The 72089-nt window shown below is 42.1% G+C and overlaps 2 protein-coding genes and 2 long non-coding RNA genes across 7 annotated transcripts in view; 3 read left to right on the top strand and 1 right to left on the bottom strand.

Moving 5' to 3' along the window:
• Positions 1-5867, top strand: part of cbll1 (Cbl proto-oncogene-like 1, E3 ubiquitin protein ligase) — a 12330-nt gene extending 6463 nt beyond the window's left edge. For all 3 annotated transcript variants that reach the window (XM_080291760.1, XM_026146206.2, XM_080291759.1), the window contains exons 3-7: positions 774-806; positions 1000-1106; positions 1278-1361; positions 1442-1515; positions 4416-5867. In XM_080291760.1, coding sequence (XP_080147886.1) covers positions 779-806; positions 1000-1106; positions 1278-1361; positions 1442-1515; positions 4416-5424 — 1302 coding nt within the window. In that variant the 5' untranslated portion in view covers positions 774-778 and the 3' untranslated portion in view covers positions 5425-5867. The remainder of the gene's footprint in view (positions 1-773; positions 807-999; positions 1107-1277; positions 1362-1441; positions 1516-4415) is intronic.
• Positions 5868-20246: 14379 nt separating this feature from the next.
• Positions 20247-38003, bottom strand: LOC113009709 (chloride anion exchanger). Of its 2 annotated transcripts, none has more exons than XM_026148180.2 (22): positions 37880-38003; positions 35506-35563; positions 35061-35223; positions 33134-33273; positions 32534-32644; positions 32290-32450; positions 30694-30858; positions 30469-30621; positions 30095-30177; positions 29090-29237; positions 28894-29007; positions 28226-28303; positions 28055-28150; positions 27841-27947; positions 27526-27595; positions 25953-26045; positions 25674-25769; positions 22157-22384; positions 22032-22086; positions 21765-21910; positions 21511-21570; positions 20247-20564 (listed from the first exon to the last, which is right to left on the bottom strand). In XM_026148180.2, the coding sequence occupies exons 3-22, from the start codon at positions 35192-35194 to the stop codon at positions 20538-20540; spliced, it is 2265 nt and encodes a 754-aa protein (XP_026003965.1). In that variant the 5' UTR covers positions 35195-35223; positions 35506-35563; positions 37880-38003; the 3' UTR covers positions 20247-20537. The 2 variants fall into 2 exon arrangements, with proteins under 2 accessions (XP_026003965.1, XP_026003963.1); XM_026148178.2 differs by having other exon boundaries at positions 35506-35630; positions 37880-37990.
• Positions 27604-29706, top strand: LOC145421426 (uncharacterized). Its single transcript, XR_013902791.1, has 2 exons — positions 27604-27956; positions 28082-29706. It is a non-coding gene; the product is annotated as an uncharacterized LOC145421426 (long non-coding RNA).
• Positions 38004-38860: 857 nt separating the features above from the next.
• On the top strand, positions 38861-40258 carry LOC145421425 (uncharacterized). Its single transcript, XR_013902790.1, has 2 exons — positions 38861-39115; positions 39739-40258. It is a non-coding gene; the product is annotated as an uncharacterized LOC145421425 (long non-coding RNA).
• The last annotated feature ends 31831 nt before the right edge of the window (positions 40259-72089 follow it).

Raw genomic sequence — 72089 nt, forward strand, 5'->3', positions numbered from 1 at the left:
ACCACGAATGTTTCACAAGTTAGGCAAATGTAAAAAACATTACACAACGGAGCCACCATGCAGTATATTAAGTATCTCTGTGGAGGGAGAAAAAACGTTCATTTTTTCTTCTGGTGGTAGGAGTCATTGTAGACTCGATGACGTGTTACACAGGTATCAGCGACGTACTCGTGGGCTGAACAGAGATGATGTGCCAGTGGTAGCAACAGACTTACAGGTTGACATGTGGGCATCTTTCTTTACCAGTTGTTGTGCAGTGACACTTGCAGTGGTAGTTTGAACGTTTCTTTGGGCAGATAGAGCTCACAGTTCATCCATATTTGCTGGCTCATCTTTGTTATTTGGACTTGATACAAAATACTCAAAAAAAGGATCCCAAGCATTTTTGTATGTTGTTGTACTTTTGTACAGCTGTCTCTGTCGCTCACAGCCGTCATTTATTCTTGGCCTGACCTGTCGTGGCGTATCAATTACAATACATCATAACAGTATCAGTTTAACAGAAAGTGTAACACTTGTATTATTGATGCTTTTACAGTCATCCAGTCTGGAATCATAATACGTTGGCACACAGTAGCACTGTGACAGCCTACTGCCATATGTCATCATGCTGTTTAAGGATTAACTGCGGCACTTGCACACAGTACAGAAGATGGATGTCCTTTTTATTATTTTCCTCATAAATTCAGTTTAGATGTTATTAAATGTTATTTATGTGAAGTTTCTGTTGTTGCCATACCGATGCTGATTCTTTTTTTCTTTTTTTAACAAAGTAATCATGAAGTCGATGATGAGGACAGCATCAAGTAAGCGTTTTAGATTTTATTTGTACCTTTCATTTTAGTTTCCATGTACATGTAATTGTCTTATACACACAGAATATTTTAAGCTCCTTTGGATAGTGACACTGTGCTATGTTCTTGCCCTCCTCTTTGGGAAAAGTGTCAGGTTTTTTTAAATACTGTTTTATTAATGCTACTTTTTTTCTTTCTACTACAGATAACTTTGGCTTTAAGCAAGAGGACAGGTTTGACTGTGGAACTAAAGCTGGTGATGTGTTTGCAAGTCAGAGGAGATTTCCACAACCGTTGTTCTGGGACTATAAGGTACGTCTGCTGTGTGAGGGGAAACAATATTAATGATTAAGTAGCATCATTACCAGCATCTGGCACGCCAGTAAGACGTGTAGTATTGGAATTAAAGAAAAAGTATACAATGATCTGGTTTTAGTGGTCATTACATGCGTGTCATATTTTTGTGTCCTCTTATTTCAACAGTTAAACTTGATTGGAGAAAAGGATGACGTTCCGATTCACTTCTGTGACAAATGCGGTCTCCCTATTCAGCTGTATGGACGGATGGTACATGTTTTATTGCTGTGTCTCTGCACAACATCTCAGAGTCATGTTACTGTCTAACTCTTGCCAATTTGACTCCTCAGATTCCCTGCAAACATGTTTTCTGTTATGACTGTGCTCTACTTCATGAGAAGAAAGGAGAGAAGATGTGCCCAGGGTGAGACTATTTAACTTTGGTACATGGCAATGAGGGTAAAATAAGGATGGCTGGATGCCAGAAAAGTCGACTCCTGCAAGTACTTTGAGCAGCAGGGGCATAAAATCACTACAGTATAAAGCCACTAAGATGTCCCTGATTTAGGCTCCGGCCACACTAATGTGTTTTTGTTTGAAAACGCATCGTTTTCTTTCCGTTTTGGCCTCCCGTCAACACTGAAACGGCGGTTTTGCTCAAGGAAAACGCAGCGTATTCAAAACGCTTTCGAAAACGCACACATTTGAAAACGGTGCTTTTGCGTCGCAGTGTGGACAGCGAAAACAGACTTTCAAAAACGATGATGCGTGTTAGAGCTGGGCGATATGAGATTTTTTCATATCACGATATGTTTTTTTCATTTCAGGCAATAACGATATCTATCACGATATCAGCCAAATAACTATATTTGTAAGATTTAAATGTGCCGTTGCTCACAAGTAAAATGTGAAATAATCAGCAGCTTGTTTTTATTTAAATATTTATTTCCCATAATAAGTTCAACAGGGTAGATGTACTTAAGGAACATGAGACTTTTTCAGATAAATAAAGGCAAATATTGCAAACTACACAAAAGGCAGCCGCTAAAGCGTTTAAGTTTCAAAATAGAACAAACGAAACAGACTAAACTGTCAATTCCACTTAGAAACAAAATATTAATTCTAAAAATAAATCTTAGTTTGTTTTACAGAAGAACAGACAAAACTGACTAACTTTTGTCAACATCAAATAAACTGAGAACTAAAAGGAAATTCTCAATCTCTCCTTGTTGTATAGCTGAGCTTTTCAAACAGTTGTAACAGTTACTTCAGTCTGACAAAAGCCGAATGACGAATCAGTGCTTCCAGTCAGAGACTGAGCTGCACCGCTTTATTGTATTTCCAGACTTGCTTTCGGCACATTTACAGTGCAGCTACTCTGTTTTTGTCAGACTTGAAATAGCAGAAATACCTTCACACTACGGAACTTCTTTGGCTCTTCCGTTCGACAATCTCTCCGGCGTTGGAACCATCATCTGTTTTCTCTTCGGTAACCTTCGGTCACGCTCGGTTGATGTTTCTAGTCGGCGCACTCATTTCCTCCGTTACCCGGGCGGCACGGTGGCTGGCTGCTTCCCAAACAAATACACATGTGCGGCTTGGCACTTGTGCTGTACGTAACAAGTCACGTGACGTGATGCTGCGGCTGTGATTGGTTCGGCTCTGCGCTACGTAATTTGGATTGGCTGTTTTTTTTTGTTTTTTTTTTTTAAGAGGACAAGAGCGGCGAGGCCTATCGCGATAGTTTAATTTTTCTATCGAGAAAAAGTTATTTCGCAACACATATCGTTATCGTTATATTTCCCAGCTGTAGTGTTAGTCATGTGATGCAGTCATGTGACCAATTAAACACAGATAGCGGAGGGTATTATACAGCAGCTGTTCTGTTTGACAGCCCTGTTAAAGATGAATATCAGTCTGTAGATGCTTCAGAGAGCTTTTCTTCAAATTCTTTAACTCTCACTCGCTTTTGCAACTTTGTACTTTTGTGTTACTCACAGCAACGACTCCACGTCATCGTTAGTCTATTTAAAGAACTCGCTGCTTTTCATCGACATTCTGCCGCCACGTTTCAAAGAGCCGGAGAGTAAATAAGCGGCAGACGGAAATGAGGCAGGTCGAATCTTCACGCATGCGCAGGACTGGAACGTAAGCGTTTTCAGACGTTTCAATGTGGACGCACAACTCTGTGAGAACGACTGAAAACACTAGTGTGGACGCGGAGCGTTTTCAAATCTATCCAGGCTAGTGTGGACGTAGCCTTAGTGACGTGAGGAATGGGACCTCAAGAAAATCTGAAGCCAACATCTGAAGTCTTTTGTCCTGTAAAAGTGAAACGGGAACCTGAATAATCTGTTAAAACCTGCAGTCGTGTAGATTGACACCCACGCTGCCAGGTGCACGAAGCACTCTGAATCATTCTCTCTGACAGTTAAAGTCTTTCCACCTACCTCCTCAACCAGATTGAAGACAGTTCTTTGTGTTAGGCCAATATTTTACTTGCTGAGCTCGTAGAAATACTGCCTACTGAGCATTCTGATAGCAAGGAAAACTAAAGGCAGCACTTACAGCATCCACTTCAGGATTGTAGGGAGGCTGGAGCCCATGCAGGCTGTGATAGGCTGAACAGAGTACACCCTGGACAGGGCTAATAGAGATGGTATCTACTCAGCTCCACTCAACTCGACTGTGTTTTGGTCTTTTTCTATTACAACCGAGTCGCACCTCAGTGTACATAGGGTTGTTGTAGCAATGTGTCCGAAACTCTGACTTTGTTTGTTTGAGACACAAATACAGCTCAGTAATTGCAATGGTATACCTCAGCCTGTGGCTTCTTGTCAGGCTTAAGGGCCATGAAGTCGGTTTTCACGAGCCTTCATAATGTTGGCAGGTTTCAAAAATGGCAGCTTTGATTTTTCTGATGGAGTTGCTCCTCTAACTCAGCGAGTGACGCCGTAGACTGGACAGTCAGTGGCATGCAATCTGCTGAGGTCACAGAGGTTTTTGCATTGACCCCGCTCACTGCAACCCCGGCTGAGCAGGGACTAAAAAAGCACCTGGTACAACCACCTAATGGAAAACCGAGTCGAGGTGAGTAGGTACCAGTGGAAAGGGCCACATTGACCAGTTGGGGCGGTATGGTGTTGGAGCTGTGGTCTCATGAAAAAAGGTCCTGCGGTTTAAGCCACGAACAGGCTGTGTGGAGTTTGCATATTGTCTGTGAGTACTGTGAAGTCCCCCAGTCCAAAAATAGGTTGATTAGATCAACAGCGAACTTGTCCAACTAAATAACTGAGCTGTTTGACTTTGTCTGTGTTTCTTCAGCCTGACCCTCTATAACTGCACAGACCCGGTTCAGCGCATTGAACAGTGCCAACGTGGTTCCCTCTACATGTGCAGCATTGTAGCAGGATGCAAGCGCACCTACCTGTCTCAGCGTGACCTCCAGGCCCACGTCAACCACCGCCACATGAGGGCTGCCAAGTCTTCTGCAGGCCGCCAGGAGCCCGTGCACCTGCCCCCTGCTTCTGATGTATCTGAGCGTTTCCGCCTGCCTCCACCTCACTTACCCAAGAACCATGTCCATCTCACCAACCCGCTCCAGCACGGGAGCCACGATCCTTACAGTCAGCCGCCACCTCCCTCCGCTCACGAAGGCCCGCCCCCGACTCCTTCTCTGGGTCCTGAGACATTCCGCATTGCCACGGTAACAACTCGTAAGCACAGTAATCTCATCACTGTGCCCATTCAAGACGACTCCTCTTCCTCTCGCGAGCCCCTCTCTGCTGGGCCAGGCCCTGGCCAGCCACCCCACCACCACCCCGGGGACTATCCTGGCCAGCCTCCCGTAGTGTCGCACTCTCACCATATGATGGCACCACCTCAACAGCATTTTGGTCCCCCACCTCCCCCGCCGCCTCCCATTACCCACCCAATGCAGCATCCTCCCCAGGCCTCTGGGACACCACACATGGTGTACAACCAGGCCCCTCCTCCCCCAATGTCCACAGCGCCCCCACCTATTACTCCTCCACCAACGCACATGATACCCCCTTACATGAATCACCCACCCCCAGGACCTCCACCACAGCATAGCGGCCCTCCTGTTAATGCCCCACCACCTCATCATTATAACCCGAACTCCATGCAGCAGTTCCCTGAAGACCAGGGTACCCTCAGTCCCCCCTTCACCCAGCCAGGAGGGCTCAGTCCTGGGATGTGGCCCGCCCCAAGAGGACCCCCACCTCCACGAATGCAGGGACCCCCTCCCCAGGGCCAAATGCCTGGTCCGCACCATCCGGATCAGGGCCGGTATCGGCCCTATTATCAGTAAACTACCACCGAAATGGGTCTGTCATTCTGTTCCATACTGCTTGTCTGAGTAATGTGATAGTAAACCTCAGGGTTCCAGGTTGTAGACATTGATTTCCATAAAACTGCCCAAAGCAAATGTGTATGTGGTGCACACTCAAGTTAACTGTGCTAAACCTTCCACTGAACATACTTTTGACTTGGAAGAGAGCAGGAGTGCCCTGTTTTTGAAACAACATATGGTAAACATGTCTGTATATATGTTAGCTGATGCCACACATGTACATTTAAAGATGTTGAGTCAATAAATTTTTAACAGCACATTTCTATCCTTTGACATGATGTGATGTAGTACAATGTCAGCTGGTTTCTTTAACAGAAGTTACTGAAAACTACATTTATCACTTGGTCTGACTGACGAGGTCTTCAGTATTTCTCATTAAAAATATATTGTGGAAAAATGAAGCTATGCTTTGTCTGGTGATCTGTTTGGGTTTGGCCCCTTTTAGGAAGAACGATGTACCTGCAGTGTCACGTCATGAAAAGACCATACAGCAAGCTACTTTAAGCAAAGCGCTGTCATTTCCCCTGAAGGCTGTGATTAAGAGCAGGAGTTGCACTTTTAGTTGGAGGTTCTATAAATCTATTTCCATGCATGCTGGTGAAGGTGAAGAATTGGCTGTTGTCTCTTTGATGTCAGTGTGATTTATTGCAGTTTTTCAGATTCAAGAACTTTATTGTCAATACAACAATATACACAGTATACAGCGTATCGAGATGCTGTTTCTCCCCGAGTCCCCCTGGTGCATTTATAAGAGTATAAATGATATATCTCCAAGAGATAAAAACTAGGAATTACAAATGATTGATAAAAAGGTACTATTACTAACTTTATCCATGTAGAATAAACAGACAGGACAGAGACAATATGAAGTGGATTGTGCAGCAGGTACTAAATACCAGGTTCAAGTTATGAGTCAGGATATTTTAGACGAGAACGGACGAAGACGTGCAAGAGACAAAATGTGCAAATATATTTGAGATGTGTTCAGTAACTATGTGACTGAGTGTGCAAATAAGCAGATTGTTCCCAGGTCCGGTTTGTAGTGCATTTGTGGAAGTTTGTGTTGTGTTTGAGTCTTTTGGTGAGTACTGTAAGGTGTTTGTGTTTATCAGTCTGGTGGTAGTGAGTTGAGGGCTCTGACTGCTTGGGGGGAAAAGCTCTTGCAGTGTCTGGTCGTTACAGTTTTGAAGGCGTCCTTCACTATGCTGCATTTGCAAGGGGATACCGCAGCAGCGCAACAAGGCCTGTAACAACAAACGTGATAAACGGGGTTTCATGTAATTTGATTGGATGATCCAGGAGACGGTCTTCTAGAGCCAAGTTTCCTGTATTTGCTAAACAAATAACCGAAGCATTAAAGCATCATCACCAAGCTTATTGTCACAGACCCTCTCTGGGGCTATACTGGTGGTCAAATTAGAGTGGCTAGTTGAGTTATAGTCATCTTTTGACACCTACTGATTGTACAGGATGTACATTTTTTATGACTATTTTCCAACCTCTGCTTGTATTGTCTGTGCTTTTCAAGTACGTGTAGCGTGGCATCATGGAGGGTTGGGCCTGTGCACCTGCCCCCTGCGAACATACAGCTGTGCAGCTTTTCCAACATGTAAGCTGTAAACAGCATGATGTATATATATTTGTATTTGTGCTTCTCAATAACCTGTGTACAATTACTGGCCTTTAGTTTCTAGCTCAAATTTACAGTTTACTTGAAGATGCGGACACCGTTGTCCACCTCCATGACGTGCTTTTTAAAAGGATGCTGTATATGCTATTTGTCAATATGAATAAACTCTTTGAGTGCTTGTGGACACAAGCAGCAGTAAACAATAGGTTAATGAGTGCATGGATATATATTCTCAGCCATAAGCTTTTGGTTATTTAGTGACTCCTCCCACTGATGGACATGATCAATATCACAGTGTAGAAAGAAGTAAAAGTTCTTCATGTAAAAGGTTAGCTGACTAGTGGGGCTGGATAATTGGAAACACTAACTTGCCCATAGTTGTGAATGGTTGTCTGTGTCTGTGTGTTGGCCCTGTGACAGACGGGCGACCTGTCCAGGGTGGACCCCGCCTCTCGCCCTAAGACAGCTGGGATAGGCTCCACGCCCCCTGCGACCCTGAAAAGGAGAAGCAGAAGCGAATGGATAGATGGATAAAGCAAGAAATGCTGAAATGATCAAAAGGACTAGTTAGAAGAATTTCCTATTTAAGAACTGTGAAAATTACATTATTAATTTCATATTTTGGATGCATGACTTTGAAAGGTCATTGGCTTGTCTGTGGACAGCATATTTTCTCTCAAAGATACTTTTATTAAATTAAAACAAAGAAAAACAGATACACACAGAATTGTTCAACAACATCAGTTTATCAGTTTACCCCCTACCCATACCACATAGTAGCCCTTTCCCTCAGGCCAGGTAGAGAAAGAAACAAACAAAAAACAGAAAAAACCCAACAAAAAAATCCCATTGCAAATACAACAGGACAAAGCAGAACAAAATAAAACAAACACAAAGAACTAAAGAAAGAAGAAAAAAAGAAGGGGGAGGATTTACTGAGTAATGCTGGAAGTTAGGCTTGCAACCTGAAGGCTGGAAAAGTATTTCAGGAATTGCCCCCTACAAGGGAGGCGAAAGAGAGCGTGCAACGGTCAGGCGTGCATCAGCCTCCCCAGTGGTGCCAAAAAGCACAAATAATGGATTAGGATCCATATAATATCCAAGAATTAGGGACAAGGTTTGAAATATATCTCTCCAGAATCCTTCAAGGCTAGGGCGCGTCCAGAACATATGGATAGGGAAGCCTCCGCACTCCCACACTTATCACAAGTGGGGTCCACATTCAGATACATACGAGATAGTTTGACTTTGGAGAGATGGACCCGGTGCACAACCTTAAATTGTAAAAGACAGTGGCAGGAACATAGGGATGTGCAGTTAACTGTACCATGTGGGCGATCGTGGCTCAAGAGTTGGGAGTTCGCCTTGTAATCGGAAGGTTGCCGGTTCGAGCCCCGGCTTGGACAGTCTCGGTCGTTGTGTCCTTGGGCAAGACACTTCACCCGTTGCCTACTGGTGGTGGTCAGAGGGCCCGGTGGCACCAGTGTCCGGCAGCCTCGCCTCTGTCAGTGCGCCCCAGGGTGGCTGTGGCTACAATGTAGCTGCCATCACCTGTGTGTGAATGGGTGGATGACTGGATATGTAAAGTGCTTTGGAGTCCTTAGGGACTAGTAAAGCGCTATTTACCATGTATCCATGACTGATTTAAATCTTGTTCCCAGCCTGTTTTAATCAAATCTATTGAAGATCGTACGGTTACGGTGAAACCTTGGTTCTCTTCGTGAGAGACTATCTCTCCACACCGTTACATATTCCATATGTACGCGGTACGACCCCCTTTGGTCATGGCGTGTGGAGATTTCTTTAAGACACTCCGGCACGCCCGGCTACGCCCCACAGCTCACGTATAAAACAGCTGTGCAGACGGGACACCGGTGATCGTTTGATCGGAACGCGTCGCTGAGCGGCCTGATGGTGGAGAGATAGTCTCTCACTAAGAGAATCAGAGGTGGGTCGAGTATCCAAAAATTGTACTCAAGTAAGAGTAGCATTACTTTAAAACATTATTACTCAAGTAAAAGTGAAAAGTAGTCGTCAAAAAAGTTACTCAAGTAAGAGTAAAAAAGTACTACTACTCAAGTAGCGAGTAACTGTTTGAAATGTCCGATTTATTTTTTAAATAAATGCTATCAGACAAACAAAAATAAATAAATACACAAATTTTAGTATTTTCAACAGGAATATATGTAAAAACAACAAAATAAGGCACAACAATTCTAATTTCCAGGTTTCAGTTTTTCACAACATAAAGCTTTTTTCACCAATACCTGCAGTAAATAATATAAATATATAAACAGTGCAAACAATTTCCAGTGACAAGATATGCTGTAAACTTTATATTCATCTTTGCTCCAAATGGCACAGCAGCCTCAGAGAAAACAGAACGAGGCAGCTTCAACGTATGTTCATACAAGGCAGCTCAGTTTACCATAAGTTGTATGGGTGTGCATCTATTTCTGCATATTCAGCAAAAATGTGCCATTTCTTCACTCAGTGAGGTGATGGTTAAGCTTCAGCAGCAGTTTGCTCTCAAGGTTCTTTCTGTGAAGCTGTGACTGTTCAGCAGTGAACAGGAGTCCTGCATGACTGAGAAGTCCTTCACAAGCTCCAGATGCAGGAAGAGCTGTACTGACTTTGATCGACAGCTTCTTGATGTGAGGAACGCCATGCAATAGAGCCACACCTCCAGTGAATGGACATGAAAGGTACCTCTCCAGCCCTGCTTCTGGCTTTCCTGACCCCATGGATCCATCATCTTCGTTGGTTAGGCCGCTGTTTGTGCTGGTCTCATCCAGCTCTGTGTCTATGTGATGTCTGATGAAGTGGAGACCTGTGGAAAGATGTAAGGTTTTCAAAAGAATCAGGTCTGATCATTATAGTGCTGTAAACACTGCCAAGCTGTGGATGTTTGCTTGGAGCTAGCCTCCAAAAGCTGCCCATACACTGTGTGATTTTTGGCCCATTTTGAGCCGATTTTTCAGTCGCGCAACAGTTTTGGGGATCGGCCGTGTTTTGCCTTAATCGTGTGTGCATCGTGTCGTATACATGGGGTAACGAAAAGCAGTTAACGACCAGCTCCCAATCATCAATCGTTTGGTCGCATGATAATCAAACCTGTTTGAAATCCTGTCGCCCCTCAACGCAGCCTCTCACACTGCGCACGCACAAACACAGAAATGAAAGAAAAGGAGGAGCAGCACAGCAGTGCAGCGTGTGATCTGGACACAAGAGATGGAGGCACAACTTGTAGGATGAAGCAAGCTCATCTGAGTACGTAAGTGTAGAGCTGCCACCCAGGCAAAAGAAAAATAGAGCTATGTCACGTTATAACGTGAAACGTTTATTGTTCTAACAATATACCTTTCATGTTTGAACAATATAATATCACGTTCGTACAATATAATATTTATATTGTACGAACGTGATATTATATTGTTCAAACGTGAAAGGTATATTGTACCAACATGAAAGGTATATTGTTAGAACAATAAACTTTTCAGCTCTATTTTTCTTTTGCCTGGGTGGCAGCTCTACACTTCCGTATCCGAGGCTTTTCAATGTGGCCTCACAAAATTATCATGACTACAGCAACCATGAAAAGAGTTGGATGGACATTCCTGCTCAATCACAGCTGCCTGGTCAATGTTTGTCATTAGCAATTTAGAAAAGTTGATGGTGGTGTGTGTGTGTGTCTGTAAGACAGAGAGAGGGAGAGCGAGGGACAGATTTTGTATGATAAGATTCATGTTATAAACGCACAGTTTGAGCATCAGGTCGCATCAGAGCATCAGGCCGTATAGTGTGAGACCCTGTACAGTTTGAGCAGGAGCTGAATAACGTGACTGAAAAAAATCGCACAGTGTTTGCCCAGCTTAATGCAGACTGTTTAAACTGAACAAGCTTCACATAATAAACCCTGCCAGCCGCAGTATTGCCTCTGTTTTAACAGTTAAAGCAGTAGAGACGAGCTGTTTGCATGTGCGTGGAACTCTAGCGTCATTAACCAGGCTAGCTGTTAGCTTATAGGCTAACCAGAGAGCAGTTAACAGGACAGCCGAAGCTGCACAAAACACCCACAAACTTATCTCACTACAACGTAGTGCCGAAAATATGACTTGCAGCTCGACCTCGACACAGCGTCTGTAACATAAGACTGACATCCAGCTAACCACAGCTAAAAGATATTTAGAGACCGTTTCCTCAGGTTACACGAGCTGAGTTTTTTCACACTGAAAAGTTGTTGTTTTGGCTCTCACTGAAGACACCGACACTGCAGACATAGCTGTTCTTTTGTACTGCTTTTAAGCGAGCAGCCTAGCCTGCGTAAGTGGAGGGCAAAGCAAGGCGATGACCCAAAGGTCCACCCCCAGCACCGTCATCACGTGCCTGTCCATAGACAGAGGAGCCTCAAGAGTGAACTCGCAACAAGACACTCGAGGTGAGACACAAAGTCCCGGCTACTGGGCGTCCCCATGCTGGCCGTGTAAGTCTGTGACACACAGGCAAAGCACCAACAGGGAGCCAGCATCGCAGGCTGGGGACCTCTCACTCATTGGCCGAATTGTCAGACACAGCAAGGTCTGATAAGCTCATGCGGTTGGAGCAACGGAATGCCAGAAGCACGGGCGGTCGGCTAGGACGAGCCCGTGCGTACGCTCCCCAAGGATCTCCAGCTGGAGCCTCCGGTTTCAGGACCCGAACCTGAAATCCCAGGAACAGAGAGAGGAGAGGAAGCGTAGCTCACTGAGCCGCTGAGAGGAGACCCTACTCGTTATCTGCAAGAAGCGGGCAACGCCAGACAGGGACCCATCGCTGCAGGCTGGGGAAAACTCACTCGCTGGTTGAGGCATCAGACACAGCGAGGACCAACTGGCGTAAGCCGGCGAATGCGGGCAACACGCCAGGGGAACACAGCAAGCAGCTGTAGTGAAGCCGCTGGAGAGGAGCTCCAAGCCAGGGATGCGACCCACAGGTCGTCCCAGGGCCAAGCGGCACAACACACTCGCTGGCTGGCTTATCAGACACAGCGAGGCCCGGCTAATGTGTAATGGGTGAACCACCTGCAGGGAGCCTGGCGCTGCAGGCTGGAGAACATCACTCGCTGGCTGAGCATCAGACACAGCGAGGTCCAGCTGGTGCGTAAACCGGCGAAACGCGGGCAATACGCCAGGGGAACACAGTCTGCAGCTGCAGCAGCAGCAGCGGCGGGGGCTTAAGCCGCAGTCAGAGCCGAGAAGCCGCCCTACTCGAGCAATGACAGGAGCCCTGCTGGCCGTGTGAACCACGCACTGCGGGCAACACGCCAGACAAAACAGGCTACACTAGACTGGAGAACACTCACTCGCTGGCTGAGCATCAGACACAGCAAGGTCCAGCTGGCGCGTAAACCGGCAAAGCGCGGGCAATACGCCAGGGAAACAGCCTGCAGCTGCAGCAGTAGCAGCAGCAGCAGCAGCAGCAGCAGCCGGCCACCCGCAACATTTGGGCAATGTGCCAGACAGAGAGCCAGCGCCGCAGACCGGAGAACTGTCAACTGCTGACCGAGCGGTCAGATGCAGCGAGGTCCGACTGGCGTATGAAACCGGCGAAGCGCGGGCAACAGGCCAGGGGAACACAGCCTGCAGCAGAGCTGGCCACCAGGCCCAACTCAAGAGTGTCAGGAGGGAGGAGGGCGGCTGGAGGACAGCTGAGCCTAGGCTCCGAGTCCTCCCAACCTCAACTGAACACGGCCGTCTCCGCACGCCGGCATAGATCCCTCAGTTCTTCTCAGGGTAGACAGGCAGTTCCATCAGGCAACCCTGGTCGTCTGTCTGGAGCCAAGCATCATAAACATCAACCTCCTGACAATCAAACCTCCACCAGCCCAGGCCTCAAGGAGGCGGGGCCATGGGAGGGAATGCTGTGGGAGGGGCCCGGAATCAGGTGAACCAGACATGGGTTCACCCGTCCGGGCCCCACTCCAGTGGTAGCCAGAGGGGATGGAAGTTCTTCAACATCCACCTCACGATAATCAACCTCCACCGGCCCAGGCCTTGCAGAGGCGGGGCCCTGGGAGGGAACGCTGCAGCCATCATCCTCATTTAGCCTGAGAGGCACAGGATTGGGTAGGCTCTCCATGCCCAGCCCGCCTGCAGCTGTCGTGTCAAGCTCCATCCATAGAGGGAGTGACAAAATGGCCACCAGCAGGGCATAAGTAACCCTCACGCCCCTGTCAGGGCATGCCGCCCTGCAAAGGGAAGGCCTGAAGAGGCAACTAGGGACCGGGGGGCTAACGGGGGAGGGGCCAAAGGCAACTACTCCCGCCATGCACGGCAGCAACCAACTGCGGGCAGGGGACCATAAATGCTGGGAGGCAGGGCACTCACTGCCTGCAACCAGTCCAACCAGGCAGCAACGGCACCTTAGGCAGTAGGTGCTGAGGCTGCGTGATAGCAACAACCTTGAGGTCCACTCTGCTAGATGGGACCTCAGGAAGGGCTAATTCCCACACCCGGAATGCTCCAATCAAGAGCTGAAGGGACCCATCTCGCCCGACACTGTGCCCGGGGACCAGCAGGGGGCAGTCCAGGGACAGGTGGGCAACACTGGAGGAGAGGATGGAAGCTTCTTCAACATCTGCCACCTGACAGTCAACCTCCACAAGCCCAGGCCTCACAGAGGTGGAGCCATGGGAGGGATACTGTGGGAGGGGCCAGCAGTAAATCAGCAACAGGTGTGGGAGGGGACCCAGCCCATGGCCTGCCCAACTGGAGTCACAGCAGTGGCAGCCATGTACCTCATAGTAGCCTGCTCTCCTATTTTTGGAGGCAGGAGAAGGTGGAGGGGCGGGCCATTTAATGCTTTCAGAAACCAAGCACGGTCTGCCTAGTCCACGCTGGCAACAAAGCAGTGGATGCAAGCATCAGCTACTTTAGCCAGCACAGCATGCTCTAGGCTGCTTTTATGTAGTCATATATCTTTCCTTTTTCACCCAGGCACAGCCACACTGCTCGTGCCTATCATAAAAAGGCAAAAATGCCATACACACAGATGTTTGGGACATGTGGGCTGCCATACTTCTGCTACCAAGCAAGGGGGCGGGGGCACACGCTAACCAGGAAGTGCTAACAGGTAGCCGGCGCTAGCCGCAACTTGAATTCCCCTTCACATTTTATTCTGACAGGTAAAAGTATATGCTTGGAACACATTTCCCCAATGTAGCCGAGCTACGAGCGGCGCCCTGCTGGTCGCGTTAACCCGCAAGCTGCGGGCGACACGCCAGACAGGCCAACCAGCTGGAATGCTACTCGCAGGCCGGCTAACGATTAGCTGGCACGAACCGTAGCATAATTCCCCGCTGTTTATTCCCCACAGTGTTAAGCAGGCCAACAGCGAACGCCTGGGACGCTGAAGCCGTATCCCCTCTGTGTTAACACACATAGCAGCCGAGCTGCACAGCTATATACACGTATATAATAACCTTATCCATGAAATAAATTTCGATCCAAAATTGAATGTATCTAGAATTGTGAATAAGTATTTCCACTCGACCCGATCGAACGCCCTCTCCGCGTCTAAGGAGAGAATGCACTCAGGACTCTGGCCGGAAGGGGTGTATAATGTATCCAATAGTCGGCGGATATTGGAATAAGAGTAACGTTTCTTAATGAAGCCTGTTTGATCTTCGGATATAATTGAGGGCAAAATATTTTCCAGTCTGCATTGCCAAAACTTCGAGCCAAAATTTGAGCATTGACATTTACCCTCCTTAGACCCGAACTCTTTCATGGCACGCATTTTGAAATTTTCTTTGCTATTTGGGCTGATTGGGACCTGATGAATTTGTTTTGTTTTTACCTAATTTTTGTTTCTGAGAAAAATGAGATCCACATATGAGGACATTCGTTTTAAATTTTGATAGAACAGTGGCAGCATAATGTCCTTGTAAGTGGATATCAGGCACTTGTAGAGAAAAATTTACTATTTTGGTCTAGACATCCCAAAATGTGATGTCCACATATGTGGATGCCAGGTCCTAGGAGGTTAATAGAGAGATTGGCCTGTAGGATGAGCATTCCACTGGATCCTTACCTTTCTTTCGGACAAGAGCGATACTTGCCCCGTAAAAGGATGGCGGAAGTTTACCACGCTTCCATGAGTAGGAGAGGGTTAAATGTAATTGAGATAAAAGCAAGGGGGAAAATGCTTTGAAAAATTCTACAGGAAAGCCGTCAGGACCAGGGGATTTTCCAGGCTGCAGTGAAGAAATGGCTGCACCCAGCTCCTCTGGCGTGATGGGTTTGTCTAATCTGTTTTTACTATCAGAGGAAAGCATAGGTACATTCAAAGGCTTTAAAAAGTTATCCATTAAGGTGCTTTCCTGCGGTGATTCAGAGGTGTAAAGTTGAGAGTAAAAAAGTCCTAAACGTATCATTAATTTTGGAAGGATCCGAAGTGATATTACCATTAGCCATTCTAACCTTTGTGATGTGTTGTTTTGCCTGGAAGCCCCTTAACTGGCTGGCAAGCATCCTACCCGCTTTGTCACTATGAATATAAAACAAACTCTTACTCTTCAGGAGCTGACGTTCAGTTGAGTGCGTTGAGAGGAGATCGAATTTAGTCTGAAGCTCCACGCGCTTATTGTATAAATCTGGGCTTTTTACCTTAGCATAGAGCAGGTCTACTTCTTTGATTCGGTTGACTAAATCGAGTCGTTCTATACGGGCCTTTTTCTTCATATTAGCAGTGTAGGAAATAACTTGCCCCCTGAGAAAGGCTTTCAAGATTCAAGAAGTGTTTATTGTCATGTGTCACAAGGGAAAAGGCATTTCTCTGTGCAATGAAATCTTTCTTTGCTGTCCACCCACAGATGCCGATTAATATATACAATAGAAATAGAACATATAAATACAGTGTATAGAATTTCAGTATAAACCCAAATTATTAAGCTAGAAGTTTCTCCTGTGGTATTTGTTTTAACAAACAAGGTTATTTGTTCTTTCATGAATTCCAGGAAGTTTACATCTGCCAGGAGAGTCGAATTAAAACACCCGTGTCGTCTGGATTGAGGGACGTCTGGGAAACTCATTGATAGCACAACAGGGCTTTGGTCTGATATTACTATGGTCTGATATTCACAGGATTGGACCCATGGAGTCAGCTGATTATCAACGAGAAAATAATCAATCCTAGAATAAGTGTGGTGTACCTGTGGAAAAAAAGAGTGCTCTCTTCTGTGGGGGCGTAAACAGCGCCAAACATCAGAGACACCACAGTTAGATAAAAAGGATCGAGTGAAACGAGCAGATTTACTGACAGTGCAGGGATTCAGGGAGGATCGGTCGAACACAGGGTCCAGCCAGCAGTTGAGGTCACCACCAAGTATGAGAGAGTATGAGCTCAGATCAGGCAGCAATGAGAAAGCATGCTGAAAGAAATCTACATTATCAATATTGGGGCATATATGTTGGCCAACACTACTTTTAAATGATAAAGTTTACCCGAAACAAAAACATACCGGCCACTCGTATCAGAAATTACATTATGTTTCTCAAAGGGAACATTTTGGTCAATTAGAATAGAAACACCTCTGGCCTTAGCCTGAAAAGTGGAATGAAAATGCTGCCCTGCCCATCAGGATATAAGATGAGAGTTTTCCGAATCACGGAGATGTGTAGATGGAGACGTGTAGAAAGACAACAGCTGCTTTATACTGCTTTATGTGTGAGAGCCAGGGCTGCACATAAGTGGTCCGCAGGTGCGCATTCGCTGTCAAAATAAAAGACGCACCAGATAAGAAGTTGCAACGCGTGTTTGCGTACATAAGATTTTCTGGAGGAGGACAGACGTTTGTTCAGAACTCTTAAAGATGTCGAAGAAGCTCCTTTACTTTGGTGTTCCTCCACCTCCAAAGAAATGTCAGGAGGAGTCCGAACCACAAAAGAAGCGCGTATTCTCAGAAACGTGGTTGCAGGAGGTGAGCTGGCTTCAAACAAATGGCAAACGGCACATTCTGCACCACATCTCTGTGCGTTCGTCATTTGTTTGAAGCCAGCTCACCTCCTGCAACCACTTTTCCAAGAATACTGAACTTTACTGAACTATGTTCTATGTGCTGTTGGGTAACTTTTGAATGTTATTTAATAAATTACAGTTTGCATTATTAATCCGACTCTTAACTAAATCTTTAAAATAAACTGTAGAAAAGTGTGATGACGAGATGAAGTTAGTTAAATGAGGGCTGGGCCACAATGTTGTACCACAAGATGGGGTAGCAAGTCAGCGTAGCCACCACCAGTCTGTCCAACACTAGAGGAGCAGAAGTAAAGACACTGCATTAGGTGGTACTCTAATAAACTTGTTAAGCACTGTTTCCTCCTTCCTGGCAGCTCCACGTTCAACACTCTTTCCCCAGTACATCCCCTTTCCCCCTCTGAACCTGTCCAGACCATCTCAGCTGACACAGTATGACCCTCATTTTATTGTTTTAATGCCATGTGCTGATTTTATTGTTTTAAATGTAATTCTAATTATCATTTTATACGATTTTATTTTTTGCTATTTGTGCTAATTTATTATTTTAAATGTCATTTTAATTAGCATCTTATTTATTTTTATCTTTATCTTTATTTTATTTATTTATTTATTTTAACTTATTTAATGTATCATTTCTGGCGTGTCCAGTGTCCAGCACTTTGTGTTCAGCTGAGAGTTGTTCTGAAAGTGCTATATAAATAAATTGCCTGCTTGCTTGCAAATCACAATTGCCGTACAATAATACAAAGGAAACAGAGAAAGCCCAATAATCTTATGACCCCCACCCCATGAACAAGTGCCTTGGCGACAGCGGGAAGGAAAAACTCCCTTTAAACAGGAAGAAACCTCCAGCAGAACCAGGCTCAATGAGGGGCGGGCAGACCTCTATGCAAACCGATAGACCTAAAGTTAAATAACTTGCTATGAAGACACCTCCATAAACCTGCAACATTACTTACATAGCTCATAATCTATTAAAAAAGTCCCCATGAGGAATGTCACAGAGGAGGCCACTGGGACTCTTTTGTGGTCATCACTAAGACCCTCAGGATCTGTGACCAGGCCCATCGCCACAGCCATCAGGCTCAAGACAGGAAGAAACCTGCAGAGAGTGGGTGGAAAGAAACTGTTAAGCTATATAACATTCAATCTTATCTCTGCTTGTGAAAATGATAAGATCCACATACCTACACTGATATGTCTTCATGCACCCAGAAAGCGGTACGTTAGCATAGGGGGAAAAGCTGTGTAGAGGTCATTCAATTCAATTCAATTCAATTTTATTTATATAGCGCCAAATCACAACAAAAATCGCCTCAAGGCGCTTCATAGGTTGGAGGAAGCTCTGCCAGCTGAGCGAAGGCACGTCCTAAATAAGGACGCAGGTTTCAGAATGAGATTATGAAAAACACACTGCACTAGTGAAGTGCTAAGTTTAATTTAGATATGAATGCTGTGTGTAAGTTAGCCAGAACTTGCTAATGTGAGCCAAACTTTAAGACTGCCATGTTAGCCTATTAGCATGCTAGCATCTGCTCAGAGGTTAGACTATAGCTGAGAGGCATGTGTAGGTTTCTCCTACATCTGTCTCATTGTCCATACATTGTTTAGTAGATGCTTATGTCATCCTTTATCAAAGTAAGTTCTATTATGCTGACGCACATTTTCTTGTTGCTTGTTGTTATGACTCTTATGTATGATCAATAATTTTAAAAAGTCTTATCTAGTGCCAGATTACAACAGGACAATTAGAGATTTTATTTGATGTGGCAAGAAGCCATTCCAGGATTTTCTGGTTAAACTGTGAAAAGACCGGCGAGGTGAAGGTCAGCGAGTCGGTCTGTATTATCTTTTATGAGTCATCATTATTATCATTATCATTTTTTATGATTGACAACACTTTCCATTATGTTGAGTAAAAACAAGATTCATACCTTTTTACAATACCTCAGTGCGTCTGTGTCACAGAGACTCCCAGGTGCTCCCCTGTCAACTCAGCTTAACACTCTGTTATACTACACGACTTTAATGTCATCTGATATTAGCTGTGCTGATTTGTCTCAATGTGGGAAGGTATTTTAATTGTTTTTTGTTTGATTTGTTGAACATTTTTCTCATGGGTTATTCCATCTCAAATCAGCCAGTTCGTACAACAATTACTGCTTGACTGTCAATAGTTTGCATAAAAGTTTTATGGTGCAAAATTTCAACATTTATAACTGCCATGAAATTTTAGTTTTATATATCAAATACTTAAAACTGATATTTTTATTGGTCTTTTTTGCCATCAGAATCTTTAATTTGGGACAAATGCATTCGAAATGTCAAACAACGGAATAATTAAAATATTTTGAGCATACATAAATTATAATCAGATTGAAAACGGCGGCTATGATTTCATTACATAATACTGTAAAATAAATAATGTAAAAGAACCTTTGATGTGAGACTCAAAGTCACAAAATGAAAAACAAAACAGATTCTTCAAACAACCTTTGTCTGCTGTATCTAATCTGAGATCAGTCTCATCACTCTGTTGGTTTTATCTTTGTTCAAATCAATCATTAACACAAACAGATTTTTATTCACCTGCAGTTATTGCAGGATGACAGGCACGAGGATTTCTCACGTTTGCTCATCCAGCGACACACCCATACAAACCTTTGCTGCATGTGCTGAAATTCACTTTTCACAGTTATTCTAGAAACGATGAATGAGAGAAATATTTCTTACATTTCCTATTTTAGAACTCAATTTAACATCAACAACGTGAAACAGCTAAAAGGACCAACGTGAACCTTTGATAGTCCTTAGAGGATAAAGTATAGAAATAATTGGAGACAATATATATAAATAATTGAATTTTCTGTGATGTGTTTTGTTACAATATGAAGAATTTACAGCTAAATTATAGAGTTTGTTTATTGAGGCAAAGTATGCAGTAGTCATGGTAACAAAAGTAGCATGTTGTCCAGAGCAATACTGTGGCTTTAATCATTTCTGGATAACAGTAAAGCTAACAGTAACAGTTAAGATACTTATAACCATGCCCACTGCACTTTTAATGCATGTTATCTTTTGATGTTAACATGTAACAAAGTTAATGGATTAAAAAAGGCAACAAACAGCATTATTTAGAGAGTAAAAAATTTATTCCAGCATTTCAGTCAGTTTTAACTCTTGAAAGTAATGTTACCATTGCAAAGACATTCATCCTCACCATCATGAAAATGAAAATAAACATGTCAAATAAATTATACAGTAATTGTCTACAAATCTATATGATGTATACGATAAAAAAGCAATACAATCAATGCAGTTTCATGCATTGCATTAAAAGCCACACACACACACACACACACACACACGGTTGATAGGTTCATCTTCCTCGTCTTTGGTCGTCCTCATCATCGTCACTCTGAAGTTATAACTTTGTTTGTGTGGGTGAAGCCTGTGGGAGAAGAAGGAGCTGACGTTCAGTCACGTTCAGTCAATCTCATCTGTCATCAAAGCGACTTCCTGTCACAGTCCTGGGCCATTGTGACCCAGTGTTTTGAGTTTATTTTTATGTTTAAGTCCTTTAATTTTTCGAAGTTTATTTCTATCATTAGGTTGTCATTCTAGTTCTTTGTTATTAGATTCCCTTTGTGTCTTCACCCCTCTGTTACGTCTCCCTTGCCCGTCATGTGTTTCGTGTCTGCATGTCTTGTGTTGTCAAGTTCATGTTGTCATCTCTGTGTCTCATTATGTTTCCTGTTTTATTTTGGAGAGGTCTTGTGTTCCTGTGTTCATTGTGTTTAGTTTTTCTCTTCCACTGTGACGTCATTATGTTCATTGGTGTCAGCTGTTTCCCCATGTGTTTCCACTGACAGATCACATGACCGTTGTCCTCCATGATTTTTCTTCTTTATCTTGCAGCATCAAATTGAGGACCCCTATTATTTCGGGCTGTGTATTAGTTTTGGGGCGTACTTAGTTTTTCACAGTAGTTGTATAGTCCTGTGGAAACTTTCTTTTTCATGGGACTGCATGTGTTAGAAAGCTTATCAGTTATTAAATCAAAGACTTGTCTTGGTCATCAGGCTGCTGAAATGAGTTTTTATATATATATTTTTTAAATGACCAAGTTTAACTCATTCACTGCCATTGACGTCTATAGCCGTCAATGGCAGTGAATGAGTCAATGGGTTTAACTCATTCACTGCCAATGGCTGGCAGTGAATGAGTTAAAGAAATAATAAAATTCTGTGGGGGTTTTTTCGTTTCAGAAGTTGGAAATAAATCATCGGATTTTATTTTTCTGCTTTTGGCTTCTGTATTGTAACCAGTAAAATAGATGAAAGTTATTTCTCAAAAACCACAAACACTGAAAAGCACAGTTTGAGACTGATACCTACATTTCTGTCTCTGCTCCTCAAATTGCCGGGCAGATGATGAATAGTGACTCCTGTCATTATCTGTAAAACAACATAAAGAACGTCAGATTCAATTTAGTTTCTTTTTTAAAATGTATTTATGGTCACAGCACAGTCGCCTCAAGGTGCTTTATGCTGTAAAAACCCTACATGTGTGTAATAGTATTGTGTACATATATTTCCAACAGTAAGATGTCAAATACTCCCTGAATATTGTGTTTGTTGCTCTTCTTTACCTTCTCATAATCAGACTTTTTTGGAATAGGCTCCGGATGTTTCTCCAGGATGTGCAGCATGGCGTCATGCAGTGTCAGGTAGAACATTGAAGACTGAACTTCATCATCAAAGAAGCTACAATCATGGAGTTTCTCCAGGATGTAAGCTGCAGCAGAAGGTCCAAATATGGTAGACAAACATACAGCTGAGTATGTGGCAGGTGTTTAGGTTAGCATGGTAGGCTAACATGATTACTAAACTAATACAGACAATACGCTAGTACTTACGGTCACAGGCCACAATGTAGACCTCAACCTCAACTCGGATCAGCTCTTTCAGCAGCTGCAAAGAGAAATGAATTAAACAGAGCCAGAGCGAAACATCTGCTGCTGCTGCATGAATACAAACGCACTGCTCTGAGTCCCTTCAGTCCAGAGATGTCTAAGAAGGAGACGGCGGCAAAGTCCAGGACCAGGCTGTGAATCTCAACTCTGGGAACCGCAATGTTGGCCGGAAGCTCGGCGTTCCAGTCGATCCGGGCAGGAAAGTCTTTGAAGTCAGTCGGTTGGTCCAGCTCTTCCATGTTGCTCTCGTCCTCTGATTCATTTATGGGTCCACACGAGGTATTCAGGAGGCCGATCTGTAACAGCGAAATATGTTTTCTATGTCAGACTTCACCACACGGGAACACATTCCAGATGATGAATCCATAATGAGCCTTTCTGCTCTCGCACAAGACTCTCATGTTGTGACTGATCGAGCGAAGTTGTAGACGCGCTTTAAACCAGAGACAAACTCACACATTACAAAGCCGTATAAATATCAAACACGCTGTGTCCACTGGGCTGTTTCGTTTGTTAATGCTGTTTGTCGGGTTTTCGTTAACAATTTTTGTCGTCGTTTTATCTTTCGTTCGCACTCCTACGTATAGTGTGTAGCAAGAGCATGTGCTGCTGTCAGCTCCTCCTCCTATGCTCCTTCCAACCACACGATTGGTTCAGTATAATTGTTGTTGCCTTTCATGTTGTCCGTCGAAACATGGATGCAATGAGCTTACTGACTTTATATTGAACATATTTTATATCACAGTCGAGGAACGTTTTTGCACAATATTCATTTTTATTGTTTTATCACCAGGCTCTACCTCGTATCATATTCATGCAATCGCTCATGTCTCAGATAAGTGATGCTGGACCTTGTACTGTTTGTTGTACAAATGACACTGTCATTTTTCTCCACCAATTTTATATCATACCACTGCCAATACAACAGTCCTTTAATACCTCAGTGTGTGAAGAGGACTCTCCATTTACATGCACAAACTGGAGTCTATTAGATAGATATGATACAAACCACTGCAGCACAGTACCTGTAATACCTACAGCATGTTCTAATCGCTCTAATAGGATATTATGATCAACAGTATCGAACGCTGCACTGAGGTCTAGCAGGACAAGCACAGAGATGAGTCCACTGTCAGAGGCCATAAGAAGATCATTTGTAACCTTCACTAAAGCTGTTTCTGTGCTGTGATGAGCTCTGAAACCTGACTGAAACTCTTCAAATAAACCATTCCTCTGCAGATGATCTGTTAGCTGTTTGACAACTACTCTTTCAAGGATGTTTGATATGAAAGGAAGGTTGGAGATTGGCCTATAATTAGCTAAGACTGCTGGGTCTAGAGATGCTTTTTGAGTAAAGGTTTAACTACAGCCAGCTTGAAGGCCTGTGGTACATAGCTGATTATTAGAGATAGGTTGATCATATTTAAGATCGAAGAATTAATTAATGGCAGGACTTCTTTGAGCAGTTTTGTAGGAATGGGGTCTAAAAGACACGTTGATGGTTTGGAGGAAGTAATTATTGAAGTTAACTCAGAAAGATCAACTGGAGAAAAAGAGTCTAACTTAACATCAATGGTACTAAGAGTAGCTGTAGATAATATTACATCTGTGGGATGATTACTGGTAATTTTTTCTCTAATGATAAAAATTTTATTTGTGAAGAAGTTCATGAAGTCATTACTAGTTAACATTAAAGGGATTGTTGGCTCAAAAGAGCTCTGACTGTTTCTCAGCCTGGCTACAGTGCTGAAGAGAAACCTGGGGTTGTTCTTATTTTCTTCAATCAGTGATGAATAGTAAGATGTTCTGGCTTTGCGGAGGGCTTTCTTATAAAGCAGCAAACTATTTCTCCAGGCTAAATGATGATCCTCTAGATTTGTGACACGCCATTTCCTCTCCAGATTACGAGTCATCTGCTTTAGCTACGTGTTTGAGAATTATACCACGGAGTCAGGTAGATGATAACAAGTAAGACTGGTTTCTGAGTTTTACAGCTGGGTGGACAATGTTAAGCATCAGGCTTTCAAATGAATTAAAAGTCTGTCTGGGTCTTTGGTTGATTAATAGGCTGGTGTGAAAAATTGCTGCCACACCGCCCCCTCGGCCTGTGCTTCGAGGTTTCTGGTAGTTAGAATGACTCGGGGGTGTTGATTCATTTAAACTAACATAATCATCCTGCTGCAACCAGGTTTCTGTAAGGCAGAGTAAATCAATTTGTTGATCAATTATTAAGTCATGTACTAACAGAGACTTGGAGGAGAGAGACCTAATATTTAATAATCCACATTTCACTGTTTTACTCTGTGGTTCAGATGTGGATGCTGTATTGTAGGGCTGGGTATCGTCACTGATTTCTAGAATCGATTTGATTACGATTAGATTTGAATCGGGGAAATTTTTGCCTCAGACAGTCAGAAATATTATAATTCTGATCACTTATCAGTACATATATCTATATTTTTATATCTATTAAAGAAACCTGACACTTGTGAGACTTTATCAAAGGTGTGAGCATCACAGCAGGTGCCTTTGTGTCAAAGTAGCTGAAGATAAAACACAGAAAAATGTGACGGTGATTTTCCTGGTCTGGGTTTTTATAGCAGATGACCTTAAAAATATTGTGCAGTCAAAAACGAAGTGAAGCAGAGCAAAGTTACTGAGCTTTGATTAGAGACACAGCATTTTGCAATTTTGCATAATTTCAAAAAGTTTAAATTTGTTCAGTATTGAACAGCAGAAATGAGGCTTTCTTGTCAGAAGTAAGTAAAAAAAAAAACTAAAAACAAAAACAGCGGCCGACACCGTAGACTGCTGGGTAATAAGCAGGGGTGGGTTTTGATTATTGATTTAGAGAGAGCTCTACATGAAGTGTGATTTTTATCGTGGTGGAAGCAAAACAGCAAAAGTCAGAGGAAATTCGTGACAATGTTCATGTGAAGCGAAATGTGAAGCTAGTTTGGATCGTCTTTGGCTGCTGGTTCGGTCAATATTGTTTGGAAAGAGATCAAACCTGCAGCTTCAGAATCAGCGCAAAAAGGACGTAAACACAAAGCGCCCACTGACGCTTCAGAATCAGCGAGCTGTCGGCTTTCAGCCCCGACCGTGTCCGTGCCGTCGGGTGAGCTCGCTGATTCGGATGCGTTGGCTCCGCACTTTGTGTTTACGTCTTTGTGCAGAATCCGTGTTCCTGCTCTAAATCGTTTTGTTGCTGGTTTTTAGTTTGTTTTTTGTCTGTTTGGAAGCTGACACAGTCTCTATGGAGATGGGTTTTTGGGGGGGTAGCAGGAGGAGAGAAGCTGCAGAGAGGCGTGTAAGACTGCAACTCTGCTTCCTGGTCCCAACTCTGGATACTCATATTTTGGGGGGTTTAATAAATGTGTCTATATTTCTAGAAATGAGAGCTGCTGTTTTCTGTACATTTCTAAACATGCAGATTTACAGTGTTTACCTAAATTGAGTTGAAAGAGATGAGCAAGAAGCAAATGTTAATAGTAAAAATGAGTAAATGAGGCTTCGTTGCCTTGTTAATGTGTCGACACAGGCAACATTTGTGCCGTTACTATCAAACCAAGCTCAGATACTCACAGATGTCCACTGCAACTTGCCCTTCTTCAGAAGTTTCCGTATCATCCTCACTGCTTTATTTCTCTTTCTCAACACCCGTAATGGGTTAAAGCCGACCTGGGAAGACATACAGTAAGTGTGTCATTTATCACAAGTAATCATAGGAGATAGTATCAGAGATGAGATTTTACTCCATCTATTTTATTGTCCTGTGAAGAATATGATGCTTTTTAAAAACTAAATTATCCAAACTGATGCTTTTATTCTTTAACAGCTCCATTAAAGGCAGATGTGACTTACAGCTTCCACCAGCTTGTTCCTGAAGAACTCAATGTTGGCAAAGAAGATTGGAGATGGGATCCTGAAGATCTTCACTCCTTCTGGCTCGTATATCTGCAAAGAGTTTTAAAGTACTGCAAAATCAAAATCAATGACTAGTTGTTCAAATCTCAATTTGAAAATCAGCTGGTAAACTGTCAGGTACATTTAGTATCAAAGCATCCACAAAAAGACCTTGCTTCTGCATTATTGGAGGACATAAATATCCAAACTTGGAAATACTCAAGAGCAAGAAGAGATGAAGGGGGACTCCATGGATTTTTCGATCGGGGCGCTCTGCACTCGGTCAGGTGGGTCCCAGCATCTTTGAGTTTATTTGGTGAGGTTGCTTTCCTATGTTAAACTCATGTTAAACTCATGTGTCATTTTAAAGTTAAGGGTGTAGTTGACTTATTTTGTATTACTTGTGAGATGTGTTAAGTTCTAGTATGATTATTAGTTTCTCTTGGTTGAGTTTTTAGTCAGGTTTGTGTTTCCTTTATGGGTCATTACTGTCTATGTAGGTTCTCCTGGTGCTCCGTGTTGTCAGGTGTACGTCCTTTCCTTGTTCCTGTTTTATTTAGTCTTGTGTTCCATGTTCAGTGTGTTTAGTTTAGTCTTCCTGTGGCGTTCAGCTGTGTTTCCAGGTGTTTCTACTTCCCTCATTACCCTTCTGTGTATTTAAGTCCTCTGTCTCACTGTGTTCATTGTCGGGTCGTCTGTTTATCTCGTCAGGTCAGGTGTTTCATTGAGTTTAGTTTTGCTTTGCCTTGTTTTCTGTTTTGGCTATCAGCCTCAATAAAAGCCTCGCCTTTTGTTACAGCTCGTTCTCTCTCCCGTGCCTGCTTTTGGCTCCACACCGCAAACACGCCGGCCTGCCTGGCCCTGACACACTCTGAGGGAATGTAACTGCAATGTCTCCTAGCAGGCTGGCTATGAGATAATAAGGCATAAGCACTTCCTGTGAAAAGTTTGTTGTTTTTTAGTTGTAATTAGTAATACCGCTGCTTTTGTATTGGTCATTTTCAAGACAGTCAAGTGCTTAGTTATTACGTATCCTTTACGTTATATTTAAAAACAACACTCATTCACAGATACAGTGTAAATGAGGGTAAAGTCTCTCTCAGCACCTTTAATCGCCACTGCTTTCTCTGACTCTTATAGATCTTGAAATCACATGAAACTTGCTGAGTATGTACATTTTGTAAGTGAGCTGATTGCTCTACATGCATCATAGCCTCTAATAAAAGCCTTTGCACATTACAAATGTGCATTTGTCCTTTACATAAACATTCATTCAGAGTAAGGAAGGACTCACTGTGTTCATCATAAAATCATGACCCTCTGTATTTTATTCTTTAATAGCCTACTTAAAAGACCTGGTCACAGGTTTTCACCTCTAGTTTGATCATTATTTTAATTTGTATAATTACAAAACCATACATTTTGTTGTGGCCTGTAGAACTAATCCAAATGCCTGAGATAATATCCCAACAGCTGTGTAAATATTTGAAAGGTAAACTGAAGCCACCTGAGGGGCCACACGCTAACTCACGCTGATGTAGTCCTTTCGGTCTTTGTAGATATCGGTGCCCCTGATGTTGGCCAGCAGACTGCAGCGAGGACTGAAGCAAACAAGCAAACATGACATGCTAACACGCTCACAATGATGATGATACAACGATGACAGGTTTGATGTAAACTACTGTATCATTTACAAGAATCAGCGTCACGTGTTTGTACTCGCTGTCGGGGTCATTTATCTAACAGCTGACAGAAGAAAAGCCATCACTTTGAACCTCGTGACAATAGCGTGATGAAAGAACAACAGTAATCAGTTACATGATCACATTGTACACCAAATACTCACAACTGAGTCCTGAGGATGACACTGATCAGCTCCACACCGAGGCCGACAGCCAGTCCCAGATCCAGCCCCAGCAAGAAGGCACCGATGCAGCTAGCCAGCCACACCACCTTGTTGTGGTAAGAAACATGTTGTTTACTAACAAGGAGGCCACGTGTCCTTTCTTACAACATATAAACATGGTCTTTAAGAGTACTGAAAGTTTGTGAGGTCTTACACAGTCGGCTTTGTCCCTCCTCCACAGATATGGGATCTCTCTGAACTGCATCAGACTGCCCTTCAGGTTGACGATGATCACGGCGCCCAGCACGGACTGTTAAAGCAGAGGGCCAGAGATCGGCTTTCAGAGTATAGACAGCATGTCAGAGGCACAGGGAGGGGTACATACCTTTGGTAGGGGCTCCAGTAGGAATCCAATAGCCAATGTGACGATCATCACTATGACAGCTGACAGTAAACCAGCTACCTGGAAACGACAGAAGAGGCAGAGGATTGAAAAACCAACATGATGGAAATCAGATTCTGTTTGTGCTGATTTAAAAAGGACTTTTTCAGATCAGTTGATTGATACACTTTCTCCTCTAAACACTAGAGGTCACTGTTGGCTGGCCTTTCTATTGGTCACTCGCTGTGAATTTAATGCATTTGTGCGACTGTATGTCAGAGCGACGAGCCGCAGTGTCACAGGAACTGCTGTCAATTCATTTGCAGTTAATCACAGAGTCTCTATGAACGTGTATAAACAGAAGAGAATGACAGATTCTGTGACCTGATCTCATGCAGTTGGTCATATTTAAATGTTTTCCAGGGATTCAACAAATGAATTGTAGTGAAAAAGCAAAGATTTCATTATAAAGATTTTCATTGTAAAGATACTTCAAACGTTTGTGTCACGAAACTGGACTTCAGTTTCAATATTATTCAATACAGCTTTATTTATACAGCACCAAATCACAACAACAGTCACCTCACGGTGCTTTGTACTGTAAGGTCGACCCTACAATAATACAGAAAACCCTGCCTGACATGGACAGATCCGGGATCAGCTTAGTTTACCTGAGTTTTCCCTCCTGTGCTCTCCTGAACTGCACTCCTAGAAAGAGCTGTACTCGCTGCAAAAGACCTGAAGGAAGCTCCAAAGATGTTGCTGACTCCAAAGGCTATCAGCTCCTGTAGCCGGGTCACAGAGATAAGAAATCACACTGACGTCCTGACGCGACGTTAACCTACATGTGGCTGAGTTGTTACCCACCTGGTTTCCATCTATGGTGTAATCGTGTTTTATAGAATAAACCTTGGCCACAGAGAAGGCCACAGCAAAACCCACGATGGCTATAGGAAACGCTTCCACTGCCGTTTCTTGGAAGATCTGCGGGTTTGGGGCGACTGGCGCCTCGTACCTGAAACGGTACAAGTCTGTCAGATCATTGTGCCTCTAAACATGGACACGCTCAGGTGGATCAGCCACAAGTGATAAGAGGAACAATTCAGAGCCAGAACCCTTAGCTAAAGCGTAACATTATGTTACTGTTTCAAAATACAGGCTGATGGTTCTGGGTCACTGTGACCCAGCATTTTGACCTTCTTGTATTCTGGTAATATTTTGTATTATGGCTGATGTTCAGGGTCATTCATGGTCGTAGTTATTCTGAGTGTTCTTGTTTAGTTCTCGGACTATTCGGTTCCCCTTGTGTCTTTGTCCTCTGTGTCTCTCTCTCGTGTTCATGTCTGACTTGTCTCAGCTGTGTTCACTGTGTGTTTTCTCTTCTCTGGACGTTGTGCTGTGTATTTAAGCCTGTTTAGTTCCATTACAAGTTTAGTTATTTTTGTATTTTCTGATGTTCAGCAATAAAGCTACCTGTTGAGTTTCTGTCTCGCCTCCACGAGTCTGCGTTTGGGTCCTCAAATCAAAAACATATTTAACTTTGGCCAAAGCAGAAAGAGACATAACACGTGTAAAGTTTGCATGTTGCATTTTAGAACTATGATGTTGTGGAAGTGGTTTGACCTCTCTTTGACTGCCTTTCTGATTTCACACTTTTACAGGCTCCAAAACAAACTGTTAGCTTTTAGCTATTATCACCTTATAAACGTCTTATGTACTTGTGAGTTATGCACAGTGTCAGGATATTAAAACCACAGTATAATATTACAGGGGAAGTTTGTCATTGATAACTCCTGCTGCTGATGTTCTGACTCTTTTCCAGCAAAGATAAAACAATCGACAGGTTTCACTGTGAGCTTGATGTATTCTTACCCTTTTGGTATATAACCAACAACATCAATGCCATATCTTGTCTTAAAGTCGAATGCATATGAAACTCCACATGCAATAACAGTCTGTGAAAGAAATGACAAATGATTATTCACAGCTATTTACTCTTTTAAATACAAAAGTCAGAGAGCATTTATTAACTGCAGGTGTCAACCTGGGCCGGTATCTCTCGCTGAAATCTTTTTCCGGCCCATAAATGAACATTACTCACTTTAATGAGTGTTATTCACCTGCTGAGTGCAGTCGTTACAGTGAAGAGCCAAAACCAGCGTAATAAATATCAGTGTTGTTGTTTGTGGAACCAACAAGCCTTCAAAGAGATGCAAAAATGTCAGGAGTCGTGCAGTGTTGCTCACCATGACGACCTCTATGGGGATCGGCACAGGCAGCTTGGATTTAAATCGCTCATTTATCTCCTTTACGATGAACACCACCACCATGATCACGATGGAGATCACCACATCACACACATTGGTGGAGGTGATCTTGTTAAAGATGATCTCCAAGGTCTGAAGAATGAAACCAGCAGATGAACAACCTGTTGGATGAACAGAGCAAGCTTCAAGCTGGCCTGTACTTACATATATGAGTGACAGAGGCCCGCTGATCCCTGGAACTTCCAGCCCCAACACAAACTTGAGCTGCGACACCAGAATGTGGATCGCAGCAGCTGTGGTGAAACCTGACACAAGTGTGTCGGAAAGGTACATGACAACGAAGCCCACCTGCAGAACGCCCATCGCAAGCTGCCAGAGACAGGAGTCACAAACAGATTCAGTCATTGAGGCTGAAAAACCCAACATGATAAACAAAATAGTGTATTATTAAACTGCGAGTTACCAGAAAAAGAAAAACGGTTTTTTGAATTTCTTTTAGGAATGAAAACCCTGTGACGTCCCTCTGTGTACGACTACATCAAGGTTAACAACAGCTGTTCATCTGAATGTGCTGCTTTGATTAGCAGACAGCAGCATATATGTCATGATCTGGTATTCACATCCGTAACATAAATAGCTAAACACAGTAAAAGTACCTCTCTGTGTGATTAGTATTACAAAAATACCCTTAAAGTACCGATAAGAGTCCACGTGGGACCAATGAATGTTTACATTGTCAACTGCAGTCCTCTCAACAGTTATAAAAGCAACTGCCAGTTTTCTGTAAATCACATACTTGATGAAGTGATCTACTAAGCATCATACTTTACATATAACTTTCCCTAAAGCACGGCTGTCAGAGCACACAGCAGGAAACAGCGAGGGAGTGCGAGCCTCTGCCTGCTCACTCTCTGGGCAGTTTGCTTTCAAGAGAATAATGCTGTATTTTTCATTTATAACTGTAGTTTGTAGTGCAGTGAAAAATCAGATTTTGTGTAGCATGACAGATCCTGTCTTTGATTACACAATTGTTGCGCAGGAGTAACATGAATAACTTGAGTTTATTACATAACTACTTTCTAACTACTGTAACTGGGCTGCTTATTGTTCCTGCCATCACTTTCTCTAAAGACTTGAAAGAAAGGCGGACGTGAAATGTAAGAGTGAGATTCTAGGTCAAATATGACATGATCATATATCCTCATTGCTCTGTGACTCTCGCTGCAGGTAATAACTGCTCTTGTATGGAGCTCATCTTATCCCACCTCAGTCCAAAGCTAACAAACCCAAACGTAGTAAGTCCATCTATGAGCGCCTCTCATGCTCACTGACTGGGATTTAGGTTTGTTTCACCTATTCCAAAAAAAGAGCACAGCCTTCTTGGTGCGTCCAGCTAACCTTCGCCTTAAACGGATAAATGTGAGAGTACAGTCAATATTCTCATGACTTTTAAAATGTCAACCTACTTTTCAGTCCGTCAGTGTTTTCATGCTAACACTATTATGCTACATTTGCTGCTCAATAGTATTTTTTGATGGAAAGATGGAGCGAAGTGTGCTCCTTTGAAAGCCAGAGCTCACAAATGAAGTTGTGATGAACGGCTCTCAAGGAGCCTTATTAAGAAGGACGAAACACAACATCTGTTTTCTGTCAAGGACACAAAGCTTTTTGTTGTTTCCACATCACAAACGTATGTTTGAGATCCTACAGGTTTGTGTTTGATCCTCAGAAAGCATGCTTGTTGACAAGGTGACTCAGTGTCGACTAGAGCAACTTATTGGCTGTGGCGAGCCGATTCACCTGCATGATGCCGGCAAGGAAGGTGACAGAAGAGGCCACCAGCACTCTCTGCTCGTCTCTGGTCAGGCCTTCAAACCCCGTGATGTTGAACGCCGGCCCCTCGTCTGGGACCAGCCTGGTGACCGCCGAGCCAATCATCAGACAGAGCACTGGAAACGGACCTTCGGGGAGACAGGAGGATGGCAGATATACTTACACTCTAACATTTAGAGAGCAGCTACATAGAAATGGACGATGGCCTTACCCACTGAGATGTGTCTGGAGGTGCCGAGGAAAAAGTAGATGATAACAGGGAAGAAGGCGGAGAAGAGCCCATACCAGGGTGGCAGAGAGGCCAACAAACAGTAGGCCAGCCCTGCAAGACAGAAACACCAGTTGAGTAAATCTCTGGGCTCTCAATAAGTAAGTAAAGTACACAAAGGTTAAAGAACCCGTCCTCCTAATTTCTTTTTACATCTATACTGTTACGATGTCACCTCCACTCACCTGCTGCTGAGGAGCAGCCAATTAAAAGAAAGCTGCTAAAGGTTTCAAAGGGCTGCACCAACATGCAAATTGATCTATAAATTTAATGTTTTCCTTTTTCTGAATGTTTTAGATGATATTGTGTCTCCATTAAAATGAGCAAAATCATCAAGCGATGAAATGGTTATTTCCTCATTTCCAAGCTGCTGTTAAGCACACTCACTATCGTTTAAACAGCTCAGATAAGAGCGCAGAGGTTCTCACAGCTGTCTGTTATCACAGGTTATCACAGTTAGTCAGATAGGGCCCAAGCTGCACAGTCATTATTGTTATCATTACTTCACAGAGTTCAGAGGCTGTAACTTTCTGTGATACTCACCTTGCAGCACAGCCACCAGTCCAGTGCTGACACCGGACACGATGTCACCCAGCAGCCATTCTTTGAATCGGTACGCTTTCATCCAGCCGATGACTGGGAGAAGAGACAGAGCCGTGCTCTTGGCTCGTTTCGCGTCACATCTGAAACGATAATGAACCAAAACCAGAGTAACCACTTTTTACATTTATGCTTCACAAGATTATTTAAACTGATTAAAGTGTACAAACATCGATCAGTTTAAGTCCTGCGTTTGTTTGTTCTTTTTAAAGATATGAAAAATATATTCTGCACAGCAGGAGAAACGTCTTCAATGAGCTCCACCCTGCCCAATTACGACTTTTGAATTAGTTAATATCACAGAAATACTAATAACTATATAAAGTGAACACATTATTTTTATTTAGATCTGCGCTGTCTTAAGATAAATCCATCCACATAGTTACACCCACATTATCCTGTAGAAAGCACAGGCCTGCCAGCGTTTCACCAAAGCACCCGCTACATCTCATTTTTAACGTTTTAGACATCAGTGACAATCTTAATGTCAGACGAGTGCTGATCTGCGTCGCGGCTGGACTGGGACAAAAACATCGACCGTGACATATTTGGTCCGACTGGCCCGACGTGATCACCCAATAAACACATAATGTATTTCTATATAAAGGGAGAGAGAGACTGTCATGGATGCATCATGTACGGATGTAACTCTGTTTAAAACTCGTGCTGTCAACCAGAGGCTGCGAGGGCTGCGTGTTGCTGGTGCAGCAGCACCGACAGCTGACATGTCCGGTAATCTCACACATTCTGCTTTATCTATTTTTACTTAGTTTTTCTCTCTTTGCTTTTCTGCTCAACTTTCTCGCCTCTCGTGTGTGCGCACAGAGGGGAGGGCCCGGCTGCGGTAAGAGGCTCGATTAGCCAATCCGGTGTCGGTGATGAAACTGGACTAACGCTGCCTGTGCGTGTGCGTGTAGGGTCAAAATAATAAGAATCTGGATTTTTCAAAAATGTTCAGACTTGAAACTACAGTAAAATTGATATTGTGTACCTGTGTAGTCTAACGTCACGCTGAGTATCAAAGCATTAAAGCACCATTAATATAAAGATAGACAAACACAGCAAACAGCAGGATTAGGGCCACATTGAGAAAAAAGATTAGTGATCATTTCGAGTTTAAAGATGAAAATCTATTTTGAGATAAAATGGTGAAATGTGGTTGTTTCAAGACAAGCTGCCCTCCACCCTCGGCAAAATGTATACTGTAGACAGTATCACTGAGAGTGAAATCGCACGTCTCTGTTAGCACATGAACACTGTGTGGTGATGGCGCAGGAAAAAGCTCGGAAGGGAAAAACACACAAACTTGGAAGAAAACGAAACAGGTGACAGTGGACCGATGATAGCGGTGGTTACACCCTCGTGCAATAAAGAAGATGCATGTTGTAACACAAGACACGATAAGACAGCTGATCAAGTTCTTTCACAAGACATTTTGTAGATGTTAGAGGAGCTGCGAGTCTCCACATTCCCACCGTTTCCCTCAAAATACTATTTCATGTTTAATCTCAAAATGTTGACTTTAATCTAATAGAGATGAAGCGCCTTGAGGCGACTGTTGTTGCTGTGCTATACAAATACATTTGAATTGAATTCAATCTCAAAATTAAACTTAATACTTGTCTTACATAACACATAATGTTTTTGTATCAGGTAAAGTGTCTCGTCAGACCTTAATCACTATAAACGTAACCTGTGTAAACTGAGCCAAACAAGCTTGAACCTTTGTTGATGGAAATGAGAGCAGCTGCTGCTGAATCACCACAGTTCATCAAACCTTTGCAGAGTCGTCGTTTGGAACGTAGGTTTGCATCCAGTGATCACAGGAACCAAACAGAAAACACAGCAAACAGTCTGACATGTTGCTTACGTGAAATATTGCTTGATGTGGTCCAGCATAGTTTTGCGGTGCCTGTAGATCTTTTCATGGTCCTGAGCGAAGGACTCCTCCGAGTACAGCGGCCTGGTCACTACGTACTGCTGAGCTGCCGGGCGCATCATCATCTCCTTTGCTGCTTCCTCTCTGTGTGGCTCTGAGGTCCATTAATCACATCAGGTTAGCAAAAGGATCCCGTCCTTCCTTTGAACATCACTTATCAAAGCACATTAACAGAAAACAGCAAAGGTCCAGACCCCCAAATACAAGACAGAGCACATAAGGCAGGTCAGAGCGTGCGTCGTCCCAGAGGGTGAGATTGTCAGGTTGAAGAAACACCAGAGAAGTTTGGTTTGAGTGTTAGCAGTCCTCACTTCCCCACAGCTCCCTCTTTACTTTCCAACACGTACGTATATGCAGAGCAGCTCGTCCTACATACCTGAGAGCGTCCCAGTCTGTGTCGAAGCTTCCGCCGTCTCTTCCTCCTGCTCCAGATCCTGGAAATCAACTGGGGTCTCAGACGCTCGTGCCACCAATAAATACCATCTCTCCCACTTATCACAACTGTAATTATTAACAGCAGTGACGATGATGTCATTCTTTCAAGTAGGATTACAAATGCTGGATGTCTGACGTACCCTTGACCTTTGTTCTCACTGATAACCTGCAACTTTTAGTAGCTCGAGGATGTGGACAGCACAAACAGGATAGGATAAAACTCAAGTAGCATGTTAGGAGGGGACACGGCTTTAAAGGTTGTTTGTGCCGTTGTGCACCTGGTGTGTGTGCTGCAGGAAGCAGGTTTGTCAGTATCTAAAAAGTTAAACCACGCCCACACTGTGGCATTAAAGTTAAACATGTTCACATGTGTGCAGCTTTAAGTCAGCAGGGATGGAGAGTCATTATAAACTGGGTTAGAAATTACAATGAAACCGTTTTTCTTCATGAATGTGTGCATGACCAACATGGCTCAGTCCAGTCTTTGTTATGCCACATCATGCTGAATGATCAGCCACAGTGCAGTGGTCAAAACCCTCTGAATTACAATCACTTTCCACTCTTTGGGCCTTATTTCTATCAGGAGACAAAACTGAAGAGTCGCCGTTGGTTGTTTAAGTTCACAACCAATAACCACATCGGTTGTGAACATTATAAATTCACATAACGGGTGCAAAGAGTTTTAAGGCGATATTTTAGAAAGTACGACACAGCTGATGTACATGAGTAAAAAACACCACAAAACCTTTCTGCACCTGTTTCTTGTTTTTCAGTCATTAAAGACGCTGAATATTCGTCCCACCACGTAGAAAGAAATCATTGCACTTCATGCTCCTGATTGGTGCATTTCAGCAGGACAATGTGAACTGGGCCTCACAGCAGAAGGGCCTGTGTGCTGATCTGAATCAGACTCATCAAATCAGTTCACAGATGTTTCCTGACTGCTGTTAAAAGAACGCTACGCACTGGTAAACGTGGCCTTGTAACAACTTTTAAAGATGTTTTCCTTCCAGCAAATTCCAAATGACCCTGTGATCTTGTTAAAATGGGACATAAACATTCGACATGTCTTCCATTGTAAATAAAACGGGTTTATTTTTCATTTCCATTTCACACAGCATGTGAACGTCTGTGGAATCGGCGTTGTGGTTTGTTTTAATCGTCAAGTCAAGAAGGTTTGATTTCCTCACACATGCGTCCACGGTATTTCTCAAACTGTGCTAAGCAGTGATGTGTTCTGCTTGTTTCAAATGTCGTTGAATGTCCAGTCATTTATATCATAATTGTGCTGAAAGACAAGCTGTTTCTAATGATGATAAACTAGATTTGTAACTTGTGAAAGAAGAACGTGGTGGAAAAAGTCATAAATGGCCTGCCTGCTGCTTTATGTGCTCCTTATCTGTTGCTTATCACTCATAAGATAACAGCAGCGACAAATAAGGTGTAAATGTTGTGTCAGTCCGGTCTTTGTTGCAGACTCATAGTATTGTCCCACAATAAACAAACACCAGTGAATAAAACACTGTGTGCTTGATTTAGTGCTGCTGATAAAAGATGGAGACGATGTTCATGCAGAGAAAAGGCCTCTGTACTGATTGAAATACTATCATTTTATTTCCTTCATTTAAAAGTCGTATTGATGAGGCCTGACATGCTGCTCTGTGTACAGCTAATGAGCCCTTCTGACTGCAGCTGGCCTCTCTGATGATCTGATCAGGGTCTCTGCACTGAGCCACTGTCTTGTTTTAAACCAGAGGTGATCACGCTCCAGAGGCTGTCGTGTCTAAACTTTGGAGCAGCTTGCTGCAGCTTCAAAACTCATTTCCATGGTTCAGCTTCTCTTGAATCTTTTGCCCATCGGCCTTGTATGTGTGCAGGAGTGTGTAGTAATGAATGAAGGTTTGCATCTGCACATTTTTAAAATCCAAACTGTTAAACATTGTGTAAAAAAGTGCTACATGAATAGTTAATTTTACTACCACCCGAGACATCTCCAGTAGGACAAGATGATGTACCTGGAGCAGTAAAAGCAAAGAGTTTGGATACTGTAGTCGACGCGAGGTCTGTATCTGACAAGCCAAAAGCTGAACTGAGCGTTTTTTTATCTCAGTTTCATTTTCTCTGGAAAGGGTTCAATCAAAATTAAACAAATAAGCCTGAAGATGTCGACATAACAATCTGGTGTGTGCTTGTAAAATCAGAGTCCTAGCACCTAATCTTCTAAGGTGCGTGAAAAACAGAAAACCTGAAAAGTTAGATATGTGCTGACACCAGTCCAATGTTTGGAACATGTCATGGTACGAATAAAGTCTTACTGTCAGGGCTGTGTGTGCGGGCAGGTGGAGATGTGGATCCAAATGCAGGACTCTGAGGGAAATGTGACTGAAAACCACAGCTTTTATTGCTGCCACGAAACAGAAACAGGAGCACACAGGCAGGATCTGAGGAAAACACAGGGCCAATATACACAGGGTGGTAACCAGGGAGTGAGCAACAGGAGGGAGACACAGCTGGGAGAAACTGGACTAACGAGACAGGGGAGCAGCAGAGCTGAATCACATGAGACACAGACCTTCACAATAAAACAGGAAACAAGAAACCACTAAACAAGGACGCAGACAGAATATAACACATGAAACTCGAACTATAAAAACATGAGACACAACCAAGGAACAAATCCTTAAACGTGAATAAGCAGAAACCTGTAATAATGGTCAACAATGCATCCGAATAAGAATACAATCAACATTAAACCAAACACGAGAACTCAAAACACTGACCCAGAGCCGTGACTCTTATTGTCACATTTTAGTGAGCAGGTATCTCCTGTATGTTTCTGTCCAGTAGACTTTGAGTCCTGCAGTGTTTGGGCAACAGTGTCTGCTCTGACACTGCAAAGCCACAGGTTTGTTGTGGGACTTACTGCTAAACCTAATCAAGTACTGCTGGTGCTGTAAGTTAACCAGAGAGCTGAAATTACAAACATGAAACTAAAACAACAGGAAACTCGGCTCTCTTTCGTCACATTTTGTCAAAATGTGCATCGAAAGAGTCCAGAGTCGGGAAAAGTCCCAGTTTCTCAGTTTTAATAAACACTTTAAAGTGAGTAGAATAAAATACCTAATACTTACACGACACTTTCATTTCAGAAGGAACAGTGAGCCCTCCATCTTTGGTTTAGATTTGAGTATTAGGAGACGCAGACATACAGACACCTTTGTGCTTTCAGTTTGTCCTGGATTAATTAAATGCATTGTGGGAGCGCAGCGGCATTTTCGGGGTCTATGAGTCAAAACAAACACACTGTGTTGGAACGACGATTACAAGATGCTTAAAAGCAGCTCAAAAGAGAACGGACTGCATAGAGACCGATTTCGTTCAGAGGCGAAGCGGCGGTACTTGCAGAAAATAGCCTGCATTGGAAATGTGGACCCGTATGAAATACGGCCGTGGAGTAAAAACCCTGAAGACCAACCGCTATTGACGTAGCCTGACATATTCTCGTACCTTATCTGTGGAGTCAGCGCGTACAAGTCGTCATTCAAACAAAGGTAAGTCAGCTCGAGTACTGCGAGTGAAATGCGTTTGATTTCCATCCGAACATTCACATTAGTGCAGCATAAATTCATTCATGAGGGGAAATTACAGTGAGAACATGTGGAGGCTGTTAGAGGGATAACATAGTGAGTTCAGTGCATTGATGAGACACTGTCCTGAAGGATTTAGTTACTCTTTATGGTTAAAGAAATTGCAATGATTTATTAATGTTTATTATAAATAATTCTAATTATACATCTTGCGTCAATATTTGTATCTTGAGTCACTAAAAATACATTTTATTTTAGTTTTATACATTGATTAATGACCTGCAGAATCTCCTTATCATATTAAGTGACTCATAATTGTCACTTTATGCTTTCTCCATCTCTACAGTGATGGCATCCTTGCATTACATACTTTAGGTTCATTTTCTGCAGGCAGGTTTCTGACAGAGAACAGGCAGGTTTACACTATAACCTGCAGCGATGGACACATAAAGAAATGAAAAATGACATGTATGTGCTAACTTTCTAAACACTTTGTTACATTTATGATAAAGTAGATTAAACACATCTGTGTCGGCCTTGGCTCATAGTTCTTGTCTTTAAATGAACTTTGTCTGTGTGTGTTTCAGGTCCTGCACTCTCAAAGACTGAATGAACCAGCATTGCAGCCATGGGTCACTGTGAGCATCACAGGGAAGGTTGAAGCCGCCCGCTGCACCTGCATGGCCGGAGTCGCAGAGACCTGGACCCACGTCACTGCTCTTCTGTTTAAAGTAGAAGCAACAGTGTTGATCCGTGGCACAAGGACTGTTACAGATGAACCTCCATACTGGGTTTTGCTGGGTAATGTGACCAAGATACAGCCAGAGGTTGGCCATAAGATAGACTTCTCCTCTTCAGCTGCCCAAAAAAGGCTCTTGATCAAAACATTCACAGACCATCTGTAGTGACAGGTAAAAGGAGCCGTCCTCAAAAAAGAAAAACCCCACCTGCTACTGTGGAGGAGTCGTCACTGCTATAATGCCATCATGTTTTATCTAGGGGTCTAGATTTATGCCTGTAGTGCACTGCCGTGTAAATAATTTGCATTTACTGAATATGTACTGACTGAGTCCCGCTGTTCAAAAGTTGAATAAAGAAACAAAGTAATTTTTGCCTCTTTTTTTAAAATTAAAACCACTTCATAGAACATCACATCAGTTACAATGATGATGTCATTTATAGTTTACAAATGACAAAATGTTTACACAAAATCATGACAGTGTTTACATGATATCACCCACTACTAACATTACTTTATTTACTGTGTCTTTTGAAAAAATACAGCTATTTATACAGCAAAAGACTAAAGAATATTTAACAGGAGCAGGTTTCATTTTCCCTGGTTTTATTATCACACTGTTCACCAAACGCAGCAAACCTTCACCATCTTATCCAGAAGGGTCACCTCTTCACCCTCACATGGAAGAAGTAATCTGATTGGCATGGTGGTATGTTTGAAGCAGGTCCCTCGTGTAGCGCTGGAACTCAGTCACGATGTTTCATCCATTTCATGGGCTGGTTTGCTGCAATAATGCCAAATAATTAGCAATGACGTCACAATGACCGTTCATTGATCTGAGCATGCTCAGAATGATCCACAGCGCTCCTTTGATCCTTTGATCTTCTCGAACGATCATTGTGACGTCACGGTGACATCACAATGATCCTTTGAGAAGATCAAAGGATCATCGTGATGTCACAGGGACATCACATTCTCTGCCACACCCACCAAGTCTATAAATAGAGGAGGTCGTTTAACAGTTTACATCAGAAAGAGCCAGTTGTTTTAGACAAAGCTGACCTTAGACAAAGCTGACCTTTGCATTTAAATCATTCAGAGATTTAACTTTTTTGAGCTTTAAACCTCCAAAGAAATGTCACAGGGAACGTCGAATAATCCATCTGGAAGCAGAGATCAGTCAGACCCAGTGCAGCGTACGGCAGTTGAAATTCTACAAATTGTTGTTAGTCAAAACTTAGACATCGCTGCATTAAACACACGCCTCACGGAAGAAAACAGACATCACAGGCAAGAGATCATTCAAATCAATCAAGAAAACGCACAAGTCAATCGAGAAAACATAGAACTTGGGCAAGTGATCACACGCCTCACGGAAGAAAACAGACATCACAGGCAAGAGATCATTCAAATCAATCAAGAAAACGCACAAGTCAATCGAGAAAACATAGAACTTGGGCAAGTGATCACACGCCTCACGGAAGAAAACAGACATCACAGCCAAGAGATCATTCAAATCAATCAAGAAAACGCACAAGTCAATCGAGAAAACATAGAACTTGGGCAAGTGATCACACGCCTCACGGAAGAAAACAGACATCACAGGCAAGAGATCATTCAACTCAATAGAGACAACGCACAAGTCACTCGAGAATACATGGAACTTGGGCAAGTGATCACACGCCTCAGGCAACAGAACGAAGAACTGAGGCAAGAGAGAAGACGACTCTGTGAAGAGATCAGACAACTCAGGGAAAGGAACGAAGAACTCACAAATGTCGGATGGTTCATTGTTCTTTCTGCAGCTGCTATCTGGGTCGCCTCTAGGTTTTTCGGCTGAAGCGAATGTCCCGCTCTGTGGGGTCATGATTATTGTCATGACCCCACAGAGCGGGGATGGCTTGCGTGTGCTTGCATGCACACGTCCCATCGACAATTGTGGACCAGTTACCCTTTAAAAACAGTAATGATGTTTTCCAGCCACAGTCCACCTTCATCCTGGCGTTGTTCCCGCTGGTGCAGGGTCCGCTCCTCAGCAAAGGTTTCTCCGTTTGGTTCTGTCCAAGGCGTCCTCAGGTGACGCGTTGATGGTCTTAATGTCTTCCTTGATTTTGTCCATCCACCGTTTTTTCGGTCTGCCTCGAGGCCGGCGCCGTCTGGGTCGATCCTTAATAGTCGTTTTTGCTGGTGGTATGGACACGCTTCGAATCACGTGTCCATACCACCTCAGGCGGGATTCGAGCATCTTTTAAACTCGAGCCACAGTCCACCGACCTGTGCTCTCCTTTATGTTTGATTTTATTTTGCCCCTCACCTCCCAACCAGTCATGGCAGAAGACCGCCCCTCCCTGAGCCTGGTTCTGCCAGAGGTTTCTTCCTGTTAAAAGGGAGTTTTTCCTCTCCACCGTTGCCAGAGTGCTTGCTCATAGGGGATCATTTGATTGTTGGGTTGAATTTTTGGATTTCATTTCATTGGCTTGAACTGAAAAACCTAAAAATTCAGCTGAGGGGTTCACATAGTGGAGAGCACTACATTTGTTAACTGCACTTTGTTTATTTGTGGATTTTGTAGTTCTTCCTACTACAAAAACTACAAATGAAAACAAGGCAGTTAGCAGCAAATGAAAATAAATAAAACACATTAAAAAAATCTGCTACTGCTCTGTGTGTTTACTTTAGTGAACAATTCAGGTGAGGGGTTCACATAGTGGAGAGCACTACATTTGTTATATATATTGTGTGTGTATATATATATATATATAACAACTAAAATACAATATATTGTATTTTAGATTAGAATTGAGATGGATATATATCTGGTCAAAGAATATAACTAAATTTATATTTAACTTACAATAAATCACTAGTTGTTCAGTCCTAGCTGTCGTTATCAGTTACTGCCAGTTATTCCTCTGCTGCCCATGGTTTACAGTCCACATAAACAGGACTGAATCATCAGCAGAAGAAACAGAAAACAGGTCTCTTGCCACTGTTTGCTACTTTTGTAATTGCTGATAGGAATTTGTGACAGGTCGGAGGCACGACACGACCACGACTCAGCATTCTGTGGCATTTCCCTTTTATTCTCGTTAGCTGTACACACACTGATGGCTCAGCTTTCCAGCCAAACACATACCAACAACAAACACACAACAGGCCCTAGTTCATTTAAATGAGAGTACGTTTTGCTCTAATGAGTTTGCATTCAGTGTTTAAAATTCAAACTGTTAACATAAAATGTTATTGTTAATAAATTGTTATTGTTTACCTTTTTGTCTTGTATTGTTGATGTGTATGAAGTATATGTATATCTGTATGTTGCCCTGTCTTAGTTTGTCTTGTCCCGTGTTCCCACTCGTGGCCCGCACCTTGTCGTGGTGAGTGGGCTTTCAACTAAGATGGGCTGTCCTTCTGTTGTCATATGTTGAAAAGAAAGCAAAATGCTACTTTTTACTACTCGGATCAAATGTATTCATGTTTAAATACTGTGGGTAATGTAATCTAAAGAAGTAGTCAGGGTGTGGTCCTTCTCAAATTTCCTTCATCCGAGTTTTTGTGCTCGTCTGTCTGCCTCTGTTCTAGGTTCACAGGACATGCAGATGAGATGCTTCTCTTGGGTTTCATATATAAGCAACACACGTCCTGGTTTATGTCACAGTCTTTGGTAAGTTTTACAGTCCAAATTTATTGACTGGTGTTAAGGTTCAAATATTAAGGAGGGATATAGGAGGAAATCCAAATAACAACACTGGTCCGGCCGGAGTAGTCAAAACGATGATTTTAATGAACACGCGCAGCGTGGGGAGATGTACACCGCATAACATCAGCTGTAGATCTCCGCCCAAAAAACTACACAGGAAAGGTTTTATGGCATCAGGGCATGTTTACTGACGCCCCCTCATGCCTCAAGCAGATACAATACATGCATACGTCAAATCAAAACCACAATGACTTTTAACACAGTTTGAAAGAACATGGTCTCCGTCTCCACGGCAGGTGCATCCTGTCGCTGCCCGACGCCCGTTTATCGTCTTGGAACATCAGCAGCGGTTCTGCAACAAACTGTTCTTTTGCAAACTCAATTTCGCAGCGACAGGCATAACATGATTAAACTTTTACCTACAAATGAGTCTATCTACTTATGTGTGTCAACCTGACATGCACTCAGTTTCACCTCTCCCCTCACCAGCTAAACCTTGTAACCTTTTCCCCAGACAGAAGGCCAGCACAACTGAAACTATATGTGTAATATATTGAATAAATGTTTTAATCAAATGATACTACTTAAAACTTAATAAAAGAATATAAAAGATAATAATGAATAACCTGGTTATTCAAGTAGCATCATCCAACACCACTCCTCAAAATAGCAACCAAAATGCACACTTTACAGAGGAAACAAAGACACTTTAGAAGTATACTTCCTGACTTATTCTCAGTCAACTGTTACCAAGCAAACTCAAACACAGCAGGTTGCTGAATACACTCAGGTCTCTGCTCAGCTACTATTCTTGCTGTAAGACTAACCTTCTAAGCTCCACGTCACTCACACTCTGCATATAAACATTCAAGATTATAAAAAGCATTTAAGATTATAGATCCAACTCAACAGTTTAAAGTGGTTATCACTGCTCCTGTACTAAAGGCTAATTAATTGGGTGCCAATATGTTTAAACCTCTGAATGCACTATCAATACTTGTAGATTATGTTATTAATGCCATGGTAATATGAACAATAGCAGTAAAATAATTTCTCTGAGATCAGTGTCACTGAGCTCGAGCGCTGCTCCACCAGCTACAGGTTTAATATCAGATCAACAACAGTAGAAAAACAGAGACAGAGACTACCAGACAAAAAGAAGAATAGGAAATCCAACATCATCCAACAGGCTCTTTAAAATAGTTCCTCTGTACAGTATTTACACACACACACTGAGGAGGAGGAGCCTGTCACTCAGTCAGTACAATGAAGCAGTCTGAATACTGCCCTCTGATTGGCTGGCACTCCTTCATCCAGTGTTCTCTTTATTTCAGGTGAAGCTGAGACGCATCCAGGTAACGGTGTGATGTCATCCGGAGCTGAGCCCGTCCTTCCGAAAGAGGTCAGAGGTCACCTAGTCGTCCCTGCAGGTACGTCACTGTGAGCTCTGCCCACTTGCATCCCAGCAGCACCTGTTGGCCAACGGGACCGCCCAGAACCAGCAAAACCCAACGGGACCAGGATCCGGTCCAGCGAGGGTCGGAGCAGTTGGCTGGACGTCCAGGCAGAGATATCAAACATACACAGAACACCACTGAACTGATGTCACGGAAACAGAAACGCTTCTTCACGTGATCCAGTCACATGACTTGGAGAGGCGTAGAGGCTGGCCAATCAGGTGTACCTGTGGAAAGTGAGAGGAGATCACGGGTCAGAAGATTTTACCAGGGAATGGCTTGAAATTAAAACAAAGAAGAAGAAGGAGGTGATGATGATGATGAGGAGGCTGATCTCCTGTTCAGTAACACTCTGTTTCTTTACACTGAGATTCACTGCTCTGACCAGTAGGTGGAGCTGCTGCACTGAGACACCTGAAGCAGGGCAGGTGAATTTCAGTACAGGTGGAGAGGAGCGGCACAGAAGTCCAAGCATGTTCATGGATGTGATGAGCACCTGCGCATTACTCACATAACTGCTTTTTATTAATCGTGAGCTTTTGGTGCGTTAAAAAAAAAGGAGGAATTTGTGAAATTCATTGTTATTTGATTAATTACTAAAGAGACTTATATTGTTAATTTGGGGTGGCTGTAGCTCAGGAAGTGCAGCGGGTCATCTTCTGACTGGAAGGTTGGTGGTTTGATCCTGGCTCCCCCCAGTCTGCGTGCCAAATATATTTAAAAAAATAAATCAGCATTTCAAATAGATGGCATGTCCATCATGTCATTAACTGCCACTGAGGTCTCAATCTGAAGACGGCTCCTAAAAATCACAAACAGAGGAGAGAATAATTCAAATCAGTTTGTTAAGAAGTTTATGCCTCAAACCATAAGTCCTTAGTTTCTCTGATTTCCTGTTAATTATATGACATTCAGCACATTTTGTTACACAATTCTAGTAAGCTGATAATTGGCAAGGAGGAATTAGTGTGTCTGTGAAGTTTCTCAGTCCACCAGGTCATCGTAGTCTAAGGAGCTTGGAAAGAAAAGCATCTGGACTTCTTTAAGTGTCTTGAAGACGTTTCACGTCTCGTCCGAGAAGCTTCTTCAGTTCTAAGATCAAATGGTGGAGAGTCCCAGACTTATAAGCCATGTGGGAGAGGTGAAACATCTTCAAGAAACTTAAAGAAGTCCAGAGGCTTAGATTAATTAGTATGGTACTGACAAAATTTGATCAGCCCTGCACAAAACAAGACTTAACTTGTCCTTTATCTTAAAACGCTTTATATTTAGTTAAATCTAACATTAAAAAGTAACCAGTATTGGGCCAAACCTTGACCCTGCCCTCTGTTGGGATTCAGAGATTCTTTTATTGCTACCATATAATCTGCCTTATGAAGAATGTATTAATAACATGTTTCACAGTATCATTTATCAGTAATATTTCCTACAGGGTTTATATTGCATTGAATATGTCTGTCATCACATTGACCTTTCTATTTTTACAGGTTGAGTTCATTCTATACACAATGCATAAATGTGCTTGGTTAGAGTTGATGTTCCATTCTAGAAGGTTTTAAGCTTCACTGGTGAGAGTGTCCAGATGATACATGCTGAGGGGAGATGAGAACATAGCAGGTTAATTGCATGCATGCTTACAATACACATATTAATCTAGTAGCAGGTCTGAGCGAAGGCCTAAGCGTCTTCTGCTTCAGTTTGAGACTGGCTGCAAAGTACTCTACTTAGTAATTAATGACGAGGGTCCATTATTAGATCTCAGAGATGCTAAGACCTGAAGTTATTACCTTAAAAGGCAAGTAATGTAGAAAGGAGAAGTTATATGTCGGTGTAAGGTTATATGTACGTGATGTACCCTTGTCTGCACGAATTGAACTTTTGCCCGTCTGTCACCATGTATTTTTGAACTGTATTGACGTAGGTGATATTTTGTCCTATAAAACCAGAACCCAATGTATTCTTGTCAGAGCAAAACAATCCGTATGCTGACGGTTGGTGGTTCTCCTGTGTTAATAAAACTCATCGTTTGATTGCACTTTTCCGGAGCCTCCGTCGTTTGTTGTCTGGTCTAAAGTTGATCGATCTCGCAACACCTCCTATATCCCTCCTTAATATTTGAACCTTAACACCAGTCAATAAATTTGGACTGTAAAACTTACCAAAGACTGTGACATAAACCAGGACGTGTGTTGCTTATATATGAAACCCAAGAGAAGCATCTCATCTGCATGTCCTGTGAACCTAGAACAGAGGCAGACAGACGAGCACAAAAACTCGGATGAAGGAAATTTGAGAAGGACCACACCCTGACTACTTCTTTAGATTACATTACCCACAGTATTTAAACATGAATACATTTGATCCGAGTAGTAAAAGGTCTTTATGTCTTAAAGACATAAAGACCTGGATGGCCGCTAACTTTCTGCTTCTTAATTCAGATAAAACTGAGGTTATTGTACTCGGCCCTGAAAATCTTAGAAATATGGTATCTAATCAGATTCTTACTCTGGATGGCATTACCTTGGCCTCCAGTAACACTGTGAGGAACCTTGGAGTCATTTTTGACCAGGACATGTCCTTCAACGCACATATTAAACAAATATGTAAGACTGCTTTCTTCCATTTGCGCAACATCTCTAAAATTAGAAATATCCTGTCTCAGAGTGACGCTGAAAAACTAGTTCATGCATTTATTACTTCCAGGCTGGACGACTGTAATTCATTATTATCAGGATGTCCTAAAAACTCCCTGAAAAGCCTTCAGCTAATCCAAAATGCTGCAGCAAGAGTCCTGACAGGGACTAGAAAGAGAGAGCATATTTCTCCTGTTTTGGCTTCCCTTCATTGGCTTCCTGTTAAATCCAGAATTGAATTCAAAATCCTGCTCCTCACATACAAGGTCTTAAATAATCAGGCCCCATCTTATCTTAATGACCTTGTAGTACCATATCACCCTATTAGAGCGCTCCGCTCTCGCTCTGCAGGCCTACTTGTTGTTCCTAGAGTATTTAAAAGTAGAATGGGAGGCAGAGCCTTCAGTTTTCAGGCCCCTCTTCTGTGGAACCAGCTTCCAGTTTGGATTCGGGAGACAGACACTATCTCTACTTTTAAGATTAGGCTTAAAACTTTCCTTTTTTCTAAAGCATATAGTTAGGGCTGGACCAGGTGACCCTGAATCCTCCCTTTGTTATGCTGCAATAGATGTAGGCTGCCGGGGGATTCCCATGATGCATTGAGTTTTTCCTTTCCAGTCACCTTTCTCACTCACTATGTATTAATAGACCTCTCTGCATTGAATCATATCTGTTATTAACCTCTGTCTCTCTTCCACAGCATGTCTTTATCCTGTCTTCCTTCTCTCACCCCAACCGGTCGCAGCAGATGGCCGCCCCTCCCTGAGCCTGGTTCTGCTGGAGGTTTCTTCCTGTTAAAAGGGAGTTTTTCCTTCCCACTGTCGCCAAAGTGCTTGCTCATAGGGGGTCATATGATTGTTGGGTTTTTCTCTGTATCTATGAAGCGCCTTGAGGCGACTTTTGTTGTGATTTGGCGCTATATAAATAAAATTGAATTGAATTGAATTGAATTGAATTAAAAAGTAGCATTTTGCTTTCTTTTCAACATATGACAACAGAAGGACAGCCCATCTTAGTTGAAAGCCCACTCACCACGACAAGGTGCGGGCCACGAGTGGGAACACGGGACAAGACAAACTAAGACAGGGCAACATACAGATATACATATACTTCATACACATCAACAATACAAGACAAAAAGGTAAACAATAACAATTTATTAACAATAACATTTTATGTTAACAGTTTGAATTTTAAACACTGAATGCAAACTCATTAGAGCAAAACGTACTCTCATTTAAATGAACTAGGGCCTGTTGTGTGTTTGTTGTTGGTATGTGTTTGGCTGGAAAGCTGAGCCATCAGTGTGTGTACAGCTAACGAGAATAAAAGGGAAATGCCACAGAATGCTGAGTCGTGGTCGTGTCGTGCCTCCGACCTGTCACAAATTCCTATCAGCAATTACAAAAGTAGCAAACAGTGGCAAGAGACCTGTTTTCTGTTTCTTCTGCTGATGATTCAGTCCTGTTTATGTGGACTGTAAACCATGGGCAGCAGAGGAATAACTGGCAGTAACTGATAACGACAGCTAGGACTGAACAACTAGTGATTTATTGTAAGTTAAATATAAATTTAGTTATATTCTTTGACCAGATATATATCCATCTCAATTCTAATCTAAAATACAATATATTGTATTTTAGTTGTTATATATATATATACACACACAATATATATAACAAATGTAGTGCTCTCCACTATGTGAACCCCTCACCTGAATTGTTCACTAAAGTAAACACACAGAGCAGTAGCAGATTTTTTTAATGTGTTTTATTTATTTTCATTTGCTGCTAACTGCCTTGTTTTCATTTGTAGTTTTTGTAGTAGGAAGAACTACAAAATCCACAAATAAACAAAGTGCAGTTAACAAATGTAGTGCTCTCCACTATGTGAACCCCTCAGCTGAATTTTTAGGTTTTTCAGTTCAAGCCAATGAAATGAAATCCAAAAATTCAACCCAACAATCAAATGATCCCCTATGAGCAAGCACTCTGGCAACGGTGGAGAGGAAAAACTCCCTTTTAACAGGAAGAAACCTCTGGCAGAACCAGGCTCAGGGAGGGGCGGTCTTCTGCCATGACTGGTTGGGAGGTGAGGGGCAAAATAAAATCAAACATAAAGGAGAGCACAGGTCGGTGGACTGTGGCTCGAGTTTAAAAGATGCTCGAATCCCGCCTGAGGTGGTATGGACACGTGATTCGAAGCGATGAGAACTCAGCAAAAACGACTATTAAGGATCGACCCAGACGGCGCCGGCCTTGAGGCAGACCGAAAAAACGGTGGATGGACAAAATCAAGGAAGACATTAAGACCATCAACGCGTCACCTGAGGACGCCTTGGACAGAACCAAACGGAGAAACCTTTGCTGAGGAGCGGACCCTGCACCAGCGGGAACAACGCCAGGATGAAGGTGGACTGTGGCTGGAAAACATCATTACTGTTTTTAAAGGGTAACTGGTCCACAATTGTCGATGGGACGTGTGCATGCAAGCACACGCAAGCCATCCTGTGGGACATTCTCTTCAGCCGAAAATCTTAGAGGCGACCCAGAAAGCTGCAGGAAGAGCAATGACACATCCGGCAACAGTTAAACCTACTTTAAGTAGGTTTAGACCCCACGAACCAGGCGATTCTCTTTCTGTTGTCTCTTGTTCATGTACCGCTGGGCGCTGAAGATTTTCCACAGTTTGTCTGAGTTCTGCCATCTCTTGCCTCAATTGTGCGTTTCCTTGCCCGAGTTGTGCGTTTGCTTGACTGAGTTGTGTGTTTTCTTGACTCAGTTGTGCGTTTCCTTGCCCGAGTTGTGCGTTTGCTTGACTCAGTTGTGTGTTTTCTTGATTGAGTTGTAGGTAGTTTTCACTGAGTTGTGTGTTTTCTCCACTGACTTGTCCGATAAGTTGACTTAATTCTATGCAACTTTCACTGAGTTCTGCGTTGTCTTCCGTGAGTTGTACGTGTGCTTCCCTGAGTGCATCTGCCATACGCTGCAGTGGGTCTAACTGATCACCGTTTCCCTGTGACATTTCTTTAGAGGTTTAAAGCTCAAAAGTGTCAAAAAAGTTAAATCTCTGAATGATTTAAATGCAAAGGTCAGCTTTGTCTAAGGTCAGCTTTGTCTAAAACAACTGGCTCTTTCTGATGTAAACTGTTAACGACCTCCTCTATTTATAGACTTGGTGGGTGTGCAGAGAACGTGATGTCCCTGTGACATCACAATGCTCCTTTGATGTTCTGAAAGGATCATTGTTATGTCACCGTGACGTCACAATGATCGTTCGAGAAGATCAAAGGAGCGCTGTGGATCATTCTGCGCATGCTCAGATCATAAAGGTGCTTTTAGCAACAGCTGGTGGTGATTCATGTTATCAACCCTTAAACTCGTGAATTGGCTCTCTAGCTTTTCGATTGCTACTGTTGTCTATCACATATGTATTATTTGGAACCCAGCTTACCTGTAAAAACAGACACACAGCAGGTAACAGGAACTGCTCGGTGCGCCAGCTCGGCACCACTAGGCTGTGTCCCAATTCAGGGTCTGCACCAATGAATGTATAAAACATTGAGATTTTAACCAAATGTTTAAAATGTATAAAACCAGAGGACAGCATTATATTTCTGATATTAACAGTAACTCTGGGCATGTGTAGAGTGTGCAGATGATCTCATCGCTGTCTAAAAATGGATAAAAAAAAAACCATAAGGAGGGCTGAATCCTTCAATAACACAGACTATTAGAGTGTGTAGCATCGCTAACTAGCTAGCAACAAGCCTCCAACACAGCGCGCATGCTAGCGGCTAATCTAGCAAACGCATTAACAACAGAGCGATTTTAGAACTATAAGACGATAAGCTGTGTGTCTTTTCTTATAACAGTGACATGGTTGTATTTTTACCTTAATTAAACGAGTCGTCAGTCGCGGGAAACCAGCAAAAAACTCGAGCCACAGGTGCTACGTAAAAAGTGTAGGGGGCGTGTTTGCGGCCACGTCCAGCGGTTGTGTGGGCGGGAGTGTTACACAGGATACGACAAGATGGCGGAGTGAGCAGCAACTTTACTGCAGGCGTCCAAACTTTTTGGCTTTTTTTTGTCCTGAAACTCTGAATTTATTAAAAGCAATAACCCGTTTTTTGCGCTTTTTGTGCACTTCAACCAGCCACTGGAGAACTAACTGTAAACCAGCTTTAATTTGTAATTTGTCCGGGGTTAATTTTGATACTTGTCCTATGATCGCGATGGATCATAACTACAACGTTTCGGTATTGAGAGAGGCGTGTGACGAGGAGGATATTCAAGATTTGGAGATCACTGACATGACTTCCAAGGACTCCAGAATCAACTGGGCTCACACTCTGACGAAAAGCCCTAACCCGAAGAAAGCAAGAGGGGTGCGAGCGCAGCCGCTGGAGGAGGAGGACACCGCCGCAGCTATCTTGCAAGCATTCAATGTGTTAACGCAAAAGATGGATGAACAGACGGCGTTGCTGCGTAAGTTTGAAAAGCGCATTGACATGAACACGGCGGAAATAAGAAAAAATAAAGAAAGTATAGTAGAACTCCAGGAGAAAGTTGGTGAGCTGCAGAAAGAAAACAAATCCCTGCGCAGCTCCTGTGAGGAACATGCTCGATATAAGAGGAGATGGAACCTAAGGCTGACTGGTCTTCCTGAGAAAGATGATGAAAACACGAGAGAGTCAGTTATCGGGATTCTCACCAGAGTTGTGCCCTTGTCTGTGGATAAACTGAGAGAGACTGTTGATACTGTTCATCGGCTGGGAAAGAAGGGGAACGCTGCATCTTCCGGGTCCCCGAGAGCCATAATTATCCAGTTTGGCATGAGAACGGTCCGGGACGACGTCTGGAAGAAATCGAGGCATGCGAGGGTTTGCAAGGAGATGAACATCCACTTCAAAGAAGACTTCTCCAAGGAAGATCGGGAGGCTCGAGTTAAGCTGTGGCCGCTGGTCCAGGGTTCCAGGAGTAAAGGAAAGAGCGTTTTTGAAGGACGGCTACGCTCTGATTGATAACCAAAGAGTGGACCCGAACTGATTTTCTTTTGTGTGACCTTTTACACCTCTCGGGTATGCTGCTGTTGATTAAGCCTATTGCTTAGCATGTCATTTAATTTAAAATTTCCCGGTTGTTAAGGGTTATTGCACTGAATAGTTATTTTATACAGGACACGGCTGCTCGTTCCTGCGTGTCTTCTTAAGTTTCTTTTTCTTTTCCCCAATACTTTTGTAATAGTGTTATATGTTATCTGTTATTTCCTTGAACGTCAGGGGGCTAAGAAACATTGTGAAGCGTAAGGCTATCTTTCTTTTTTGCAAGGAGCAACAGGCTAACTGTGTCTTTCTACAAGAGACCCATTCGGCAGAGGCAGACACAAAGTTCTGGAAAACACAGTGGGGTGAATCTGTTTTCTTTAGTCATGGTACGTCTCACTCAGCTGGAGTGATGATTTTATTTAATAGGTTTCCGGGAAATGTCATAGACTGTAAAAGTGATTCTGATGGTCATTGGCTGATGATAGTGTCAGAGATTAATGGTTCAAAATACATTCTGCTGTGTGTATATGGTTATACTAAGAGAGCTCAGAATAAGAAACTTCTAACCTTCCTTTGTGAACAGTTAGAGCAATGGAAATTGAGCTATCTTGTTGACAAAGTTGTTGTGGGGGGAGACTTTAACGTAGCTCCTGATCCCTCTGTAGATCGTCTTCCATCCAGGACCTCATGCCACAGTTACGATGAAAGTATCCTTAATTTGGTCAACAAAGTTAGTCTCTGTGACGCTTGGAGGCTGAAAAATCCATCTGTATCTCAATTTACTTGGTTTAATTCATCTAATAATGGTCAGTGTTCCAGGATTGATTACTGGTTAGTCTCTAACAATTTGATCAATGACATTTCTAAGTGTGAAATCTCAGCTTCCCCTCTAACTGATCACTGTTTGATTTCCTTATTCATCTCATTAACCAAGGTGAAACATCAATCCCTTATTTGGAAATTCAACAACAACTTTCTGCATAATGACAACTTCTGCCTTGAAGTGAGAAATTTAATTGTGGAAATTGATAAACTAGATATGTCACATGTGAGCAAATGGGAATGGTTTAAATTCCAAGTTAAACAGGTAGCAATTCAAATTAGCAAATCCATTGCTAAACAGAAAAGACAGGAGCACCAAAGCATTATTGAAAGAATTAACAGGCTATGCTGCAAACAGGATTTATCTCTGGACGAACATATACAACTAAACACTTTTCAATCTCAACTAGACAAAATGTTCTTAGAGAAAGCCAATGGTGCCTATGTTCGTTCAAGAGCCCGGTGGATTGAGGAGGGTGAGAAAAACTCTTCCTACTTTTTTAATTTAGAAAAATACAGACAATCAAATAAGAAGATTCAATCACTGAATATCAAGGGGGTTTTGACTGAGGACCATGACAAAATAAACGTGGAAATACTTCATTTTTACAGTAACCTTTACAAGTCAACCTATTCAACGGAGAATGGCACTGTGTTTCTGGAAAGTCTTAGAGGCCTTAATGGGACATTGGATGTGGATATAAAGGTTCGTATGGAGAGTAAACTTGCAATCGAAGAGCTGGACAAGGCAATCGGACAAATGCCCAGGGGCAAATCACCAGGTATTGATGGGCTAACAGTGGAATTTTACTCCTTTTTCTGGCATGACATTAGATTAACTCTTTACAGTGCTTACTTAGAATGTATCTCATCAACTAATCTTTCACCTACAATGAAACAAGGTTTAATCACTTTAATTCCAAAACCCAACAAAGACAAACTACTTCTGGATAATTGGAGACCCAAAACCCTTCTGTGTAATGATTATAAATTACTGGCTCATGTATATGCGAACCGCTTAAATGATTGTTTAACACATTTAGTGGATGAATGTCAGTCGGCGTTTATAAAAGGAAGACATATACACAATCACATTAGATAGATTTTTGATATGCTTGATTATCGCCAGTATATAAAGACAGAAAGCTTAGTGTTGTTTTTGGACTTTTATAAGGCTTTTGACACGGTTGAACATCCCTTCCTGCTTAAAGCCTTGAATTTCCTGGGTTTTGGGGAAAACTTTTGTAATGTGATCAAAATGTTTTACAGTAACATTTCTAGCTCTGTCTCGCTTAACCCTGGAATGACACCTAGGTTTGAAGTGCAGAGAGGTATCCGTCAGGGATGCCCTATTTCCCCCAAATTGTTCATATTAACCACTCAACTGCTGGCACTTATCATCCAAAAAGACTCTGATTTGTATGGTATTAACATTTTTGACAAGGAATTCAAAAGAAACCAGTTTGCTGACAATACTGCATTGTTTTTAAGAGATAAATCCATGGTAGCTAAAGCGCTTAACACTATCTCATTATTCTCCCAGGCGTCAGGACTATGTCTGAATATTAACAAATGTGAATTGTTACCTATTCACACGTGTTCTGATTCTAATATAGCTTCTATAAGAGTTGAACTGGAAGTTAAATATTTAGGTATAGTGATTTCTAAAAATATGTCCCGAAGAGAAGACGACAACATCTGCAATCGTATCGTCGACATGAAGAAATCCCTTAGTCGTTGGTTGACCAGGGATATCACTATATTTGGCAGAGTCATCCTTTCCAAAGCTGAAGGTATCTCTAAATTAATTTACCCATGTCATTCTCTTTATGTTTCTCCCCAAAATATTAGGAAAGCCAACTCAATTATTTTTCAATTCCTATGGAAAAACAAAACCCACTATATTAAGAGATCACAGTTGGTTAAAGATTATGAGAAGGGTGGTGTCAGAGCCTTAGACTTTGAATCAATGATCGGAACCTTTAAGATCAACTGGCTCAGAGCTTGCTTATCTCAGTCTGATTCCATGTGGTTTCATATACCCAGATCTTTATTTAAGGAACTAGGAGGAATTGATTTTCTATTAAAATGTGACTTTGAGACTAGTAAAATACCTGTTACACTCTCTAATTTTCACAAACAGATTCTTCATTTTTGGAAAATGATGTTTACACACAACTTTTCTCCTCACATGTCGACCCTATGGAACAATAGAGTGATAACTGCTAACAAAAAGACATTATTTATCAGGAACTGGTTTGAGAGTGGTATCTTGTTTGTAACTGACTTGCTGGATTTGAGTGGTGCTCTATTGGATTACGTGCCTTTCTCAAAGAGACACAACTTTAATTGTCCATTAAAAGAATACAGAAAAGTTTGCTGTGCTATCCCTTTGGCCCTAAGGCAGCTGATACGCAACACAATGCTACACTCTGAGGTCAATCCAGCGCTGCCAAACCTAAAAATTGGTAACTGGCATCCTAAATGATAGTAAATGTAACAATAAATTTATCAGTGTGAATTTTAAATCTATTCTTTTCCAGGGGTTTAACTCAGGTAGATATTTGCAGGCCCTTCATGGGGACCAGTCACTCATGGAAAAGGCGTTCTCAAAATTCATTCAGTGGCCTGTCTCCCCAAAAGTAAAAGAAACTCATTTCAAGATAATTAATAATATATATCCTGTGTCTGAATTTTTAAAGAGGAGGTTTAAATTTGAGGTTAACCAGTGTGCATTTTGTGATTCAGCCTGTGAAACATTACACCATTTGTTTTTCTCATGTCCTGTGTCAGCTGCCTTTTGGTTAGAACTACACAGCTGGTTATCCCTCAAGATCAATGATATTCCCCAGTTTAGTATTTCTGATATTATTTTCTATATGGCTAAACAACATCCATCTGTCTCTACTGTGATTAACATTGTCATCCTGTTAGGTAAATACCATATACATTGTTGTAAATGGAGGAATAGAAAACCATCCTTTACTTGGTTCATCAATGACTTTAAACATTATTTCATGTCACTTAAAAAACTGAAGTCAAGCAGATTTGCCGCAATCTATGATGACATTTCCCATTTCCTACTGTTTTGATTATTACCTATATTGTGCTCCTTTTTTTTTTTCTTTTTTTTTTAATTTCTTCCCCGTTAATACTGTGGATCTTTTGTCTAGCCCTCTCCCCCCATATCCTTGCTGTTAGTTTTGTTGTATTGACTGTGTTCTTCTTCTTTTTTTTTTTTTTTTTAATCCTCCACGAGAGTTCATTTGCACTATAATGTGTTATTTTGTTTGTGACTGTATTGTTCCAATTGTTAATAAAAATTTTTTTAAAAAAAGTGTTACACAGTCTCTCCACCTGGTGGCGGTATCCTCGTACACCATTAACCGAACAGAAGAAGAAGAAAACCCCTGCACATGCGCAGTAAGGATCGGGAGTCCCGATCTGTCACTATCTTTTTATCTTTTTTTTTTTGTCTACATTATATTAAATGTTTCATTATCGGAAACATTTTAAGAGATACTTGTTATTCTTAACATCTTAACAGATACTATCGTAAAATGCTTCGACCGGAAGTAGACACCTTTCGCGCATGCGGGGTACCGATCGGGTTTCCGGTACGGATCGGTTAGTGACAGTCTCTCTCTTTTTTCTTTTTTTTCCATACTTTAATTAAATTTATGCACATATTACAATCTCTCGTTGGGAGACAACATTAGTGCAACAACATCTTGAAAAGGTTGAATAAGAAACCAAACGAAAAACAAAACAAAAAAACAAAAACACATATATACATATACATAAATATATGAAGGCCATTTTTATGACATATAACAGTTTCTTTTCTGTGAACACTTTAACATATATGTGGCTTACTTAGTACACCAAAAACACAATCATTAAAAGGATAGAGATTGAGTCCCATTGTCGCATATCAAAGCAGCCTCTTTACATGAATCCCTCAGTAATTCTAAAGATGACAAAAAAGATTTTAATTCAATTTTCAATACAGTTAGGGAAGGTCTTTTACTTTGCCATTTGCATTTGTGTATGTGGTATTTGCCCATAATTATCACCACCTTGTGTAGCATGGACAGTTCCTTAGATGGATCACCATTATTATATAAAACTTGTGTTAGAGTCAGTGGGGTCATCCCATCTATTCTTATACTCAACCAGTCTACTAAATCTTGCCAAAAGTCAGTTGTTACTGAGCAGGAAAAAAACAAATGATCAATACTTTCCACCTTTTGTGAACAAAATCCACATGGCTCTACCTCAAACCCAAACCTTTTTTTAAGCATTTCAGCTGCTGGGTAATATCCATTAATTATTTTAAATTGCATTTCTTTGACTTTGGGGGGGATAGGCCATTTTAAAAAAGTGCGTATATTTGTTCGTTATTTTAATATTACTCCCTTTTAGTTTTGTGTTACTGTTAAAGTCGTGAAATAATTTGATTTTAAATATCTTGTTCATGGTTTTATTATTACAGTTTTTATCCGTCAAAGGAATCTGGTTTAGATGTAAAGAAGGTAGACTAATTTGTGCCTTAGAGTAATACAAATAACCTTGAATCAAACTCAACAGAGGTAAGGGGATTGCCTTACAAACCTTGTCATATTCTCTAAGGGAACACTGAATGTTAAACTTCGTATTAAAAACACCCACTGAGAGAAACTGACCCCTTTCATCAAGTAAGTCTGTTATAAAGATTATGTTTTTTTCAAACCACTCTTCAACAAACAATGACTTCTTATTAATTGTAATTGTCCTGTTATTCCACAAGGTGGAGCAATGTGGTGAAAAGTTATGGGCAAACACCATCTTCCAATAAGACAAGACCTGCTTATGATATTCTGACAGTTTCACAGGCAACTTCAATATATCAAAACCACATTTCAGGAGAAAATCCAACCCTCCCACCTTTTTGAAAATATTTTTTGGGATATGGAACCATATGGAGTCAGGTTTCAAGAGGAAGGCTTTTATCCAGTTTATTTTAAATACTCCAACCATTGATTGAAAATCAATTGACTTTATACCACCTTTAGCGTAATCTTTGACAAGTTGTGATTTTTTAATGTAATGTGTTTTATTGCGCCAAATGAATTGATAGATTATAGAGTTAATCTTTTTAATACTTTTTGGGGTAATGTATAGTGAGTATGCTGGATAAACCATCTTTGAGACGCCCTCTGATTTGGATAATAGATTGCGTCCAAAAATTGTAATATCTCTCGTCAACCAATGATTTAGTGTTTTGGACATGCCATCAATTTTGTCTTTTAGGTTTTTTGATTCTCTAGTGTTGATGTCTTTGTCTAAATAGATGCCTAGATACTTAACTTCATTTTTCACTGGAATCGTCCTCATGCTATTTTCCAAACAATCATAAAGTGGCAAAAGTTCACACTTCTTTAGGTTCAGACACAAGCCTGAAGCTTTAGAAAAAATTGAAATGACATTCAATGCTTTCTCGAGTATTGATTTATCCTTTAAAAATATTACTGTGTCATCTGCAAACTGACTTATTTTCAGTTCAATATCAAAAATGTTTATTCCTTCGATGTCTGAATGGTTCACAATGAGGTAAGCCATTAATTGAGTGCAAAGAATAAATAATTTTGGAGAAATTGGGCAACCCTGTCGAATTCCACAGAATATGTCTATCCTAGATGTTATGCCTGGATTGAGCGAAACATAACTATAAATTTGCTTGTAGAATAGTTTGATCACTTTGCAAAATTTGTTTCCAAATCCAAAAAGTTCTAAAGATCTAAATAAAAAATTATGGTCTATTGAATCAAATGCTTTAAAAAAGTCAATAAATAGTATTAGACTTTCTGAATTAATAAAGGATCGATAGTCAATCATATCTAATATTAATCTTATGTTATTATGAATCTGCCTTCCTTTAATAAACGCTGATTGGCACTAATCAATCAATTTGGTTAAGACGCTTTTAAGCCTATTTGCATATACTAAGGCTAATAATTTGTAGTCGTTACATAAAAGTGTTATGGGTCTCCAATTGTCTAGCATTTGTAAATCTTTGTTTGGTTTGGGTAATAAGGTTATTAATCCTGTTTTCATTGTTGGGGATAGTTCTTCATTTTTTAAACAATCCAAAAAGCCATTAAATAACAAATCTTTAATGTCTTGCCAAAAGGTTTTATAAAATTCAATCGTTAGACCATCAATTCCAGGCGATTTTCCATTTTTCATTTGTTTTAGAGCTGTATCTAATTCGGATATTTTCAAATCTTCTTGTAACCATGTTTTATCATCCTCTTCCAATTTTTTTACCTGATCTTTAATCATATCAAAAAAGATATCTGCATTTTCTTTTTCAGTTCTTGATTTATACAGATTACTATAGAACATGTTAATGTTCTTGTAAGTTCTGTCGGTGCTGTGCTTTTTTGGAAATCGAATTTCCCAGAGGAACCCACCCGAGGGATTAATAAAGTTCTATCTAATCTAATCTAATCTAATCTAATTTCCTCACTTATTTTGTTTGGTTCCTCAATTATAGTACCATCCTTACTCAATTTAGTTATTTTTTTCTTTGTTTGTCTACGCTTCTCTAGACTATAGAAATAAGATGAATTTTTTCTCCATGTTCAATCCACTTGGCTCTAGACCTTACATATGCTCCTTTAGCTTTAATCAAGTACACCTCATCTAGCTTATTTTGTAAAGATTGTAAGCGTTCTGACTCTTCCGCAGTCCTACAGGGTTTACCACATAATAAATGAATTTGTTCAATTAGATTTTTCTGTTCACATACGCGTAGGGCAGACACTTTCTTTCCCGTTTCTATAGCTAATTGTTTCACACTATATTTAAACCATTCCCATTTACTGACATTAGTCATGCTCATATTGTTAATTTCTGATTTAAGTTCTTTAACTTGTTTACAGAAGTCTTCGTTTTGTAATAAACTATTGTTAAATTTCCATATGTTGTCAGATCTTTGTTGTTTACGTAGCGATAATAAGAGACTTATCAGACAATGATCAGTAAGTGGGGTTGACTGGGTCTCACATTTTAGGAACGTGGTGGGTAGCCGAAAACGTAATATGGTGACGATTTGTCACCTAGCGTAAAATGTTACGCTTTGGGAGTGAGAACGGGTTGGTTTGGGAGACAAGCCAATAATCTAATCTTGAACATACGTTTTTATTTGATGGACTAAACCAAGTATATTTCTTCGTATTTGGGTTTGTCATCCTCCAATAATCGATCATATTAGTTGTCGTACAAAAGTCACAAATAATGCTATCGTGTTCTGGTTGATTTCCTCTTTGTGGTTGTCTGTCAAGCCATGAGTTAGGAGCCAGGTTAAAATCGCCTCCAGTTATCACCTGGGTAGAACCATATGTAGTACTCCACTTTGCAATTAATTTACTTAAGTTAGACATCATATTTCTATTTAGCGACCTGTTATTGTATCCATACACGTTAATAAGAATAATTTTCTGTTCACAGACTTCTACCAACACCATGATCCAATGCCCCATTCCGTCGCTTTTATGATCAATAACTCTCCCTGCAAATTTGTTGAATAAGATCATAACTCCTGCTGAGTGAGTAGTACCATGTGAATAAAGAATACTATCTCCCCATTGATGTTTCCAAAATGTTTCCTCTTCCTTACCAGAATGTGTTTCTTGTAAAAACAAAATGTTTGCCTTAAGTTCCTTGCAGAATAAGAACATGGCCTTACGTTTGACATTGTTTTTTAAGCCTCGAACATTTAAGGAACTTAATAGAACAGCCATCTATAAGATAAAGAAAAAACAAAAACAAAAAACGCAAGAACAAAATACAAAACAAGAACAGTAACGGCTTCCTTGGCACTTACTAGAAGAAAAAAAAAGTGCTTGAAGCAGGAATAAGCCTAGTGTCCTACCCATGTAATCATAACAGTACTCCGACCCTATCACAGTACTACCCCTTTATATATGCGGCAATTTTAGCTCTGGATAGCCCACGTTTAACTACGGCTTTGCTTTTTGACCCTCTCCTATTTTTTATTTGTGTATTTTTAACAGATATGTATATATAAACATATATACACACACACATTTTATGGTTAACTTGTAGTGACTTCTTCAAGTGCATCTCACAGATCGATCCTTTTACCGTCTATTATTGCATAACCCTCCTTTAGGAATGCTCTTTTGCCGTTGTTTCGAGCTTCCTGCACCTTGGGCCACAGCTTGATCCGAGCTTCACGGTCTTCTTTGGAGAAGTCTTCTTTAAATTTTATGTTCAGTTCTTTGCAGACCCTGGCCTCTTTGCATTTCCTCCATACTTCATCCCTTGCCGTCCTCATGCTGAACTGTATGATGATTGGTCTTGGCACCTTGTTGCTCACTGCATTGTCTTTCTTCCCCAGTCGGTGTACTGTATCAACCATGAGCTGCAGTTTTTCCACTGATACAGGAACCACTCTTGTTAGAATGCCGATCACTGTTTCACGTGTATTCTCGTTGTCCTTCTCTGTCAGACCCAAAATTCTGAGGTCCCATCTTCTGCGGTAACGTGCACTCTCCCGACAGCTCTCCTTTAATTCTTTGTTTTCCTTCATCAGCGACTCCACCTTCGTCGTCAGCTTGTCAATTTCCTCTCTGTTTTTTTGGGTCGCCTGTGTATTTACTTCAATGCGTTGTTCGAAGGCTTCCAACTTCTTTTCAGGCGAATCAAACCTTTCCTCGCATCTCTTTGTGAAGCCAAGTAAAACTTCATATACATTCTCGATGCTCACCTTTTTCTCAGTTATTTTGCTTTTCATTTTTTTGGGATTGGGACTTGGTAACGGAGTGTGGTCACCTATGGGTCTTCCGATCTCTTTCTGAAGTTCCATCTCTTCTATATCTTCATCCTCACATGCTTCTCGCATAGCAGCAAGGTTGTAATCATGGTCGGAGAGGCTACCTGTTAGCTTGGGGTTAGCCATTTTTATGACTCTAAGTTTATCTTTGTGTCTGCCTGAAGGTCTGTCAAAGTAACTTCCAGGGGGTTTCGCTTGCGTTCTACTTCCTTTGGAGTAACAGTTTGTCAGTAAAGTATTTTACAGGACATCAAAATCACGTTTCTTAATCAGACCCGCAGATTGTACAACCGCTTATTCCGCCATCTTTCTCTCCCCCCCTCAGTGACAGTCTCTTCTGTTTCTCTGAAAACCCACTGGAGGGTTGGAGTTCTCCGCTTTCACTCATTTTAAATCAAATAAGCTGGGACTTTAGTTAATGTCTTATTGAAATAGAAGAATAACAAAAATAATAAATATTAATAATAAAAATCGAGCTTTATAATCAGAGTGTGATTTTGAGCCCCATAAGTCCTAATATACTGAAATAAATGAATGTTTAAAACATACCCGTTTATGACTTAGACTCTGAAATATCCTTGAATCTAATTTTGAATCAGAAAGTATTCAGATCAGACATTTGTTTTTCAGTGATTTCATTCATCTGGATTATAACTATAATCAGAGGTCATTACATGTATTTTCTTAAACAATGGGCTCCTTATTATTAATATTATTATTATCATTACAAATAAAAAATATCCGTTTAACACTAAAACAATTTCTTGCTTCAGTTTAGAATTCGTGTTATAAACACGAGGGGCTTGTGTAGGTGTCAGACCCCAAAGTGTAATAAAATCCCTCAGATTCAATGTTCTCCTCACCCTGCTCCACTGTGGGTTTGGTGTCCTCCTATCTTTTCTTTGAATTTGTACATACATCAGTCTGAGACTTCGGTCTCAGCCCACACTGAGGGTTGGGGTTCCTCACCTGAGACATGCTTAACCTTTGTGAAGAAGAAGAGAGTAAACACTATGAGAAAAAGGAGTTGGCCAGTCTGATTGTAGTTTGGTGCAGAAGCGCAGTCTTCTTGAGTTTTCAGTCATATTTCAGTCATATTCTCATAAAAAAATCAACTTTGGACCCCCACTGTGAAAATAAACAGAAGCTTGTTTTTTCTTGTGTTCTTTACCTTTATTACTTTTACATTGTTGCTCCAACTTTATTTACAGTACATATAAACATATATATATATATATATATATATATATATACATATATATATACATATATATATATATATATATATATATATATAAAACACCCAGCACGCCCCTGCGGGTGGTCCATCCTTCCAGCTCGGGTCCTCTACCAGAGGCCTGGGAGCTTGAGGGTCCTGCGCAGTATCTTAGCTGTTCCCAGGACTGCGCTCTTCTGGACAGAGATCTCCGATGTTGTTCCTGGGATCTGCTGGAGCCACTCGCCTAGCTTGGGAGTCACCGCACCTAGTGCTCCGATTACCACGGGGACCACCGTTACCTTCACCCTCCACATCCTCTCGAGCTCTTCTCTGAGCCCTTGGTATTTCTCCAGCTTCTCGTGTTCCTTCTTCCTGATATTGCTGTCATTGGGAACCGCTACATCGATCACTACGGCCGTCTGCTTCTGTTTGTCTACCACCACTATGTCCGGTTGGTTAGCCACCACCATTTTGTCCGTCTGTATCTGGAAGTCCCACAGGATCTTAGCTCGGTCATTCTCCACCACCCTTGGGGGCATCTCCCATTTTGACCTCGGGACTTCTAGGTTATACTCGGCACAGATGTTCCTGTACACTATGCCGGCCACTTGGTTATGGCGTTCCATGTATGCCTTGCCTGCTAGCATCTTGCACCCTGCTGTTATGTGCTGGATAGTCTCTGGGGCATCTTTACACAGCCTGCACCTGGGGTCTTGCCTGGTGTGATAGACCCCAGCCTCTATGGATCTTGTACTCAGAGCTTGTTCTTGTGCTGCCATGATTAGTGCCTCTGTGCTGTCTTTCAGTCCAGCTTTATCCAGCCACTGGTAGGATTTCTGGATATCAGCCACCTCCTCTATCTGCCGGTGGTACATACCGTGCAGGGGCCTGTCCTTCCATGATGGTTCCTCGTCTCCCTCCTCTTTCTTGGGTTTCTGCTGCCTGAGGTATTCACTGAGCACTCGGTCAGTTGGGGCCATCTTCCCAATGTATTCTTGGATGTTCCTTGTCTCATCCTGGACTGTGGTGCTGACACTCACCAGTCCCCGGCCCCCTTCATATATATATATATATATATATATATGTATATATATATATATATATATATATATATATATATATATATATATATATATATATCATACATGCCGATAATGTATCCAACTCGGGTCCAGCCATTCCATCCAAAGGGTAATCCAAGTACTCTTGGACTTCGAGCACCCTCTAGTGGTATCTTGAAGAACTGCAACGTTGATCAGCTGTAGAAAGGTCAAATTCCACAGCTCAGTTTAAAAATTGACGTAGGCGAAGCTGATTTATTAGCGACAGACTCATAATATCAATGGGGATGTAATCCACGAGCGTCCTCCAAGCTTTCTGGGTTCTTGTCTTCTTTCTTTGACGACTCACAGACGCAGTGATCCACAGTTTTATAACCGATTTCAAATGGTGCTAGAAGGCTTCAGCGGGCTCTAAGCACCAGAAGAAATCAGTTATCTTTTAGTGGCAACAGAAGAAGAGGAGGAGAGGAAGACGAGGCACTCGTGTACTGTCCTCCTAACACTCACTCACTGCTGCTGTCCTGCTCTCCCCAAGAACACTGATTTCAAATGGTGCTAGACAAGAGCAGCACACATCTAAACCACCACGTGAAACCAGCTTCTTGGAGAAGACGTTTGGTCACCACAGCTGCAGCGGTGAGATGAACTGCAGATCTCCGCCCTGATCTGTGCTTCGCCACTACATGCACCAACAAAGAGAGATAACTGCAGCTGATAGCATGGTTTTTACACAAACAGGAAGCTAACCACAACGTTTGTTGCCACTGAAGGTTAACAGCTAGTAGTTATATATAATTTGAATGTAGGCAATTTTATTCAGACATGTTATAAAGCAAAGCCAATACAACTGTAGGAAAGTCCCAACACGTACTTCTCAGGACAGATCAGAAGCACTGACCATAATATTTAGAAATTTCTTGGGTCACAAGTAAGTAGTGATTTATAGATATATATAGTTATGTTGTAGGAACATGAAAAAAACAACTCATTCACCTCCTAATAGAAAGACGATTAAAAGATCAATAAGTCAGATGTTGATCCAGAGTGCAGTGTTGTGTCGGACTGCTTCACGTGGACAAAACGACTCGATGAATAAATCAGATTCATTTGAAACCAAAGGTTGGTGGGAGAACAATGTCACCTTATTCTGCTTTAAAACTGCAGTTTAGAGATTTTAGAGATTAAAGTTTGGTTTCAGCACTTCTTCTTTGTGAAATAGTTCAACATTAAACCAAAGTGTGCTTTGCACTAGACTGAGTCGGGAATTGGACTCCAGCCTGGGATGCTCTGCACAGCAAATTCCTAATGTTCTAGACTAAACCATATTTACTGTCACAATATTACATTTTCACCCCACAACTATGAGCAACAACAAAGGAAATGTAAAGGTATCATTATCAAATCCACAGAAGCAAGGGAACTACACTGAACTTCCTATAACCACGTACAAAAAGAACAACTACATAGCTTTTCATTTATATTATTTAATTTTAAAATATTATTGCTATCAAAGCATATATCATACCTCTAGCACAGAAACCTGTCTACTCTTGTAATCCTGATTACAGATGCTAACATGTAGGAAAGGCAGGCGTGTCTGACGTCTGTGTGGATACCTGCAAACATTCACCTGCAACCATCAGCTTTCACTGCATGTGAACATGAGCTATAATCCACACAGGAAGTCAGCGAGCTGTCGTGCTCTGAAGCTGACGATTGGTTGCTAGCGGACATTCCAGGCTCCAGTTGCCTAGGTGACCCTGCAACATATTTACCAACCAGTCATATATCAGTCACCTGTATCCTGCACTCTCATTGGTAGTTGGTTCAAATGCTCACCTTGAAGCTGAGACAAGTTTTCAGTGCGTTTGTTTTTCACCTGTAGGTGCTTGCAGATAAACACAAGTTAGCTCCCAAAAGCCCAAACCAGGGTCAGCTATTATTCCAGCAAGGAAATACAAACCAGTTAGTCCAGCCTACTAAAAACCACTATTATAACACAAACACACACATCTGCTCATCAGGGTTATCTCTGCTGTTGCCATGCCAGTCCAGCATCATGAGCAGCTGGCACCTGAATACTTGCTTCAAGCAACGAAGATGAATTCAAACAGAACAGACGTCACATGAAAAGTGAGGCTGACAGCATAAGACAGGGACGCCTGCCACAGGAGCAATGCATCGAGCCTGCTGTGAACGGCGTTTGGAAGCACGGTGCTCGCAAACACAATGACGAGCGCTCGCTCCAGTCTACGTCAGCCTACACTCACGACCTCCCACCTTCCACAGACACTACAGGAAGACAGAACCACATGACGTCAGAGAGGAAAACCAACGTGAACGGATGGATACGAGTATGCTCAACGTCAACTTTACAGAGCCAAATCTATGTGACACATCAGCTCCATCAGTACAGACGGACACATGGGTACCTCTACACACATTCATTGTTGTGGGTCCACAGCAGAAGCATTTCCAGGCTGTTGCCACAGAGACAGAGCGTGTGAAGAGAAGCACCCGAGCAACAGAGAAGCTGGTAAATGTGAGTCTGCTTTAGGGTCACGAAATCTTTGGATTAAATCGAGGTTACACAGAGGATCGCTATAGCACTTATTAGTCAAAGTACTGTGCCTGTCGCACACATGACATCTCAACATACAGACTGGAGGAGTTGTGAAGCTAACAGCCAATCAGAGAAAGTGTGGCCAAGCTCAAGAAATCAGCAAAAATCCAAGAAAACCAGCGAGCTCACTTCAGTTTTGGAGGGAACTGAGACAAATTTGCTGAATTACTGGAAAGAAACTGTGCCACCCAAATTCTTGACGTTAGACTGCAACATAGTCTCTGCCCCGAGTCGGCCACAGGCCTCACCTGAAGCACACGTGCTGCTGGCACAGGGTTACGGCTCATCGCTGAGGGTTAAATGGCTCGTTGTAGACACTGCAGGGTGACACGTGAGCAGCTGGAGGGACGGACAAACTGTGACCGTGTGTGTGGTTTCTAGTGTCACAGCACAGAGATCTGCGTGCACCACTGTTTGTGGGAACCAGAGCCCAGTGCTTACATAACCAACTAGGTCGTCATGACAACAAATCTAACAGTACATCATTGTCCCAGCGGCCCTCCAGGTGTTTGGAAGATGGGTGTCAGATGATCAGAGGTGTGTCCAGGCTACAAAGTCTTTACGCTGTCGGCGCTGCAGAAAGGTGGGGCTTTGGAGGGCGGAGTCAACTAACAGCGGCCTACATCCGATGTTAGTGCTGACGTTCACCAGACAGTGTTTTGCATACTATTTAAAAACTCAGCCTGAATCCTGCAATTTTAAATTCACACACAAGAGGGCGACATTGCATCTATAACACCGTGCGGGTCCTCAAAGGGAGGGCTCAGCTTTGATGCACTTGTGTTGGTTAGAGAGGTCAAAGGGCAGAAGTAAATCCACAGTAGGGACCGAAACACGAACATTTTTAATTTCATTTTTGCGTCGCAGTCATCTTTCCATCCTTTAAACACAGACTCACCAGAGCCTGCAGAGCCTGAACCACAGCGCGTCCTGTCTGCCCATATGGAAAAGAAATAGTAAAAACTTATATGTGATTACTCGTGAAAGTGGCCACTTTCTCATTACTTTCATACAATAAGTATCCAAAACATTCAAGTTTCATTGAATGTTTTGGATATAATTTTTCAAGGGATCTTATATCTGTTTTCACTCTTGTATGCTTTTCATACAAGTTTCACACAAGACAGATACAAACTTTATAAGATTGATATATATCTTTTCCATGTGGGTGAGTTCAGGATTTGTGTAAAAACTATTCAGGTAGCAGGACGTGTGCCTGCTTTGTATGCCTGCACAGTGATGAATAGTACAAAGATGCTGTGTACGCATTAAGCAGGCTGCATTTGAGTCGCTCAGTTGGATGCAGCGTTTTAGAGCATGAAGACAAGTAGAACAACACGTCTACTCATTAGCAGCTCTGAATCAGCCACGTTAGCACCTTAACACAGACATGAATCATCACAAAGCCTCATGATTAAAAAAGCAAACCAAAGCTCACGACGAGCTGGCATTTCAACAAAGCTTACTAACTTATTTCAGCCATCATCTTAAGAGAACACTTCAACAGGAAGAGAAGCTCTTCGATCTTCCTGATGACTCGCTGCAGTTTCTGAGCTGCAGCCACGTCCCTGCATTTTACAACAGTAACACAATATCAACAAATAGCCATATGAATAACTGTTGATCTGGTAACATGAGTGGATGTTGAGGGTTTAACTGAGGGCTCTGTGCAGAGTCAAACTGGACTTTTCCTTTTGGAGCCTTTTGGAGTTAAACAGAGTTACCTGACAAATATCTGAGGCTTACACCATTCAGGAAAAGGACTGATCAGAAATTATGGATGGAGCCCTGCAAGCTACACATGCAGCTAACCAATTTTCACTCGACCCTTTTGTCCAATATGGGAAAGCTCCAGCATAGAAGCAGAGTGTGGCACCGGCCAAGGGACCGAGCCTCACCCCGACCCAGAGTCCAACACCATCAGGTGACGTCACAGTGGCCTCCACGTTTGTAAATCCACCCTCCTCCAAACACTGCTGACCCAGGGCAGTAAAATAAAGCCTGCAGAGGCACAGCTTACTGCATCCGTACCCATAAAGTCACCACTCTGACTTATTTTAACTACCGTTGACGTGTAAAATAACAAGCTCTTCAAAGGATTTGTTGCAAAAGGCTCAGAACTGAGCTCAAAGGAAATGAAAACAATCAGGGCTTACACAAATTCTGAACCAGCACCAGCCCTCTGCGCGATGAATGCAGGAGTGAGCGAGGGACACAAGCAGACACACATTTTGCTCTCGGGGGAAAAAGGCTTCCTTGTGGAGGTGAGGGGAGCGCTCGTTGTCGGCTCTCGCGCTGGCTTCCTGTTCTATTCTCTCCCAGGAAGTGACACCAAGAATGACAGGCCCAGGCTCCCACGGGTAACAGTGATGTCATCCTCGTTCCGTCCGTCCGTCTGCTCCCATCTGCGCCTGCAAATATAGACAGGAATGATGTGAAGTGGTGACGATTATTTTATGTAAGCTTATATTCTTGTCCTGCGTGTCACTCCTGCTGAGTCACGTAGAACACTCCACTTTGCTGATCAGTGGGCTTTCTTCTGAGTCGTGTGGTATTTCACATGACCTGTGGTTAACTTGGAGACAGGGACGTATAATTGGATGGACAGCCGGAGGGAGGGATGGAAGGCGAGCACGGGAAGGAGGAAGATTCATCAAACAGATGCACAGGATGTTCACGCCATTTAGCAACAACTATTAGTCACACTGCGGCACCGCTGTGTGCACCACCTGCCACAAGCTGCATCACCACACACCTTTAGGTGAGAACTGGAGAGTGAGCGCGTATGTGTGGGTGAGTCGCCGATAAAGAGATGGAGATGTGTTTGTTCTGCGGCCTCGGATTCGCTGAAAAGCAAAATAGCATCCACTCGTGCGGTGCGCGTATGAAAGCAGCTTCACCTTGAGAGATTGCAGCGACATCTTGCAGCCTCTTAGAGAAATGAGCCGATGCTGACTGTGGCGTCTGCTTTTACTTCACACGCACATAAACAACCAAATGCAAACAACGCCCTCGCATAAGCACATCAACCTTCATGGCTTTTACAGTGCAGTTCACCAGCCAGCTGCATAATGTGCAACAATCAAAGCACCACATTCACATATAGAAACCAAGGCTGCGCTCTTTCCTCAGTCATGAAACTTCAAACTGGGAGTCAAAGGGCAGATGTTGTCCGTGCACATGCCCCACAGGTTGGATCACCTTCTGGAGGAGGTTCAGTGATGTGCCCCCGGGGCAGAGTAGTGACTGGAGCACACTTAAACGGTGAGGGGGACAGTCAAGTCAAATTCATTTATAGCACATTAAAAACAACCACTGATGACCAACGTGCTGCACACTTAAGATAATCAAAAGTCTCTGATTTAAAAGCTGAGGAGTAAAAGAGAGTTTTTAGATTTTGAAAGTGTCCCATGTTGGTCCTGATGTGAAGGAGCAGTCACAGCTACAGGGGTAATGAGGAGGCGTTGGATAGGAATGCTGTTATGGAGAGAAATACAGAAGGACAGACGATACTGGAATTTGCAAATGGCTGTGATGAACTAGGAGGAACATAAGGTGGCACAAGAGAGATGAGCAAGTCGCTAAGAGGTGGACTGCATGCTATGCAACCTGGGAGCAATATCAGGTCATGAAAACTTTGGAAATCAAGAAGATGCAAGTGAAGGCAGAGGCATTAACTGGTTAAAGTTGAAGAAGGAAGAATTCCAGTGGAGATGAGACGAGACAGGATAGTAGGGAAGAATTACCAGATGACTGGGAAAGTACAGCAGTAGTACTGGAAGTGCAGGATTAGTACGGAGGAAGTGAAGTATCAAGAGAATGAAGAGTGGACCTGTGGAAGTGTGGAGATGTGCAGGAGACAGGGCAGTGGACTTTCTAACCAGATGAGGAGTGTATGAGGGAAGCAGAAAAGGTTTAATGGTACCTATTTTCAAGAACAAGGGTGAAGTGCAGAAGTGAAGCAACCACAGAGGTTCATGAGCCACACCGTGAAGCTACGGGAAAGCAAGGTTAAGAAGAGAGGTGGCGATCAGTGAGCAGTGGTATGGCTTCATGCGTGAAAGACCTCCACAGATGTGATGTTTACGTTGAGAGTGTTGAGGGACGAGTACAGAGAACATCAGAGTGGCTCTGTGTCTTTGTGGATGGGACTGGTACTTATGGAGCACTGTTCTACATATGTTAAGCACTCTTAACTACACGCCTCATTCACCCATTCACACACATGCCTAAGCACTTTTAACGTAACACTCTCACGCGTACCTCGGGAAAAATGTGCCCAAGGATACTTGGATAGATGGATGTACAGGACACAGGGATCGAACCACCGACCCACTTCACTGGGAGTGACCCGGATGGACAGGATCAGAAATACGGATATCAGAGGCAGTGTTGGTCAAGGAACTTGAAAAAAGTAATCAGTAACTAATTACTGATTACTTCCCCCCAAAAGTAATCCCGTTACTTTACTGATTACTTATTTTCAAAAGTAATTAATTACTTAGTTACTTTTTAAAAACACGATTTACAACCTGAGTAGCTGATAAAGCGATAGATCTTTCATCCCAATTCTACTTTTTCTGCATAATCCATCATACAAAATGTAATCAAATGGAAAAGTCTCTTTTTAAAACTTGTTTATCAGTTTTAATCTTTTAACTTTATGCATCAAGCAAAAATTTAATTATCTGCAACATTCTCTGACTGGAAGAAATTAGTTTAACATTGAAACCTATTTTCTGCACATTCCAGCACATAAAATAAAATAGTTTTGTGTTTACACTCAGTCTTTCAA

The sequence above is a fragment of the Astatotilapia calliptera genome, chromosome 17, assembly GCF_964374335.1.
Source record: "Astatotilapia calliptera chromosome 17, fAstCal68.1, whole genome shotgun sequence".
NCBI lineage: Eukaryota > Metazoa > Chordata > Actinopteri > Cichliformes > Cichlidae > Astatotilapia > Astatotilapia calliptera.

What these genes read in the sequence shown, in the direction of transcription:
- LOC113009709 (XM_026148180.2), bottom strand. Translation starts at nt 35,194, where the DNA reads ATGATGATGCGCCCGGCAGCTCAGCAGTACGTAGTGACCAGGCCGCTG. An exon ending in GCAAGTTGCAGTGGACATCT is followed by an intron (nt 22,385 to 25,673) that starts GTGAGTATCTGA and finishes TCGCTGTTACAG; the next exon opens with ATCGGCCTCCTGAATACCTC. An exon ending in GACTGAAGGGACTCAGAGCA is followed by an intron (nt 22,087 to 22,156) that starts GTGCGTTTGTAT and finishes TTCTCTTTGCAG; the next exon opens with CTGCTGAAAGAGCTGATCCG.